Raw genomic sequence first — 72,089 nt, forward strand, 5'->3', positions numbered from 1 at the left:
ATACTGTGTGCAGTTTCAGTCTCCACATTTAAGAAAGGAGATACTTGCATTGGAAGCAGTGTGGTGAAGGTTCTCAAAATTGGTCCCTAGGATGAGGGGGTTATCCTACAATGAAGGGCTGAGTAAATTGGCCTTATATTCTCTTGATTTTAGAAGAATGAAAGGCAATCTCACTGGAACCGACAAATCTTGAGGGGGTTAGATAGGGTGGATGCTGAGAGATTGTTTCTGCCAGCTGGGGGGTCTAAAACATGGGGGCACAGTCTCAGGATAAGGGGCCAATCTTTTAGGACTGAGATGGGGAGAAATTATTTTACTCCAAGGGTTGTGAATCTGTGGAGTTTTCTACTCCAGAGGGTTGTGGATGCTCCATTTTTGAATATATTTAAGGCTGAGATAGACAGGCATTTGGTCTTGCAGGCAATTAAGGGATATGGGGGAGTGGGTGGGAAAATGGAGATGAAGTCCAAGATCAGTTATGATTGTATTGAATAGCAGAGCAGGCTCAACAGGCTATTTGGTCTACTCCTGCTCCCATGTGTTTTTTTTGGGGTGGGTGGAAGGGGGAAGGTGAGGATGGCTGGGTATTAGTAGAAGAATTCCCAAGTGCAAAGACACTACAGGTGTAGCATCTACCATTAAGAGTGGATCCAAGGAAGAGCGGATGCACAATTGAGGGGATTTGGAATAATGAAAGATATCAGCTGGAATGTATGGGGCTGAAGGAGTTTGCAAAGATAGGATGAAGTGAGGCAATGGAAGGTTTTTTTTAAACAAGATAAAGGGTTCTGAAATCCTCATTCTGAAGAATGGGGAGCCATTGGAGATTGGAAAGAACAGTGATGATTGGTGATCAGAACTTACTATGACATATCATGTGGATGATACAGTTCTGGATGAACTGGAGGCTGTGTACAGTGGAGCTCAGGAATCTGGCAAGGAAAGCAATGGAGAAGCAGGGAGCTGGCAAAAGCATGGATAAGGGTTATGACAGAAGCTAGGATAAGATTGGGTGGAGGCAGGTAGCAAAGAAGATGAAACAAAAAGAAAAATTGCTGGAACTACTCTGGTGGCATCTGTGGAGTAAGAAACAAAGAGTTAAACTTTCAGGCTGATGACTTTTCAACAGAACTCTGATGAAACTATAGTTTTTGCTTAGTCTTGACTGGAGATGGTCACCTTATCTTTGTTTTATCTATCCCTTCATTTTGCTTTCAATAAGTGAAACATAGATTATTCACTTTCTACTTATGCCTGTAGCAGGCAACTGTTTTATCTAAGAAGCATGAATGGACACAAAAATTATGAAATATCCATTGGCTGTTGGCCAATAAGACCTCAAACTTCAACCAAATATTTAAATATTTAAAGAACTTCATGTCAACATCCTGTCCAAAATATGAAGCACTGTGAAGATTCTGAGAGACAGGGTGGAACGCGCAGACAAAATTTACAAACATACCATCATCATTAGCTTCAAGGCCGGGCCAAGTTAGATTTGGAATACATACCCTGGCCTCTATTTTGAATAAGCCGCAGGGAAAAGGTACATTTTCCCAGAGAGTTTGGCCCATAGCGCACGAGGCAGGATGACAAAAACTAGCAAAGCATATCTTAAAGGGTACACTATCGTAGTAACAGAAAAGTGAATATATTGTTCAAAATGGGACAGCAGTAACGTGTAGGCAACATATCCTTCTCCCTCTGATGCTGAAGAATTGGAGATCCTGCTACAGGAGGTGCCAGAGCATTTGTGGGACTGAGGCCAGTAATAGCACAGGTGCCACCTGCATGGAGGGAGGTGACTGAGCTTATTCCTTATAACTCCCAAGGAATAACTTTGCTGGTAGCAGGAGGAATGTGAGAGTAACTGTACTGCTCGATTTTACTAATTTTTTTTATATAAGTCCCATTAACCCACCAGCTCAACTTTCAAACTCCTGTCTCCTCTGAGGGTTATCCCTCCAAGCTTTGTGCACAGCCTCTACTCTTTTGCACACATTCGGCTGAAATTTATGTGGTTCAAAGGGATGGGATTGGGAGATATCGGGGGGGTGGGAGGGGTGTGGGGGTGGTGGGCGGTGATGAGCTTGTTTGGAAACCTGATGTTCTGGATGTTAGCAGTGGGAAAGCTCCAAGAGGGCGTCGCTGCTATGATATGGCAGGACTGCAATCAGAATTTCTGAGCAATTGACGTACATTTCCATGGAGCTCATTTCAATTTTATGGGGCACTTTGGATTTAATCAAAGGTGTTCGGGGATCATGCGGTTTCTGATCCTCGCCTGGGTAAAGGTGGCGGTACCGAGGTGAGCCCTCGATGCCTCTTTGGGAAGGTAGCCACGGTGAGTGCTGGCGAATGCAGGGAGGGGAACAGGGGGCCCCGGCAGACATTGACAGGGGTGCAGCATTCATGGCAAAGGTGGATGCAGAGGGGGTGCCACATTCAAGGAAAGGCAGGGCGCAGAGGGGGGCATTAGCTTGTGTTCAGAGGAGAATGGCAAGGGGAAGGTAACAAAGATAGAGTTCTCAGTTTAAAGGTCAGTGAATGGGAGAAGGAGAGATCGGAGGGCCTATGCACCCAGACTTTGTAGACCCTCGTGCTGTGCCAGCAGAGGCCTAGAGGAAGTCAGGGCCATGGGCCATCTGGGCAAGTCAGACTAAGGGGGGCGACGGCAGCCGTCTTTGTGAAGAAGGGCCTATTTGCGGCAGAGAGTATACTGGACTCTTCTCAAGGGTGGGAGACCATCACTCAATTATGCGCCATGCTGCAGGGTGAGCTGAGACCCAGGGGCTTTGCTGGACACCCATGGCCCTGAAAATCACGTGGCACACAACTTTATATGCACCTGGATCTTTCCAGGGGACATGTGTGGGGTCTCCCAGGCAGCAGCTCACTGCTGCATCACGGAGGTGCACAATGCCTTGTTCAGGACGGCTGGCAACAACGTGCTCTACCAAACTGACCCTGACAGTCAGGCGGAGAGGGCCATCAGCTTTGGAGCAATTGGTGGATTTCCCCAGATGAATGGTGTCATTGACTGCCGCATGTGGCCATCAAGGCTCCCAAAGAGCAGCCAGTGGCCTTCATCAACAGACAGGGCTTCCATTCCATTGATGTTCAACTGGTCTGCGACCATCGAAAGCACTTCCTGCAGGTGTTTGCACGGTTCCCAGGAAGCAGCCATGATATCCAGGCAATCCCAGGTGCCACAGCTTTTCCAGCCCCTGCTGTCTTCGTGGATGGATTTGGTGGGACAGAGACAAGGCTGCTCATGCCCGTGAGGGACCTTGCACTGCAGCAGAGGCAAGGTACAATACCGCTATGCGTGCGCCCGAGCGACCATCGAGCAGGCCACTGGGCTGCTGGGAATGAGAAGCTCTGGGGTAGAAGGGAGCTGTTCCGGTGGGATGGGCTTCACTTGAACCGTGCTGGGATCAGTATCCTGGTGAATCGAATAACTAGGGCTGCAGAGAAGGCTTTAAACTAAATAAAGGGGGGAGTGGGGGAGGGTTCTGGAAAGGGGATACGTATGCTTACAAAGCAAAAGGATATGGCAGTATTGCAGGGCAGCTATTTAGGTAATGATACCCAAAGTGTGACAGGAAGGGACAGGGTGTACAAACATTAAAAAAAACAGCAGCAAATAGGGTCAAAGGGGGGAAAATGGTAATAATTTTTTACTTTACTTTACTTAAATGCATGAAGTATTTGGAACAAAATAAATGAATTAACGGCACAAATAGAGGTTAATGGGTATGATCTTATAGCCATTACGGAGACATGGTTACAAGGAGATCAAGGCGGGGAACTAAATATTCAGGGATATGTGACTTTTTGAAAGGACAGGCAGGAAGGAAAGGGTGGTGGGGTAGCTTTGTTAGCATGAGATGGAATAAGTACGATAACAAGAAATGATCTTGGATTGGAAGATGTAGAATCCATATGGGTGGAAGTAAGAAATAAGAAGGGGAAGAAAACACTGGTGGGAGCAGTCTATAGGCCCCCTAATGGTTGCTATCCTGTAGGACAGAGAATAAATCAGAACATAATGAAGGCATGTAAAAAAAGGCAGAACATTAATCATAGGTGACTTTAATCTTCATGTAGATTGGGAAAGTCTAGTGAGTTGGCACGGTTCTGTGACAGACTGTCTTGTGAAATGGAGGGTGTGAGTGCAGGCCTCCTCTGACATGTTCCTGAGCTCGTGACTCAGGTGGCCAAACTCAGGGGCCATTTGAATTGGCATTCATTGGCTCCTCTGTCAGGAAAAGCCGATTACAGCCACAAATTACTTACAGGCACATTGAACTTTTTTAAGGAAGACTTGTGTGTTTTTAAAGAAATACAAGCATGGGCACTGAGCAAAAGATGGCTGATAATGTAAAATGACCACTTTCTGGAAAATTCCTATGTGGATTACACTGACAGACCTGTCCTGAGACAACATGGGAATGTCGCACCTGAAAAGGTGTCATGGCCTTCTTCAAACAGAAAGAGAGATAGGAAAGATGCAAAAGACTAAACGTTAATCTTCTGTGGCTGCGGAGACAAAAAACTGATTTGACTGTCTCAGCAGTCACCCAAAAAACCATCTCCTGTTGATTTATATCTCAGAATGTGTAAATAGTTCTGAGATGGATGCAAGACGACTATTTCCCCTCATGAGAATACATGGAGAAAAATCGGTTAAAAAGCAGTGTGTTCTGGTGTGCTGTGTGTGACAGCAAGCAGAAGAACAAGCTGGTCACCCCCCTGCAGCTTGCAGGCGAAAGATCTCTCTCTCTCTCTCTCTCTCTGTTGCTGGAGGCAAAGCTCAGTAGAAGCCACAATCTCGAGGAAATAGGATAGCCTTTCAGCTACCCTGCAGAACCAAGTATCTCCAAACCAATTGCGAAACTGCCAAAATCAGCTCTACCGGAATCGTCCAACTTAACAGCCGCAATGCACCACCATCTATGCCTCATATCCAAGCCAAAGACCGATTCGTATATTTTAAAAACTTTTATTTGGACTCTTAACTTCTCATTTCTGATCTGTGTTTATGCCTGTTGCGTTTTTATTATTTTTTTCTTGGGTTTTAGTAACTAATAAACTTACTCTTTCTTTGACTCAAAGCTTGGCTAAATTGACATCTTCTAAAAAGTAAATACATTTGGACTGGGAAAAGGTACGCACAGGGAAAGAGATCCCTTTTAAAGTAACCTTGTTGCGGCCAGCCGAGGGGGTTCAATAAAGAGGATCCAGTTCATCCCTCTTATATGGGAGCATAACAAAATTGGGGTCCCATTTGGGAAGTTAACAAATTGGGAGACTTCGCTCGGGGACCAGTCATAGCACCTCCCAAACCCTTCCTCATTGGGCAATCAGAATCTGCAGCAAATGCCCATCATCAGCTCTTTGTAAGAATCAACATTACCACAAATAAATGAAAAAAACTATAGGTAAGAATCAAATGGAAGACTACTTTATAAAACCAACCAATGACGTCGTGCACACTCCTTGGAAACCATGCACATACCTGCAGGTTGTTTTTCTGGTGGTCACACACCAGCTGCACATTCAGTGAGTGGAAGCCCTTGTGGCTGATGAAGTCCACCGAGTGTAGCGATGGAGGCCTGAGCACCACATGAGTGCAGTCAATCGCACACCTACACCTGTGGGAATCCCGAGATGAGGGCGAATCCAATGGCCCTTGCATCCTGGCTGTCCCGATCCCAGGCGAAATGCACAAAGTTGTGTGCCATGGAGAAGATGGCAACCGTGACCTCATGGATGCATTTGTGGGTGGCAGATTGTGAAATCCCACAGAGATCACCTGTGGGACCCTGAAAGGAACCACTGGTGTAGAAATTGAGCGTCATGGTCACTTTCACAGCCACTGGCATTGGATGCCCTCCATGTCCCCTTGGCGCCAAGTCCTGCAGTAATGGCAGATGTGAGCAGGAATGGCAGGTGGCATCCATAGACCCTGGGTGTCGCTAGGTGCCAACCAGCCATGGCTCACTGTCGCTCCTGGGCAGTGTGTGCAGAAGCCCCTGCTGCCCCTTCTTCATGAGGTTGCTGCTCCTGCCTATGCACGGGCAGGTGCCTCAGTCGCTCTCTCCTCCATCTTCTATGGTCTCTGTAGGCCATCAGGCATACAGCTAGGTCACCAGGATCCACTATCCTTATGTGGTCCTCCTGCAACATGAGAGAGATGTGGTTATCATGGCTGTACTTAGCACCTTTCCTGGCCCTGTGTGACTGCCCCTTAATGCTTCCCTGAGAGTGCTGGTCACCTCTCGGATGGCCAGAGATGAATGTGCTGCATGGCTGACCTGTCAACTTGTGACATGGAGGATGCTGGTCCAAACCAGGATGCTGAGATTGGAAGGGGCAGTGAGTGCCTCCAGCAGTGACTGCTACATGGCCAGCGTTGGTGGGTAGATTATACAGCGTGTGCAGTCCAACTGCTCTGCGGTCCAATAAAGTGGTGGCGGACTTGAAGTCTGTGCCAGGGGATGGGGGTGGGGGTGGGGTGGGGGTCAGGCGGTGTAGGGGGGAATGGGTGGGGGTTTAAGGTATGGAGTGCTTTTGTGGCCCTTTGGTACCTCTGTGTTGCTTGCATGGGTGGGCAGGCTAGGAGCCTGACCCCAATCATATCACTGTGGCTGTGCCTGATCTGTGTCAGTTGCAGAGGCAGGGTCAGTTTATACAGGTGTCCATAATGTGTGGCCACTTCCCTCGCTTATCCTGCCCCCCTCCACCTCGATTGCCTGTGCGCTGGATGCAGCGCCAGGGCATCACTTGACCTGCACACCCCCCCAAGGAGTCACCTCCGAGGCTGGTTAGCACTTGCCCACGGACACCATCCCCCCCACCCGGTGCCCTGAGGCCTGTAGACAATGGGTGAGCTATGGTGAACGCTGCTACTCACTCATCTCAGTTCCCCCAAAGTGAAGGCCACCAAGAGCACGTCGCCTGTGTGCTGCTGTGAAACACGTCGGCGTGCTTTCCCGCTGACGTGGACGGACGATACGACGGGGTTCCAAGAGCCTGGCAGGATGGCCTTTTAATTATATGCTAATGTATTACAATTAGCTCCCCGCCGACCGATGGCGGGAAACGTGGCCCTCCATTGGTGGGCTGAGTGGAAGATCGTGACCTGCCTTCACGTCATCGTGAAGTGGGTCCCGCCATATTTTCTGCGAACGCCACCTATCACTCCCGTTGCCAGCGGGCTTGGGAAATTCTGCCCTGAGTCCTAGTCAGATGATGAGCTTCTGGAGTCACCCATAAGGCAGCAGTTGCTGGATGTCCAGTGCAAGGTAGGTAGAGATTTGGCAGAGATACCAGAGGAGTTGCATGTTCTGGGATGGACTCTGGAGGTGTCCAGCCAGGTTACGTGCTCTGTGATAACCCACTCTTCAGAGCACCAAGCTTCCTCCACGGATGGACTGGCAGCTGCCTTCGAGGGGCAAACCCAGCAGATTGCAGAAACTCAGGGGCCTAGTGACAGGGGGGCTGGGGGACTGGACACTCAGCCGGCTCCTGGTCCCTCTCAGGGAGGCCCAATCAGTAATCATGGCGGGGGTTGAGCAGCAGCCGCTTTTAGCACCTTTCAGGGCACTTCTGATGGGGGCAGCCTCTCCTCCACCATTGGCATAGTCAACCTCGATTGCGCAGTGACAGAGGGCCTGCTGCCACTCAGCAGGAGACTCCTAACATGACAGGGCCCTCAAGGCCTCACTCGCACAGAGGGTGGCCGCCAAAATCATCCGGGGCAAAGGGGCAATTGGATCAGCAGCCTCTCTCCAGTGCAGCTGAAAGCGAGTGGGGAGAACTTTGTTGCAGCACATGGAAGAGATTTAAAAATACTCCACAGTCGACACATGCCGATTCGCGTTTAGATTTTGTATCCTTGGGAGACGATTTGAAAATAAACTATGAGCTTCATAGCCATCATGCCGAGGTCGAGTAGATTCTTTATGGTTTAAGAAAATGAAGGGAAATGTACATGGTCCATGCAGAATATTATGTGAAGGTGTGTCAAGATGCAGCAATGTTTAAGGAATGGAGGCGGTGATTGTGCTGACAGGACTTGAGTAATGAGTTTGCAGTGGAGGTGGGATGAGATGGAAACACTGGGAGTATAGGCAGTTCAAGGCCTTGACTACATGACTTCTGCATTATTAAGGCCTCCCAGGTGTCACGACCATCCATGCGCTCCCGTACAGGCCTTTGCACTTCTCCGTCCGGGGTCTCCCTCACCTCCTCATTGACCTCACCATCAGAGGATTGACTGCTTTCTTGTGGTTCCTCTTCCTCCAGGGCACTCCCTCTCTGGAACACAAGGCTGTGCAGTGCACAACACACAATGACCATCAGCAACACTCTGGCTGAAGCGTACTGTAGCGCTCCTCCTGATCGATCCAGGCAACGGAAACCTCATCTTCAGGCAATCAATTGTCTCTTCAACAATACCCTGATTGTGTCGTGGCTGTCATTGTACTTTCTCTCTGCGTCTGTTGTAGGGGCCCTCACTGGCGTCCTGAGCTGCCTCTTCAAAGGGTAGCCCTTGTCGCCCAGCAGCCAACAATCCAGGGCAGCAGGTCCAGTGAAAAACATGCCTGGCACCTGGGAGTTCCTGAGGATCTAGGAGTTGAGATTGCTGCGTTGGAACCTGGCACGGACCTGCACAACTCTTCAGTGATGGTCACATACTAACTGCACATTTAAAGAGTGATAACCCATCTTGTTTACAAATGCACAGAGCTGGCCTGCTGGAGCCTTTATGGCAAGATGAGCGCTGTCTATCGCACGCCGAATCCTGCAGAAACCTGCCATTGCCCAAAGCCTCTGGCTCATTAAAATTGTCTGTGGTGGTCCATGAAGGATGCAATGTACTGACCTGCTCTTCACAGCATTGGATTGGTGAAGACCTTAATGCAGCGGTGGGCAGCAGGCTGCATTATTACACAGGCCACCTAAAAGGAACCAGTTGCAAAAGTATTCTGTGCCACAGTGACCTTCACACGACTGGCATTGGATAATCCCTACGCAATTTGAAGTGATAATTCTCTGCCAGTATCTCACATCGAGAGGTCACTGTGGCTCTCGATAACCTGAGGCTCCTCCGGCATTGTGTCTCAGACTTTTGAAGGTATCTCATTCTCACCCTGTATACTCAAATGGGAGCATTTAGTGGGGAGGCGGTGGTGTAGTGGTGTTGTCATTGGACTAGTAATCCAGAGACCCAGGGTAATGCTGTAGTTCAAGTCCCACTGCAGTAGATCAAATTCCAATATTGAATCCAATAAAAATCTGGAAATAAAAGCCTGACTATGAAACCATTGTCAATTGTTTTAAAAACCCATCTGGTTCACTAATGTCCTTCAGGGAAGGAAATCTGCTGTCCTTACCTGATCTAGCCTGCATGTGACAGCAGGCCCCTGTGAAATCACTTCTCAAGGGAAATTAGGGATGGAAAGTGATGCCCACATCCAATGAATAATTTTATTCTACGCCTTCATCGTTGCAGCATCCTGCCTTCAGCAGCTCCATGCTCCTGTGCAGATCTGCCACCATCATGCAGCTGCAGTGAGATCTGGCCTTCTCCTTCTCAATATACCCCTCCTTCTCCTCGCTGGAAAATGTGCCCCCACAGAGACCACTATCCCAATCTTTGTCAAGCCACACAGGTTGAAGTGCGGACTAAGTGCACAACCCTGCAACTTTCAGCCTTAAAACACCTGTAGAATCCATTCAATGCCCACCTACAAAGAACAGCTGCTCACACCACTCACAGCAGCCTGGACTGCTGAACTCAAACAAAGAACACAACTACTGCCTGTCTAATACTCTGCAAAATGGGATTGTACCGTGACATCCAGCCATTGGAGAAAACGAGTTCCCTACCTGGTGTTTTCCCCACCCTCTGCACATATGATTGCAATCAATTGGACGGCTCATGAGCTCACCTAACCAATAAATGAAGATTTTAATACGGTGGGCGGGCTCCCGATTCCTAGGGCCAACCGCCAAACGAATTATTGCTTTCCGGCATGATGACATTGGTAACGTGACCCGGCATCATCACACCTGATAATACGTCACCACAGGCATGGTACAATCCCATTTTGCAGCGTATTAGTCAGATCTCACTGTTGTGAGGGGGATTCACACTCTGGGTGAAGCCTCAGCCAAACTCGTAACATTTCTGCTCCTAAAATGTAATAATCATTTGAGTAAATAAATGAAGCCATGCGTGTTGGTACCCCAGCCTTATTATTTGGCTCTGGATTGCACACTGCAAAGTGGGTACCCCTCCAAATCAGGTACACAGGCAGTTGCCTAATTTTGCGATCTCAGCCTGCTGCTGGAGAGGTACCACACAAATGGCAGGTCCTTGCAAACCAATGCCAATAGCGTGTTTCAATAAGTCAGTGCTGATGAACATCCTAATCCTTATACAACACAGGAATCAGAGGCCAGGCCAAAGTTATACCAGGATTTATTATATGTGGCTGGGTTGTGGCTAAGCATAGATTGCTTTTGGAGGAGATCTGCTTTTCTGAGGGTCCAAAAATATTGCCTCTCCCTTCCAGCCATATGGTGTTTTACATTGTTAGCAATTATATCACTAAATAGCATTGCAACAGTAAAAAATCCAAATTCAAGTAGTAAAGCTTGGCAATGGCAGCAAAGATCTCAACCCATATTGCAAAATAGAGAATCGTGGAGCATTGGTGGTCCCATTAAAAACATATTTTGATGTTAGACTTTAAGCTGACTCCAAGCCAGCTTTTATCTTTGTGCTCAGTGACATTTAAAAATAACTGCAGTCATACTAACTTTATCCCTTTAAGTTTACAAGTAGCTTCAGCCCAAGGGACATGACATATTTTCTGATAACATGAATATTTATCACTGATCACCACTTTGTGATTTGGGGTTATTTGTTCATCTGCAATACTTATGTCTTCTTTTCTTTTTTTATAATCTCTTAGTTACACAAGAGTATCATAGGCGCGCTAATTTATACATTTGTTTGATGTTTTAAAAACATTACAAATAAAGTTTTGAAGAGACACCATAGAACTTTCTTTCCCAAGATAAGAAATGCGATAGGGTTGAGTTTGACTTTTCACAGTGTAGAAGTCGAGGCAAAATCTTTTACCAAAAGTGCAGCTGTCAAGATGGCTGAAAAAAACATTTACAAAAATAGTGCAGTCACAGAAAGTCAATCATTCTCGCTGTTGGAATGCTTCAGCGGCTGCTTAACTATCTTCCTTATGTTGCTGTCAGTCAAAATCAAAGTGCTTTTCCTTTACGTTTTAGACAAAGATGGCGATACGCAGTGTTTGGATTTATGCTTCTGCAGGCAAGTTTTTATTGTATTATTAGGATATTTCATTAATACTTGAAACATTGGGTTCGATGTATACATAAATATTATATATATCTATACAGTGGTAAAAAAACAAATGCTAAGTTGCTGCACAAACATACTCATTTTGAGATATGTATATACATATATAATATATATGTGTATATATGTATATATATATATATCTCAAAGTGAGTATGTTTTGTGCAACATTTACATTTTTTTACCATTGTATTCAGTTTCTGAACAGAAAATGAATTGAATACTGTTGTTGCAATAATACTTGAATTCACTCCAAATTCAAAATGCCTTTGATGAAGTATTTTCCTGTATTTAGCATTATTAAAGTTTATTTTAATCAACTACATTTTGAGTAGATGATCAGGGTGCGTTGTACACAGAAGCATGTCAGAAGGAGGATTTTTTTTTTAAATACTGCTATTATTAAATTGCTCCTTTGGTTACATTGTGGCCTATGTATTTCAAGCAATAATTACTAGTAAACTACTAGGAAGAAATAATGCAATGATGCAGAAGCATTTATGTCTTACAGAGTTTTTGAACTACTGTTATTAGTCAAAGATATTTGACAAGAAGCAGTATGTACCAACAAAAATAGCACACAACATAATTGGTAAATGAAGTGGTTTAGTTTAGGTGGCCGAATCCAAGAGATACAAAATATTTTTTAAAATACATATCCCCATGTTGTGACTATTTTAATATTTCTGCTTGGTTGATCGTTAGGTCATAATACCACCTGTAACCTGCAATAGATTATTTAGTAAGCAAAAATAATGGGCAAGATTTCTAGGCCCCAATGGGGCAAGTGGGGAGGTGGGGCAGGTGCAAAAATTCATACCACCATCCGGTCTGTCAGTTTGTAGGCTCCATCCTGCCCCCCGGACATTTTCTTGGAGGTGGGATTGGTGTTGGCAGAGCTACCCATCCACAAGCGGCAGGTAGTCAATTAACAATCTTAAAGGCCTATTAAGGTCCATTGTTAGGGACCGGCTGGAAGTGGCCCCCAGACCAGGCCAGCTGCATAGAAGCAGCTTCCCGACGGCAGACTGGGGGATCAGCACTCTGGGCAGGCTTTGAGGCCCTCACTATCTGCCTGATCACAGCTGCGGTCACAGGCCACCCCGTGGAAAGGTTTCCCCTCCACAACGATGACCTGGCTGCTACACTTTTAACTTTAAAAATTTGTTGGAGAGAGGGTGCCTCAAAATTGAGCTGTCCTTTATCTCCCTTATTGAAATGTCAGGTTTCACTTCCTTCAGTGTTGGAGGGCCTCCCGTTGGGCCCACCGTTTCTGAGTGCTTGCCCACCATCCGTAACTTGACAGCGAGTCTGTCCTTTAAACACAAATTGACCATTTCAGAGGAAATCGCTGCCAAGTGACTGTTTCCCCACACAGTGCGGGGCTGTGACCCCCATTTGACCCTCACATCGTGGCCCTGATCCACTGTGGATATAAAGAACCAAGAAATGATGTTAAAATTGTCCAAGACACTGTACGCAACAGCTGGAGAATTCCCAGCAGCTTATGGAACTTATATGATAAGAATAATTATTTTCAGCCAGAGGGTGGTTAGAATTTAGCACAATTGGCTAGCAAAGGGAAAGTACAGCAAAATTTTAAAGACTTTTACGAAGGAAGTTGTTTCAACCTCCTATTTTTGCATTGAAATTTGAGCCCTTAACTTCAGTATTGGCTTCAACCTCTCGTAACGATTGAACGTTGGATCCCAACTCAGGCTCTTGACTTTTAGCAAGTACCTTTAGTAGTCTTAACAGTCTCTTGCTGTGTTGTTACACCTGATTACAATCTTACAACATAGGAATGACTCATCTTATCTGACCATGGTAAGAAATGCATGATTCAAGGATTAAGCTGATTCGCAGTTACACCTGATACAATGTTACATTCCAAAATAGGTAAATTAATGCAGTGCGATCCTTTTAACACGTTATACTTTCCTATCACATTCCTGTTTATATGAGTTTTGCAAGCTCAGCTTAATAGTTCTGTTACCATGCCAGCAGTCCAAACTTTTGGAATAATTCAAAACATAATCACACAGCAAAAGGACTGCTTTGCCTGGGAAAGACAGTACTCTTGTACTCTTTAATTCACCATTTAAGCTTTGAGTGCACCTTGGTGTTTCCTTTGTTTTGTAGTAACCTATGAATTCTCAAATTACCATCTTGGACAAATACCAAAACGCAGAACTGTGATCAGCCTTAAGGGAGAATTAATCATGGTTTTCCAACATCTTACCTGAATTCGATGGAGGCAATGGGGATCTCACCCGTGAACTGGGGAGACCCCCACATCACCTCTTTTTGGGAAGGCCCGCCATTTTGATTGCCAATCAGACACTTAACTGTACAGTGCCCTGGGGGCAGAAGCACCGCCTACTGAGAGCTGCCAGCCAATTAGAGGCCGGCGACTCTACTGAACGGCAGCGCCACTGGGAAGGCGGTGGCTGCTGACGGCGTGTCGTTCCCGAGGCCCAGGATCATCCCCGGATCCCAAGCTGCAGGTGAGTGGTGGCAGGAGGGAGTCACGGGGTGGGGGACGCAGGGGAGGTGGGTCTGCAGCAAGGGCAGGAGGGGCTCTCGCAGCGGGCCCCCCTTCTTGATGCAAGGTCCCTCAATCAGTCACTTTGAACAAGGCACCTCCCTGCACAGTTTTGCTTGTTGTAGTTCCAACATGGCGACCTCCCCCCGCCCCCCCCTTCCACCCGCTACCGGGTTAATTCCAGCAGTGGCAGGCTGAGGCCGTCAAGCGGGCATTAATTGTCCACTTAAGAGCCTCAAATAGTGGCAGGATGAGAAGGCAATCCACAGGGTGGAAGCAGGAAGGTGGCAGAGTCCCCAGTTGCCATGGTCTCACCTGATTAAATGCCCCCCACCACCAAAGTCGCAACGGGGGAGGGCATTAAATTCTTCCCCACTAGTTATTAAACCTAAAAAGATCCAAAAATCCTTCAGAATACAGAACATAAATTTCCTATTGGCAGGAGGAAGGTTAATTTAAATAGTCCATGCGCACATTAAGCTTTGAAAATTATAAAGGCCAATTCTCAGGCGATATGCTCAGAAACAATGGGCTTCATTATATTGTTACAGAGAGGAGGGGGGTTAATTTAAACAGCACTAATTTCTCCTCTCACCACCCATCCCTAAACAGAAAGGTGTTTTAGATTTGCTTCCCCCCTTCTTAAGGTGTATTTCCCAACCCCTCAGTTTTGATGTGATCTAATTTCTATTAATAACCTCACAGCAAACTCGGGATAGGATGAACTTAAAGGGTTAGTTTAGTTGCACACATTGAAAATGTAGGAGGAGGGTTGTTGCCTCCTTTGCATTCATACTGTAAAAGAGGGATAGAGAAGAGAAAGATTTACAGTGCAGAGACCACAAGGAAAAGAAATAGTGTTTCATGTGAGTTCCAGAGTCCAGAACCAAAGTCCAATGAGATATTCCTTCACGGAGGTCGATTAGCTGAAAAATGATGCTGGATAATTCACTTTTCCAGTTGTGTTGACTTCACATGATGAGATAGGCATGTCGAAATGATTCAGTCTTGTAGGTGATGGTTCAGGAATTCTAGTAGAAGCAGTGCAGGTGGGGCCAGATGTCCAATTTGGGCCAGAGCTCCTTGTCTGTGAAGCTGCTAGTTAGATGGCAAAATGTCAAACAGACTTTGCAGCACAGCAAGGCAACATACTGGTTCCACAAACCAGAGGTCCATGTCACTTGACTCCCACCTCTTCACACAGTCTTTGACAAAGGGTATATATCCCTCATCTGAGTCCTTGAGGTTGTTGAATGTCTCAGCCATTAAGAATTGAAAGGAAGGTCACAGGCCATTTATCTTAGCAGACAAGCAGACTCCTGTTGGCCAGCCTGGGTTATGAAATGCAGAGCTTTGTATAACTCTCTTTAAATTTGGTCTGTGAAGCCCACAATGTATCGTTAGTGGCTCTTCAGAGATAATGAGGTGCAAGTTTCCACGATACTGCCAGGTAGCTCCTTTTGTTCGAAGGTCACAGACAGACATAGATTCAGCCATTTTTGGGTCTTTGCCTGTTGTTTGTCACTGTACTTTTGCATTGTAAAACTTTGAAGAGCGCTGATCCAAGGAGAAGCTGCTGAAGAAAACAAACACCTATTTGGTTGAGCTGGCATCAAGCACAAGATCTCTCTGGCTCACACCTTCCATATTTATAATAGCAGGAGCTGTCTCCTCATGGCAGGCCAAACAGTAGAGGTTGCATGGTTTCTATCATTCTAGTTTCTCACTCACTAGTGTGCAGCCCTCTTCTTTAAGAATTGTCACGAAGCTATTAATGTATATAATATTTTGGAAAATGTTTTTCTTTTAAAATAGAGGTTTAGGGCAGAATTTTCTGCCTACTGGGCAAGCGGGCCCGAGTGCGCTCTTTTGCGCATGTGCACGAAAGAGCGTACATCTCCCTGAGGCTAAGTGCTGCCTCAGGGAGATCGCTTACACTTGTTCAAACATTAAAAATAGAAAAATAAAAAAATCCTCAACATGTCCCCCTCATGTGACAATGTCACACGAGATGGGACATGTTAATAAATTTCACTAAAACTTTATTAAAGTTTTTTAAACCCTACATGAAGCCTCATCCAGCTGGTGGATGAGGTTTCATGTTTTCTCAGAAGCCGGCCGGGGCTCCTGGCCTGCCCACCAGCCTTCAGGTTGGATGGGTTGGTCCATTAATTGTTTTAATTATCCTGTCAATGGCCTCAATTGGCCATTGACAGGTCGGTGGGTGCACAGCTGATTTCACTGCGCCCCCGCCTTCCTGAAAATTTAAATGGGGTGCGATGACATCTGGGGTTTCCCCCGACATCCTGTGTCATTTTGCACATCGGCGAGCAGGCCCCGCCCCCTGCTTGCTGATGGCAAAATCCAGCCCTTAGTCTGTGGGTGTGTCTTAATTGGATTAAAGAGTGCTTTGATGTGTACTAGTTTTGATATGTGACAGAGATAGAGTGCAATTGCATTTTTTAAATAGAGCACTCCAGAAGTAGGGTGAAAACTGACACCTATCTAGCAGCTACCAAACAATATGTTTATATTACAAATAAAATTGGTACTATGAAAGTTTCATTGTTTAAAGGTAAAGTTCAAAGAGGCTGGTGAGACAATGAGAATTTGAATTCAATCAGTGGTGGTAGGCATAACTTCAGCAGTTTTCGGGTGTGCAGAGCAGAGGTAATGTGAGATCTAAAGGCAGCTGCAAGCCTCCCACTGGCTCCACAGCAACCATGTGAAAAGAACCTCATTTTGAATTTGTGAGGTGAAAATGCTTTGCCTGGTGGTTGGTTAAGTCTATGGTTTGCTGTTGCCCTAATGGAGATTAGTTTGGGAATTTGCTAAAAGTTATGATAGTAGTAATTTGTAGCCATGTATATATATATCTTAACCTGTGTAAATTAATAAAATGTTTCATTTAGTTTAATGTAAAACCTCGAGAACTGAAGGTCTGATTCCTGAATTTAGAGTCGCATCTCAAACGTAACACTTAAAATTATAGGTTATGACAGTTGTTTAAGGTTTTCCTCTGGGATTTTTACATAACTCCGCTTTACCAGCTGCATCGGTCATAACAGAATAAAACAAACACTTTCAGCATTTGGATTCAACATTAATTGCAACTTAGAACCCAGCCTACAATCCAGCCTGTGTGTATGGAGGACCAACTCTATGCCTGCTACAAGCTGCAACACCGCATTTTTTCTACCTCATTTCATAATCTCAAGTGTTAAATTAAGACATAATTTACATTTACCTTTTGCTAATGTAATCAATGCAAGTAAGTCATAATTAATTCTGATTAACATGTGATTAACTAAACTGCACCATAGGAAGTCCTGTGCCTCAGTAGGTGGCCTTTGAGTCTGAAACTCCAAGTCCCACTCCAGGACTTGTTTGCGATGGAAGGTGCGTTCATGAGTGGTTCAACAGGCTGTTAATCAGCCTGCTAATCCTTGCAACACTTTCCCACTATTCTCCAAAAGGAAAAAAAGTGTGTGAAGATAAAACAAAATAAACAAACTGCATTAGTAGACCATCCAGCAGGATAGCTGAGATTTTCTGAATCCGTGGTACATCCAGTGGAGCACGGCAGGTTTTGGCATCCACCTACTCCTGAATAAAGTGCATTCCTGCAGTAGTGTTAAAATGACACTAAAACATTGCTGCAACACCCTGCTGGGCAGAGATTTTGGGGAATTGTCCAATATTCTGCCCTCAACAAGAATTATCCCAGTGAACTAGCATAGGAGAGGAAAATTATCCTTGTAAATAATAATTTTCAAACTATTACTACATGTTCTCTAACACAATACATTACGTTAAGAACAAACTAAACAGTGTAAAGTACAATCAATAATTTCTTTATAATACATTCCTAATTTAAAAAAAGCTGTGTCCATCCAAAATAATTTTCAAAAAGCGTGTTTCTTATATTTGTCTAATCATTTGTTCTGCTTTGCAGTATTCCTTACTACAATATGTTCCGTAATCGCTGAACAGACTGCAAATTCCCTTGTAGGGGTTTTATTTCTCCATGTGTTGAAGAGGGACTCCTATCAAGAAGGATTTCGTTCCTTCCAGGAAACATATGGTGAGCAAAGCAATCCTACTTAATGTTTTCTTATGGCGTATTTACACTCCAACTTCAACATAAGTGTAGTGATTTTACCCATGCACTGACGCTGAACTGGCTGTGTAAACCCAGGGGCAGGGCCAAACATCAAAAGAAGTGAAATGATTTGAGTTTGAACACAATATGGTGTCAAACTTGGTTTGCAAAGAACTCTGAAGTTTGTCAAATGCTCTGTAAACTGATCCAATCATAATATAAATATTTAGAGAGCAGAGATCCTCCCCTCTCTTTGGGAAGACAGCTTTGATGCTGCAGTCGTATTACATAGAGCTCTCTTCAAAGTGGGAGAGTTACATTTCCAGCCAGGCAGATAGCAAGCAATGTAAATGAAGTTCTGTCTGCCTGGAAATGCCAGTCTGAGATTGGAAACTGCGATGTAAATGCGTCCTTTATGTACGGTAGCCTAGATATGCAGCTAAACAACAAACTACACTTTCAATAAGATTTGGGTATAAACAACAGTAGCACAGCATTAATTGAGTTCCTCGGGTTTGCAAAAATATTTTCAAAGCTTCAATGCTCAATTTTGAGAAAAATGTTTTTAAGAGACTTTGAGTGAATCTGTTTTGTAATACAAGGATCGATTTTGTCTTCAGCTCTGAGTCTGTTCCAAATGTTTAATAATTGGAGAAAATCATATCCTAATGTTCAAGTGTAAATAACATTTAGTTTTCCAGTAAATTTGTGTAATTATTCACAGCAGCAGATGCATCTCAGATGTGGCTAGAGAGGATGCAAGAGGTGAGATAGGAAATTTAGCTAAGATATATTTAAAGGGATGGCAACAATTAATGGGATATGTCACAATTGGAGGATGAAGGTTTCTAAAAAAACCTTTGGAAAGCCTCAGAAGGTATCTTTGCCAAAGGCTATTAATTTGTGGCAAAATGAAGGGAATGGGATCCCAGATACAAAGGTGAGTCTGCAGACATGTGAACAATTAGCTCAACACTTTGTCCCTATTTGAAGGCTCTTAAAGTCAAGGTGGTGTTGCATGAGCTCTTTGTGGGCAGGATTGCATTGTGACAATTCCACAGTTTCATCCACCTGAGTCAGTGTTGCAGATAAAGGTTCAGTCAAGTTTCCATCTATAGCTAACTGTCGCTTCACTGTCCCCTACATGTGGCAGCCCTGTTACACTTGGTGGATGTAGATATCTTTGCAGACCCTGAGAAGGCAGCCAATCAGACAATACAGGCTCTTGATCACACTGGCATTCTTTCCTCATGCAGTAAACATGTAAAGCATGAGATTCCGTGACCTGGGTGCTTCTAAGGAACCAGCGAGCAGCACACTTGGACAGGCATTCACATATTATAGAGAACCATTGGGGCATCTGTTCACACATCCATTGAAAAGTGAATCCTCCACCAGCACTACATCTGCTGGAGTGAGATAGTTTCACCATTTTCGGAAAGTGTAGATGCTGACAGGATGGCCTGCCTAGAGCTCCTCTCACTTTCTTTTTTTTTAATATTTTGAAATAGTTTTTGATTTTTATTTACAGTTCAGGAAATGAGATTTCTTTGCCATAAATCTAAGATAAAGGCAATAAATCTAGTCACTAATAAATACAATCTGGAATTCAGGAGAAACTTCTTTACTGAGTGGTTAAAATGTGGAATTTGTTCTCACAAGGGATAGTTGAGGGGAATATATAGATGCATTTAAGGTGAGGTTAGATAAACATGAGGGAGAAATGAATTGAATGCTGAAAGGGGTAGATGCAAAGGTGTACGAGGAGGCTTCGTGGTGCTTAACTGCTGAATTAGCCTAACACTTTGTCCCTATTTGAAGGCTGAAAAGCCTGTTTCTATGCTGTACATTCTATGTAATTTTATGTGACACAGAATCCTCACATCACCTCACAAGGGTCACCAAGGCTCACTAAACTCATCAAGGTTCCTTTGACAGCACCTTCCAAACTCGTAACTTCTACCACCTAGAAGGGCAAGAGCAGCAGATCCATTGGAACACTACCACCTGCAAGTTCCCCTCCAAGCCGCACACCATCCTGTCTTGGAAATATATCACCATTCCTTCACTGTCGCTGGATCAAAATCCTGGAACTCCCTTCCTAACAGACTGTAGGTGTACCTACATCAGATGGGCTGCAGCGGTTCAAAGCGGCAGCTCACCACCACCTTCTCAAGGGCAATTAGGGATGGGCAATAAATGCTGGCCAAGCCAGTGATGCCCACATCCCATGAATGAATACATTTTTAAAAATAATAAAAAGGTAGATATGAATTAGATGTTTTACAGTTATCATTTTGGCACAGAAGAAGCTTCATGTTCATTATTACATAGGTCCTATCCTTTTCAATGTAAAATTGACATTTACTTCTTATTTCAATCTCAACTTTCCATCTTAGGTATAATTACCAATACTCCTATCACGTTCAGCACCAACCTAGATGATCACCCTGATCGACCACGATGGCTTCGCTTTACTCAGCGGACTGCATACCATGATGGAATGCTTTATGGCTCACCAACCTTGGAAGATATTGGACAGAGAATAATTGAAGTAATACATTTTTTGCACAGGCACCAGATAGTTCCTTAACATTTTGATAATATGCGTACAACATTCAATAAAACTTTCAGTCTAAGTATGATGTACTCATAATTAACCATTATTTATAATTCTAGCTCACTGCCACTGTACTTTATGGCAAGTATTCAATAACCAGAATACCTGAGTCAAATAAAGGATGTCAAGTGTTCTTGATCTAAACTCACTTTTCTATATGTTGTGTCTAGCATAGCATATTATACTTAATGAAATAGGAAGATTCATTCAGATTGACATACTGCTCTCAACAACGTAAATGTACTGTAATATTTAATCTTTAGTGACAAAAATAAAAATGCTCATGTGTAATTATAGTTCAAAACATATCCCTAATTTGTACTGGGTGTTGGACCGCTTTCTTGTTCTATTTTCTTTCATTACTTTAAACACAAACATTAGCTGCAACAACTGCAGAATTAGATCTTTGTTTTTTATGAGCTCACATTGCACAATCTGACATGAATGCTCAATCAAATTATATAATATGATTCTATTTAATTAACTGACTCTTTATTATTGTGTTCAGGATGCACTATAAGAACTCAGATACTATGCTGTATAACTCCAGCCTGGCTACAGAAAATACAGAAATTTTTTTCAGTAATTTATATAGATTCTTCTTTTCCTACCTATTTCTATTATTTTAAAATCTACAACTAATACCTTGTTAGTCTTTCCACCCCACCCCCACTAGAGCTGTACCTTGAGTATCCTGCCATCCATTCTTAATTAGCACTTTTCTTAGATAATATCACCACCTTCAACACCTCTTTGATCCTTTTGTCTGTGACATCTTTTAATTATCTGCTCCTATCACTGCTTGCTTGTCCCCAGTTGAAGGGTCAGTCACGAGGGGACATAAGTTCAAGGTGAGGGGCAGGAGGTTTAGGGGGGATGTGAGGATCTCTCTCCCCCCGCCCCCCACCTTAAACCAGCTTATATTTCACCTCTCTCCTAACTATACTTCAGTTCTGTTGAAGGGTCATGTGGACCCGAAACGTCAGCTCTTTTCTTCTCGACCGATGCTGCCAGACCTGCTGAGTTTTTCCAGGTAATTCTGTTTTTGTTACAGAAATGGTAGTTTGCCCAAAACACTTCTACCAATTTTACCTTTCATCTCTACATTCCATGCATACCAAGATTAAACTGCAATACATTAAATGACACACAATTCAGACTTCAGGTAACATGGAGCCAAGAAGATACATTCATGTTCATCTCAATCTCTCCCAGTCATTCTGTTATCATGGTTATATGGCCCACTTAAGATCTTTAATCACTTTATTACTATAAATGCTGACCAAACAACATGCACTAAACTCTCAAGACTTGGATGAGTGACCTTCCCATTCCTTCAGCATCGCATCCAAAGCATCCCTGTTCAATTCTAAGATAAAAGCAAAAAACTGAGGATGCTGGAAATCTAAAACAAAAATAAATATACCTGGAAAAACTCAGCAGGTCTGGCAGCATCTGTGGAGAGGAACACAGTTAATGTTTCGAGTCCGTATGACTCTTCAACTGTTGAAGGGTCATACGGACTCGAAACGTTAACTGTGTTCCTCTCTGCAGATGCTGCCAGACCTGCTGAGTTTTTCCAGGTATTTTTATTTTTGTTTTTATCCCTGTTCAACTATCGTTTTAACTATCGTGTACTGATCCCACATACAATGGGATACCATAAGTCACAGCATATAAGTCGACACGGCATATAAGCCAACCCCATTTTTCCAGCCCCAAAAATCACGTTTTTGCATATACTCGGCATGTAAGTCAACCCTCCTTTTCAGTTACAACATGTGATACTCCCATTAATAGTCAGCCTCAATTTTTCACCTCATAAATGCATATTTTACTTACCAGTCTCTTATAACTGGGCACAAGGGACCAAGCTAGCGACAACCAAGCTAGCGACAGGGGCCGTGTTGCAAAAACGTATCGGAGTTTTCAATGCACTCACTCTTTGCATTGGATGCCGATGATGTTCCAAAGTGGCAACCGCCCACACCGACAGCAGAGGTTCACTTTTATACATAAGTCGACACCCATTTTTTGGAGGGGCTTCAAAAGTTGCCTTATACGCCGACATCTATGGTGCACTGAAATACATGAATAGTGTTAACCCACGCTAGACATCAAAAATACTGCATAACATATACAATTTCTGAGGTTAACTGTTGTTTCCCTTTGATTAGGTTACCGCTTATAATAGGAAAACGTTTGAGACAACGAGTCAAAACATCATCATTACTGTCGAAAAGCCAATAGGTGAGATCCTATAATATTAATTATTTATTTGAGAATTGAGATGTTTGATTGGCTTAGAGAAACAAATCTTTTCTATTACGTGAGCACAGTTCTTTTGTGATGTTGCTCACAGGTATTTGAGGCTTAAAGGTGCTATATAATTGCACCTTGTTGCTGGTATTGAGCTTGCTATGCTGTATGTTACGCATATCGAGATTGTGTTGCTATTTAAGTTTCTCATCAAAGTTGTGCCTACAACATTTTGTTTGGACAATGAGGTAATTCTTTTGAGTACATAGCAGTAGGGTCACATCAAATCATTGATTTATGAGTTTCCCCACTACTGTTGCCTGGTCATAAAATAAGCCCAAATGAATGAACCTGCTTTATTTACAGTGTGTTCATTTATTTGAGGATCCACTTTATTTTGACTTTTAGGCATTGTATAAGCTGATGAGCTAACAGAGAATTGCACTCTTTGAAAAAAACATTGCATAGGTTTTCCTGAGCAAGCCACAACCAATAGATAAAACACATCACTTGGCTTGGATATCAATAATTTTGATTTTATTTTTTCTCATTAAAGCAGCCCCATCATATAAATTTCTGTAACTAGACCGGTTGATTTAGTTTGAAGAAATTCTGGTTTCATTAAGAACATAAAGACACTTACTGCAAGGCAGACATTGGGAAATTAACTTGATTAGCAGTGAAAACAGGAAAGGGCAGCATTTTCTAGAAATGGCCAGAATTAGCAAGTGTGACCAAAGTATATGATGGCCATGCATGTTTTTGGCACAGAAAAAGACAGATGCTACTCTGGGTCATTAAGGTCATACTTGTATGAAAACCAAAAAATATTTGCACCAGAGGCTGTTAGGTCATTGGGATTTGGACAAGGGAGAAGAAGGCAAGGCCAAACGTCCTGGATGGTCTTTTTTGTTATTCCTTCACATGACGTGGGCATCACTGGCTAGACATTTGTTGCCCATCCCTAATTGCCCTTCAGACGATGAGGGTGAGGCGTCTTCTTGAACCACTGCAGTCCATATTATGTAGGTACACCCATAGTGCTGTTTGGAAGGAAGTTCCGGGATTTTGACCCGGAGACAGGGAAGGAACAGCCAATATTTTTCCAAGTCAGGATGTAAGGCCAAGAGGTTTTTTTTAAGCTATTAGGGAACATGAACTTTTTAGATGTTTATTGTGACAAAGAATGGAGCATTTTTGTTTGCTATTACCTTTCTAATGGTTCCTTCCATTCAGTCGGAGGACGTAAAGTTATTTCAAAACATGAAATTATGTCCTGAGTCTAACTCAATAGAAAGGTGCAGGGTGGTAGGCTGGGAAAGAGCATGTTGCAGCATTCCTAATGTGGAAGGGGGGGCAGGAATCTCAGTCAGGGTGGTGCATGGGCCCAGGTCTCACCAATCAAATTTCCTGACACAATTTCAGCATCAAGTACAGGTGGAATCGCAGAGGAGAATTCTTCTTTATATCGAATGTTGTTTGAATGCTTAAATATTTATTCCCACTTTAACTGATGTGAGGGTCTGGTCTCCTGGCAAGCAATACAAAGCGGACAATACAGAACAATCCATATCGGTTTACACTTATAATTTGCCAGCCATATATAATGTATTACATGAAATGCACTCTTAAATATAGACTATTGATTTTCATTCTCCTATTTGCAGACATTGGCCTCAAAATTGAATGATGCTGTGCCTATTTCACAGCTGTAAAAGGGCATCAAATTTCTAATATGGTGGGTAGAGCACACATGCATTCTGAGTGGGACGTGCGCTTCCCACCATATTGATAAAGGCATCAAGGGGCATCGGGGTCCAAGTCTGAAACAAGGTTATGTTCTTTGCATGTGCAAACCCACTGCAGGCCAGCAACGGGCAGCTATATTTTGTTTTCAAATTAAATGGAGCTGGGAGGTGTCGGAGCACCCCTCGCGACTCCAAGTTAAAATCACAGGCTACTGTTGGCCGCCACTGAGTAACCCCCTCCTCCAGCCCGCACCGATTGCTACTTTTCCCTCCCAAAAGCTGGCTGACCCTGCTACTCCCCCATATAATCACACACCTCCCTCCCTGTGCTGATCGCACTGCCCACACCCCGGTTACCCCTTTTTTGCAAGACCCACACGCATTGCTGTCAGCAGTCCGAAATACAAATTGTCTTTACCAGTCACCTCCCTGGGAATGCCCAGCAGACCCCCCCCCCCCTCCAATCAGAATGTACATGAGGCCTGAGACCCCATATCGAGTGGGCCTTGGACCTACCCTCTCTTGAGCAAACCAGCATCTAGGTCTTATAGTTTTTGAGTCCCAAATGAAAGTCTAAAAAAGTTATGTTGACAACCGATCACTTCTTTCTCACTCCTATACCTTCTCCTCTTGGGTAAGCAAAGTGAAAATACTTCAACATTTACCCCAACACTTCTACGCAAAAGGGATGCCTTTTGTATCACTTACCCCTCTGGGAAAGGATCTGTCTGGTGTTGTTTCAGCAAGATGTAATGCAGCAGTCAATGTAGGCAAAATCAGCTGTTAATTCTTTTGCAGGGGAACTTTGCTCATATTTGTTAGTCAAGTTAAATTAAAGTTCTTTCTTGCTACAGGGTTGAACTTGCCATACCAGGTTGAATTCTTTGTGAAGAACAGAGATGTGGAGGAGGTATTGCCCCTGGATGTTCAAAAGCACTTCATGGACAGAGTGCAGAGCATTTGGGAATCTAATCCTTTGACCATAATCAACATCACTTCTGCATTAGACAGAGGAGGCCGAGTCCCACTGCCTATTCAAGGACGGAAAGAAGGGTGAGACAATGTGTATCCATTTGAAAAACATTGTGGGTGAAGTCAGTGCAGTGCCTGTGCATTTTTTTTCTGGGTGAAAAGGCAATAGGGGGGAAAACCATCTGGCTAGCTATTGCCATTATCTATAATTTTGACAGCAGCTACCAGATTAAAAGCACAAAGGACAATTTCTCATTCCCATTGCACTGCCAAACAGGGGTTCTGAAGTTCTGGGTTCTCTGCTGAAGCTCATCCGTTCTGGGAGTGCAGGGAATTGGCCACCTCCTGTGCTGAACCAGCTGACAGTGCTGTTGCCTGGGGGATGGGAGGGGGGGATGGTTGGGTATGGATGAAATGGCTCGAGTTTTATTTTTTGTGGTCCTAGGAGAAGTATTCCTGCTCCTCCTGGCCCCCCCAAAATAGCTAACTATGCCCTGGGCCATTTTGTGAACAGCTTCCAGTGTTCCCTTTTAGTGTATACTTCGCCCATTTGTATCTCAAAATTTCAAACAGGGCCCTGTATGCATCACAAGATCCGGATTTGCAGAATGTAATGAGGCTCCTGTCCGACTCAGGCTCATACTTGGGCTGTCCTTCTTTAAAGGACTTGGCAAAACGGCAGTTGGCATGACCGGAGCGGGTACGGAGCGTTAAGAGCACCACTCCAATTTCAAAAATCCATTTTCACCCAGCATACCGAGTTAAAATTGGTCCTACAAATGCTGCCACTTAAGGTACATTTTGCAGCCACTGCTCGTGAAAAGGCAAAGGGTAGAAAGTCTATTAAATGGTAGCACAACAGCCATTTTTTAATTATCTCCTCCCTAAAACTAATAGTCCTGATCATAAAAGACAAGACCTATGCCCAACACTTTAAAAAAATGAACTAGGTTTAAGGCTCATCTCGAGTTGGCATTATTCCTACCTGTATTTTAAGACTGGTAATTCTACCAATCTACTGTGCTGTCTCTGACTATTTGTTGGTTTTTTAAAAATCTCTAACTTGTTCTGAGACTGAGTAGAAACTAATTTCTCTTAGTGATTATAAGATAAAATCACTCAAATCAACTATTAGTGGCAGATTCTGCTCCTTTACAAAACCTACCATGCAACCATTCCACATTTTTTCAGCTTATACCCATATATTTCCTAACTTTTTATCCTTATAGCTATTTCATTGTTTTGTTTGCAATGAGATATTTCATTAGAAATGTCTTTGCCATAAAAAGCCATAAGTTGTATGAAACGGTGTCATGCGCAGGGTCTTGTGCATGGCTGGCATGTTGCGTCAATATTTGTGGCATAATGAAGAATGCTGTATAGGCTACTGTGATTTCATAGGTAGGTTTTACATTAAACAAACGCAGACCTCAACAAATATGGGCACAGACTAGTTCCATCAGAGAATGAAAAATTACATAAAACAAAACTGGCAATTAAAATGTTTATCCATTTATAGAGATAGTAATACAAGAAGCAAACAATTGCAAGCATATTGCATTATTTTCCTTCATCAGCAGGAGCTCTAAGTGCCTTTGTGGTGTATAGAGACTATTTTTAATTTCTAGCAATTATGAAACCTTTGTTAAGTGCATAGAATGGAATCTGGCAGTGAACAAAATTTCCCATGGCAACCACAGCCTGTGTGAGGTTACTGCAGAGAATTAACCGCCTGTCGCATGTTTTATGTCTGGTTCTTTAAACATAATGCAAATTCATTCAGAATAGCTGTTGTGTTTTGCACTGAGTAAAACTAACACATAAGGCAGCCATTTTTGAACGTTATTTACACTTCACCAACAGAGAGGGCAGCAGTGAGGGCTCTACTCTACTCCCTCCCTACCTTAAAAAACAGCTTACACATCAAAATGTAAAATTGCACCTGCACATAATGTCCCAGAATACAATATGACTAAACCGATATCAACACTACCTGAAAATTTAACAGGTTGGGTTTGCAATATTTTTGTTAATCACAACTACTGAAACATATATGGCCAATACTTCCAGAGCAATTTACAGGTTTAAAAAAAAATTCCTTAACGCCAGCATGTCTTTAGCAAAAATATCATCATCATTTGACCAGAAACAATGACAAGAACAATTTCTTTCTTCTTCCTTCCTACATACTTTCAATTAACCTATCTGGCTTCTTTCTCATTCTGTCTGGGTATCTTCTTCTATTACCATTAGCTTGACTCTGCTCTCTCAACATCACTGACTGTGTCAAACCTGAACTTTGACTTTGACAACCAACGCCAATTAATGGTTAGGACTGTGACGTTGATTGATTAAGATAATTCAAAGGCCCTGGCTCACTTTGCCCTACTGGTGGATTCTGTGATACTGGCAAACTTTCAATTTCTTTGTGAGTTTCACTTGGGGCTGTAGGAGGAACTTAGGGTAAAATTTTTAGCTCGAGCATAAAATGACACACGATGATGTCAAAAGCGTACGTCCCGATGTCATCGCGCACTCGCGTGATATTTCGGTCAGCGGGTGCACACTGAGTTCAGCAGCGCACCCACTAACAATTAATGAGGCCATTAAAAAATTAATTAAAAGGAAGTTTTCGCTGCCCATCCAACCTTGAAGCCAGGCAGCCTTTGCACTTTTTTAAAAACCTCATCCACAGGCAGGATGAGGTTTCCAAAAGCAAATAAAAACATTATGTTTTCATTAATAACATGTCCCTCTTCATGTGACAGAGTCATATTTTAAAAATCTTTATTAATTTTTTTTAAAAAATCAGTTGATCTCCCTGAGGCAGAGAGCTGCCTCAGGGAGATTATGTCGCGGAGACTCATGTGCATGTGCGAAAGTCACACTCGCCTGGCTCACACTCCTCCCACCGCCCGCACAGGCAGTGCTGAGCACTGCCGCTTGCATTTCATGCTGGATGGGCCTTCATTGGCCCGCCAGCATGAAATTGCCTTCCAGGCCCACTCGTGGGCGGTGGTCGGCTTCCCGACCTTTCCCTCCCGTCCCAGCCAAGCCCGCATGCTAAGGGCAAAATTATGCCCTTAAACTATAGGAAGTTTATCATGCTCTCATTTTGTTAGATTTCCTCTTTCAAGCAAATGATCTATACAAAACTGACGGAGTCTCTCTCCAGTCTTCACTAGATATGTGAATGCACCTAGTCTCTTTACCACAAGTCCAATCACATACTTCTCCTTATCACCTCAGTGGTTGTTCACCATGACCTTCTGACCAGTGCTGAACTCTCTGGGCAGGATCTTCCCCCATGACAGGGGGATGTGCGGGAGTGGGCGTGAGCTAGGTGGGTTCCTGATTGTCGTCCCCAATTGGGGGCGTGCCGCCATTTTATGTGGGTGGGCCAATTAAGGCCCACCCAGCTTGACGTGCGCCAGGAAGTGCTACGTGCTCCCTGTGCAGGCTGGGCGGGGGGGAATTCCCTGAACCGAGAGTGCGCTCTTTCACGCATGCACACGAAAGAGCGCACAGATCTCCCTGAGGCAAAGTGCTGCCTCAGGGAGATCGGCTCAAATGTGAAAAACAGATTAAAGAATAGAAAAAATTTTACTGGCATGTCCCCTCATGTGACACTGTCACATGAGCTGGGACATGTCCATAACTTTTATTTGAAGAGCATGTTAAGAATTTAAAACCCTCATGAAACCTCATCCCGCCCGTGGATGAGGCGTCATGTTTTTTCTGAAGGCCGCCTGGGCTCTTGGCCTGCCCACCAACCTTAAGGTTGGACGGGCAGGTCCATTAAGTGTTTTAAGTAAAAACAAAAATAAAAATACCTGGAAAAACTCAGCAGGTCTGGCAGCAACTGCGGAGAGGAACACAGTTAATGTTTCGAGTCCGTATGACTCTTCAACAGAACTAAGGAAAAATAGAAAAGACCTGGTCTACTCCTCCATCACCCCCTACACCTCAACCCCCTCCCACGGCACCTTCCCATGCAACCGCAGAAGGTGCAACACCTGCCCTTTTACTTCCCTTCTCCTCACCGTCCAAGGGCCCAAACACTCCTTTCAAGTGAAGCAGCATTTCACTTGCACTTCCCTCAATTTAGTCTACTGCATTCACTGCTCCCAATGCGGTTTCCTCTACATTGGAGAGACCAAATGCAGACTGGGTGACCGCTTTGCAGAACACCTTCGATCTGTCCGCAAGCATTACCCAGACCTCCCTGTCGCTTGCCATTTCAACGCTCCACCCTGCTCCCACGCCCACGTGTCCGTCCTTGGCCTGCTGCATTGTTCCAGTGAAGCTCAATGCAAACTGGATGAACAGCACCTCATATTCCGACTAGGTACTTTACAGCCTTCCGGACTGAATATTGAATTCAACAATTTTAGATCATGAACTCTCTCCTCCATTCCCACCCCCTTTCCGATCCCCCCTTTTTTTTCCAATAATTTATATAGATTTTTCTTTTCCCACCTATTTCCATTATTTTTAAATGTATTTCCATCCATTGTTTTATCTCTACCTTTTAGCCTTTTTTGATTCCTTCACCCCACCCCACCCCCACTAGTGCTATCTGTACCTTGCTTGTCCTGCTTTCTACCCTTAATTAGCACATTCCTTAGATAATATCACTACCTTTAACACCTCTTTGTTCTTTTGTCTGTGACATCTTTTGGTTATCTCCACCTATCACTGGCCCTCTATACAGCTCTACTTGTCCCACCCACCCTTAAACCAGCTTATATTTCACCTCTCTTCTATTTTTACTTAATTCTGTTGAAGGGTCATTCGGACTCGAAACATTAACTGTGTTCCTCTCCGCAGATGCTGCCAGACCTGCTGAGTTTTTCCAGGTATTTTTGTATTTGTTTTCACTTTTACCTAACTTTCCTAACCCTGCCGCTATGTCTTGGTGCTCCCCAGACATCCACAGCGGAGGTGGAGGTAGCCTGCTGTCCGTGATGCCCAGTTTGTGATGAGTTTAGCGGGCATCCTCTGGAGGGTCGAGACTTGGAGGGCCCAGGTCTGCTTTCGGGGTCCTGCTGTATGGACAGATCATATAGAAACATAGAAAATAGGAGCAGGAGAAGGTCATTCGGTCCTTTGAGCTTGCTCTGCCATTCAATATGATCATGGTTAATCCCCTATCTCAATGCTCTATTCCCGCTCTCTCCCCATACCCCTTGATGACTTTAGAGGCTAGAAATTTAATATATTTCATTCTTAAATATACTCAGTGACTTTGCCTCCACAGCTTTCTGTGGTAGAGAATTCCACAGGTTCACCAGCCTCTGAGTGAAGAAGTTTCTCCTCATCTCAGTCCTAAATGGTCTACCCCGTATCCTGAGACTGTGACCCCTTGTTCTAGAGCCTGCAGCCAGAGGAAATATCATTCCTGCATCCAGTCTGTCCAGCCCTGTCAGAATTTTATGGCCTGAATTTTGCGCTCATCGGGCACGCATGAGCAGCAGGCCTGGAAGCGGACGCAAAATGCACTTCTGCCTGCGATCAGGCCCTGACTGCGATCTTGCGCTGGCTGGCGAATTAACGGCCAGCCAGTGTGAAACGCGCCCTGAGAAAGGCTCAGCACTGCCGGTGGGGGTGGGAAGAGAGCACATGCTGACGTCACCGCGGGTGCTGGCGAGCGTTTCCAGTGAGCTCCCTAAAGGCAAACAGCTGCATCTGGGAGCTGCAGACTGCCAAAAAATAGAATGCAGCACAAAAATGCCGAAAGAAATGTCCATACTGAACAATTGAGCACCTGCAAGCCCATCTCATATCAACAACAGTCCTCAGATATATATTTTTTATTTTAAATCCTAACGCAGATTTCATCCCGCCCTTGGATGAGGTTTCATAAAAAATGTAAAGCCCGCCTAGCCGATTGGCCCGTCCGCCAACTGTAAATTGTGAACAATTGGGGCCGTTAATGGGCTTAATTGCTCTCTTAATTGTTGGCGGGCTCTTCTAACTTTTGTGCATGCCCGCCGAGCGAAATATCGCCCGAGTGTGCGATGACATCGGGACACTTGCCCGACGCCATCTCGCGCGATTTCATTTATGTTCGGGTTGGGCACGTGCCCATCCACGGGACATAAAATTCTGGCCTATATATTTCAATGAGATCTCCTCCTCTCACTCTTCTAAACTCCAGTGAATACACGACAATCCTGCCATACCAGCAATCAGTCTGAAGAACTTTCACTGCATTCACTCTATCACAAGTGTATCCTTCCTTAGGCAAGGAGACCAAAACTGCACACAATACTCCAGGTGTGGTCTCACCAAGGCCCTGTACAGCTGCAGTAAGACATTTTTACTCCTGTACTCAAGTCCTCTCGCAATGAAGACTAACATACCATTTGCCACCTTAACTGCTTGCTGAACCTGCATGCTTGCTTTTAATGGTTGGTGTACAAGAACACCCAAGTCCCTTTGTTCATCAATATTTCCCAATTTATCACCATTTAAATAATACTCTACCATTCTGTTTTTCCTATCAAAGTGGGTAACTTCACACTTATCCACATTATACTTCATCTGCCATGTATCTGCCCACTCACTCAACCTACCTAAATCACCTTGAAGCTTCTTAACACCTTCCTCATTGCTCACAATCCTGCCAAGTTTCGTGTCATTAGCAAACTTGGAAATATTACATTTGGTTCCCTCATCCAAATTGTTGATATATATTGTGAATAGCTGGGGCCCAAGCACTGATCCCTGCGGTAACTCATTAGTCACCCTCTGCCACTCCGGAAAAGACTAATTTATTCCGACCCTCTATTTCCTGTCTACTAACCAATTCTCAATCCATGCCAATATATTACCCCCAATCCCATGTGCTTTGATTTTGCACACTATCCTCTTATATGGGACTTTATCAAAAGCTTGCTGAAAATCCAAATATACCACCTCCACTGGTTCTCCTTTATCTATTCTCACATATGTAATTTATTCAATTTATTATGTGGCTGTTACCTTGGATTCCATGGCCCTTCGAGGTTTGGTATCATGCATATTTTTGAACAATTTGTTTCCAAATAGTAATTGAATGGCTTCAATGGAAAAGAAAGTTGGTGAGGTGTAAAGTGGGCTGTCAATTATTATCACCCACTTCTTCTCCAGCAATAAAAATTTAAATCACCCTATAATTCTTCCTAGCAGGGCTACAATGTCCATTTCTTGTACACCATTCAGGTCATTATCAACTACCAGGTCAACATGGACATTTGTTTCTTGTGGACTCCTTGATGCAAATCATCACAAAGCTGCCATGCATTATGTTTTACCAACTCTGATTCCAAAGTAGTAGTGATCAGCCTGAGGGCAGGTTCTCTGCTCGTGGTCTTACCTTTTCCTCTTTAGTTGCTTGTAGGAGCCTCCCATTTTTAACTTCAAGATGTCTAAAATGATCATTCTCTCTCTCCCTCTTGTTCTTCATCCCTCTAAATTTCCTTTAATCACCTCCTTCAGCAATTTCTCATACCTTAGAATATGGCCAATCCAACCTTGTTATCTTTTCTTGATGATATTCATTAATGATGTTTCCTTCTCTACCATCCTGAAGACTTATTCATTGCTCTTGTGCTCTCTCCAACTGACCTTCTCCATCCTTCTTCAGAGCCACATTTCACAACTTTCTAGTCCAGTGATTCCCAAACTACTTTCCACTGTGACCCCGTTTTAACATTTGAAAATTAACATGGCCATCCAACAAAAACAAAACAACAAAAAAAGAAGCATGCTAAAATTCAGCTTGCACTTATTAAAGTTTGCATATTTTAGATCAACCTGTAACATATCACATAAATTTGTAAATCAGTGTTTTTTAACCTCTTTGTAACGATATTATTTTATGCACTCATATAGGCTTTAGCCAAGCTCTCCATATTCCCCAGTGACAAAAGGCTCAGTGAAACCCCTCTCCACCAAGCTACCTTCCCCCCGCCCTTGACCTACAGGCACACGCACACACAAGCACATACGCACACGCAAGCACATATGCACACGCAAGCACACATGCAAACACATGCATACATGCACACACACACACAGCAATTAGCCCCTTTCCCCCAACCCACCCACGCACACAGGTCAGCCAACCACTGACAGCCAGCGGGGAGGAATGGTAGCACTGAAAGCCCGAGCCTGAACCAATGTGTGCCTGATTCTGTTGAGCCTACCAGGTATTGCCTATGAAGAATTTCATATTTCCCCACATATTTTTAATTAAAACTTGCTATTCTTGTAAAGTACACTACCCCACGTTCCACTGGAGTAAACTGATGCTAAAAGGAACACTGTGTAATTATGTCCCCTTCTAGATTGGATCATGTAATAATTAGGAAGTACCCTCACTCTCCGTCACCAGAAAAAATGACTCCTCCTTGGGATCGAGTGATTTTTTTCAGATTAATCGGTTTGTTAATCCACCTTCCTAACTCTTGGTGCACAAGGTTCCAATATGGGTCAAGGAACAGGAACTCCTGAGCTAATGAATCCCCTGTACGTGACTTTTTAAGACGTTCTTGAGAAGAGGAAAATAAAATTCCTGGACACCAGGCTGCCAGTGCCAGGAATAGATCCCGTAGAAAGATGCAATGGGAGAAAGATGAAGTAGGGGAGGAGAAAATTAATGATTCATGTGTCAAACTTTTTCATAGTGTTGGCACCAGGTGTGACTCTCCTCACCAACTCAGAGAGAGAGGCTGAGAGATAAGCAAGGAAAGGACAGGATCGGAGGCCTGAGGCTTGATGCAGGCCGCAGTCTCGGAGGAGGGGGAGCTCACGATCCTGTCCACTGTCTCTGCGACCCTCATTTGGGGTCACAGTCCATAGTTTGGGAACCACTGTCCCAGTCTTTGGATGGCCATTTTTCTCAAGATCCATATTTCAGCCCGTGCAACAAGACACCCCAAATCATAGTCTTGATTATTCTTTTCTTAAGATCTCTACTCATTCCTATGCTGAGTAATTCTATGTTTGGAGAATGCGTTTTTTGGCCTGGGTTTTCCTCTCTGGCTCACAAAACGCATGTCAGGCTCTTTCCTGACTTCCGAACGCAAATTCCATTCCCTCCATATTTTTGTTCCCAAGAGACATGGATGGGGAGGGGCGAGATTTGTGAGCCTCTATGGAATGCAGGACGAGTGTTGGATGAATGTGGGTGCCAAGGAGGGCTGGTTAGAAAACCTGCCTTTGTCCTCGAGGATAGCAGTCCAGCTCCCAAAGGTATTTATATGCCCCCTAAACCTTACCTCTCAAATCCTCCATGCACCCTTCTGTCCCCAATGCCCCCTCCATGCACTATCATATGCCCCATGCCACCCCATGTCCCCTCCATTCCCCCTCATATCCCCATGCAACACCATGTCCCCTTATTTCCTCCCATGTATCCTTCATAGCTACTAACCAAGCATCCACTAAGACTGCCCTCAGAAACCAACATATTTGCAATGGGAATTCTTTTACGTGCAGGTGAAAAAAAACTGTAGCAATCTAATAAAATTATCATTTAAACATTTGTTATTGATACACAAATAAAATAAACTGTGATCCTTTAGATGAAAGGTAAATCCCCTTAAGTAACAAACAACCATGTATTCAGAAACCATAACAATGACAGATAATGTTATTACAACCCCTTAAAACTGTTAATCACTCCCTTGTACAACTGTGTCAACAGAGCTGAGCACACCCTAAGCTTTTGGAATTCAGCCAAGTATTCATAATGTCCATAGCTATCAAAACATTAGCTTGTAGCTCCAGACCCTGAAACTGAAAACAGATGGTGTTACATTTCCATTTCCAAGTAGATTGCCTGCCAGTCAATGGAGTGGAGCAGGTGCCTTTTTCACTTTCAGCAGTGGGACAATATTTTTTCAAAGCTAAAAAATCTCTGGACATTTAAATCACAGTCCAAAATATGGCAGGAGAGTTTCCCAGCACATTTTTCTACAGTTTTGAATGCATTATGGCACTTTCTCCAATGTGAAAACTACTGTGACACATCTCAGTACTTAGACAATGCTGGTCAATGTAATAGTCAAATTACCTTTTCAGGACAGAGCCCTATGATCAATCACTGCATTAAAAGCACATCTACATTACAATACAGCATCTAATAGTGATATTTTAAGGTGTTGAAACATTTAACATTTACCTGTTAGAATGTTCCTGAAAACAGCAGGCTTCCCCCAGTGGTCATGAACTCTCAGACCTGGTGGGATTTTTTAGGACTTCCAAAACCCTCACTAGCACAGGAAAATAGCGAGGAGACAGGAATTCAAACTTCCTATGGTCCTCACCATGGCAACCCTGACCTCAGAAGAAGTAGGTGCAGTGTTTATACTCAAAGCCTTCTTGACCCGTGAAAAGGGCACGTAAAAAATAGAGCAGGTTTGGGAAGGCACTGTAAACTGGGATTTGCAGACAAAAATTCTATCTTTTTTATTTTTCCAACCCCATTCCCACCTCCATCGGGAGACGACAGTCTGGCCCTTTGACTACATATCACTTGCTTTTTTTACAATCTCTATTTACAGTGAGGAATTAATGAGTGGAGTTGATTATTGAAAATTTACAAAAGGAAATTAACTGTCTCAAAATTTCATGGCTCGTAGTGCATGCCTTACTTCCATGAGCTGCAAAATTTGCATTTTCATCCTTGCGAGCAAGAGAACAGTGCAACATTTTTCTAAAGGATGTCACTTTCATTACCAGTAGGTGGCATGCATAGAAAGGAAAAAGTATTACACATGCTATTGGTGTCAAATTTAATTCCTTTGAAATACCAGCCCATTGAAGCTGAAAAATAAAAAGATGACTCAAGCCTAAAGAATGAACTGAATTTCCAAACTATTAATAATAATCATCTAGAAAATTTAGGATCCTTTTTCTCAAAAAAAAATCACTCAAAACTTCTGTCAAAGGAACAGCAATACTACTATAAAATTCTGGCTTGGAATTCCACTTTGGCTTTGGCATTCCTGAAACCTAAAATTTGGGGGAACTGATTGACGAGCCAACAAATTAAGATTGATTCCTTTTCTGGCCCAGAAAGGAAACATTTGAATTTCTAATTCGTCCCCTCCCATGATATGCCTGCCAGGATCCTACGTGGCTTACTTAAGTATATAGAAATGAGGGCCATTGCTTTTATGCTTGCAATGCACTAAGGATAAGTTGCAGTGAAAAATGGAATGCACAGATGTTGCCAGGCTCAGCTGAGACAAGCTGAAATGAGGGTATTTTGAGCCTGAAGAATGTTGATAGTTTAAGTAGTATTACAGCAGGGAACAACTTTTTTGGAACGAATTTTTGACGTTTGGTCTAATCAGCCTTGCCCTTGCTTTGGGTTGATTGTAGGAGTGGGAGATTTTAACTTCATCCCCCTCTCCACCACCACAGCGAGGGCTTCCCAAAAACCCTTATAACATTTTGTATGAGCGTACCTTTCTATAACATTTAGATTATACAGGCAACCCTGATCCCATGGGGATATCAGTGAGGAGATGTGTATCCAAAAGAGGTAATTAGGGAGATTTACAACTACTGAGAAGCTACAGTCCTGGTTATCTGTCCAGATTACTCTGTCTCAGCTATGAAGGTAGTGACCACCCTCAAATTTTATGGCACCAATTTCAGATAGGCACTAGCGATCTTGGAAAATCAACAGGATGCAGAAAGGACATGCATTTGCCAGGTGACCTGAGAGTTGGTTTAGATGAGAGCTGGTAAATTCACCAACTCTTGCATCACAGTGATGGAGCAGCGGAATAGGGCCATTCATTCAATTTTAATTTTTTTAAATTCATTGGATGCGGGCATTGCTGGCTAGGCCAGCATTTATTGCCCATCCTGAATTGTCCTTGTTCAAAGGGCATTTTAAGAGTCAACCACTTTGCTGTGGGTCTGGAGTCACATGTAGGCCAGACCAGGTAAGGGCAGCAGATTTCCTTCCCTAAAGGGCACTAGTGAACCAGATGTGTTTTTACGACAATCAGCAATGGTTTCATGGTCATCATCAGGCTTTTAATTCCAGATTTTTATTGAATTCAAATTTCACCATCTGCCATGGTGGGATTTGAACCCAGAGCATTATCCCGGGTCTCTCGAATGCTAGTCCAGTGACAATATCACTATGCCACCATCTCTCCAGGGTTGCTGTGACACGAGGCTACCAGAATGGTTATCGAGGAGACCAATAAGGTTTTAAGGGGACACTTTTGCTGCAGGTTGTGAGTCGTGCAAAATTTTAATTTATTGCTTCTTGCTGAACTTTGCCATTCAAAAAGGCTTGGACTGGGACTTCATTGGGGAGGTGATTGTGGCTGTTTCAGAATCAGTAAATATGTGGAGGAAAGCATCAAGATGACCATTACTCAAAATATTCCTCAGTGACTAATGCGGTGGTCATCAGAGCACAAGTAAGCCTTCACTATCTCAACTCTTTCTCCCCTTGTCTTCAAATAATGGACAAAACCTTCAGTCTAGTTCCCATCTTAAAACATTTCAACACATCAGACCTCTTTGCCCCTAAAAGACTGTGTCAATAATCATTACCTGAACAGAACATCAGCATGTGCACCCTTTCTTTTATGGCTCTGATTTCCATAAAGAGAAGTGTACATTCTCCTTTAATACAATAAACTTCAAGGTGAACAGAAGTCAACCTATTCTTTCCTGAGGTTTGCTCCACCTGGATAGCTAAACGTGCTTTTTTCACCTATTCTAGTGCTTATGCTTGGTGCATCAAAAGGGTCAAGATTGTGAGAGGTGGTTAGTTGCGCCAATGCTACAAATCTTCATGAGATGGTCCTCCTCACATGGCAGCTTACCCAGCGTTCTGTCTGGCTGTACATCAGGAACTTGTTCCCAGGTAACCTAGTGTTGCCCTCTATGTAGCATCAGCATGTTGCTATGAGGAAGGCCAGATGCCTTGCATGAGCTGTTGGTCTGAGCAACAGGAGCTTCAAGCATGTTGGGTCTAGCCCTCACCATTCCAATTGGCCCTGAATCTGTGACCCCATTGATTCAGTGGCCTAGTTGGTCTAATGGAAGATGTCTTCGGATGCCCTGAGAGTCAGCAGCCCACATCCTGGCTGCCAGGGTCTGGAATAAACTATGGACTGCCTATTCAGCTTAAAACTGCTGCCATGGAGGAAGAGTCACCATCTGCCCTGAGCTATTTGCTGCAGCATTGAAGTAGTCAAAGGCCCCATTGATGCCTGCAATCAAGAAAATGCTTCTAATGTTGTCACAAATGGAAGCTGTAGACTTTACTCACACCTATCAGTTATCAGACATCCTCAGGGACTGACCTCAGAGCTGATATGTAGGTGACGTTCCTCGAAAATCCTTTTTTTAGGTGCATTCTGATCACCACAAATCCAAAGCCTTCAACAACCAGCTCCTTGCTCTTGGGGAGATGGGATATCCTCAACCATTCCCCACTTGACGTGCTGTGGGAATGTATAATGCCACATTCTCACTTACACAATCGAATTCCCCTCGGGTGAAAATACCTGAGCTGAAACATGGGACTAAAAGAGCAAGTGATGGATGGAGGGGGTATAGATAGAGGGCTGGTGGCAGAGGAACATGGACAGAAACTCATGGAAAGCTTTACTTAGACTTCTTCTTTGTTACACTACTCTTCCTCTACCCCAACTTCTCGCTTTGGTAGATTTCCAAGAATAAAGGCTACAAGATAAAAAAAAAGGCAAGCATTACTCCCTTGGGAATTAAGGAGACAGGGGTGGAAGTTTGTGGTTGGGGTCTGCTTTTTCACAGGGATGCATTGGTAACCTTGCAGGTGTGCAGCCACCAACCTGGCATCAGCACTGTGTGCCAACCCCACCCACAGCTGAGCAGACTACCTCCTTAGCAGTTCTGTGGCCTGTTCCTCAGGACCTGCGAACTCCTTGATATCAGGGATGCCTCCATCTGGGTGCCCGTGCTTTTTTCAGACATTGTGTGCAAGTTTTATTCCCCGTAATGATTGAATGAATTAAAAATCAGCAATTGAAGGTTGACTCCTAGTTGAAGTTGAGGAAAAGGTTTTAAGGTTGTACACACAAGTAACTGCTGTTAGGGAGGCTACTCACAATGTAAGATCCCTAGTTTGTGGCCTATTTAACTATAGTGTAAGATCCCTAGTTTGTGGCCTATTTAACTATAGTGTAGTGTGAATAACTAGCTGTTTGGCTGTTACTTTTGAAGAGTTTGCTGGTGCCCAAAGAAGAAAAGGGAGCTGCTGGTATATACCTTGTGTCTTACCTGAAATTTCAAACTGAATTACTGCCAGCAAAATAACTGCTGTCATTACAATGTGCAAATATAAAAACGTCTTCAATGAAGAAAAACATCTGAAATTGCTTCTTAGAGGTAATTTTAAAAATGGACAAAGAGACAAAGAAGGGGATCTCAAGTTTGGTCAAAGAGATGGGCTTTAAGGAGGGTCTTAAAGGAGGAGAGAGAAGTGGAGATGCAAAAGGGGTTAGAGAAATAATTCTAAACCGTGGTCTGGGTGAGGTAAGAAGGAAGGAAGAGGAAAGGAGAGTCACATAAATGTCTCAAATCAAAGGAATTAAGAGTTTGGTGGGGAAATTGTTTGGGTGTTTGCAGCATTGTATAAAGACAAGGATAAGTAACAGGGAATTTAATCGTAAAGGTGAATGGAATACAGCAAAGGCTGGGGCATTGGGCAAACAGGGCTTAGTGCAATAGAGGACAAGGGAATTAGTGGCAAAGATACTGAGTTTGTGTCAGGAGCCAAATAAAATTATTTTGGTCTTCCCAATATTTATCTGGAGAAAATTGTGGTTCATCCAAGACCGGACATTGGATACAATCTGACCTCACAGGGACAGTAGAGGAGCCGGGAGATGTGGCGGTCAGGTAGAGCTGTGCGCCATAAGCATATGTTTGGAAGTCCATCCCATGTCAATGATGAAGCCAAGGAGTAGTATATAGATGAAAGAGGAGGGCCCGAGAAAGAATCCTTGGAGGACTTCTGAGATAATAGTGAATGGGTAAGAGGAGAAACCATCGCAAGAGATTCTCTGGCAATGCTTGGATAGGTGTGAATGGGACTAAACAAGGGCAGTCTTCCAGACAAGGACAACGGAGGAGGGCATTTTAAGAGGGTCGTGTGTTTGACTTGATAATGCAAAATAACAAGCGACTTGCAGAAAGTCACACTGTAAGATGCATGGTGATATGATACTTCATGACCATACTAAGTACTAGTGAATTATTTCTTTAAAGTTTATTATCCAAAGAAATCTGATGCTCTGTGGCACTCCATGGTAACAGCAACAATGGCATTCATTTAACATAGAAAACATCTCAAAGAGCTTCACAGAAGCATAACTTTTCTGTTAACTAGCTATATCCAAATATCCTTTCTGGTTTTGCTGGAGACTTTGTGATCTGTTTGTTGCTACAAAACTCTTTCCAAGGAGAACACATGGATCCTTCCAAATAATAACAAAAAAACCCAACACTAATCAAGATGCCTTGGTATCTTTAAAAATGCTACTTTTGCTGAAAGTCCAAGGACCTAGCATTGAATGTAATTCTTTGATACAAAAAAATCTTCGCCAGATTTGCAATGTTAAAATCTGCTTGGCAGAATGCCAGTTATTTCATGAAATCATATCCTACTTAAAATTAAATATAACATGATAAATTTGTTTTTCCAGTGTGTACATAAAGATTGGCTCTCATATTCCCTTTCCCTCTTGTCTGGAGGATGAAGTGCTCCCTGATGAACAGTGCATTGACCAACTGGAACCCATCAGCTGCGAGGATGTATTTAGTCCTTATTTTATTATTAACTGGTGCAATATTTCATTGGTAAGTATTTTTGTCTGGCAAAATTGATAATATATCACAAAACACCCCCCAAAACACTCTGAAACAGTGAAATAAAATGTAGTTCCCTTCATCTAAAAGTTTTGAAGGATTATAAATAAAACTTACGTATAATTTGTCTTTATGCTAAAAATGTTAAATCAAGAAAACCACCAAATGAAAGACCAACGATTATTTCCAATTATTACAGCTCAAGAGTGGCCAGAGTTTGCTGTGGGCAAATGATTAGACTTGCACTTGTCCATAGACTTATTCCAGGGGTTTTGCAGTGCAAGTTGCTGTCCGCATGTTTAACTGTACATGTGCACTCTCCGGAATTTGCTGTGTGATTTGTGCATAAATGACAGTAAACGCTGTTAGCCTCACTATTCTTTCCAGAGTAAAATTTAGCCCAAGATCTTCCTCTTAAAAGCTTTTTTCAGTTAAAACTTATAAAACTGTGATATTTTATTTTGTGGTCTTATGAAATAACTAGTCGCTCTCCCACAGTGTTGTTCACAGTAAGTTGAAGAAAGCGCTATTTTATAATGATTGGAGTAATGTGTCATGTATTATCCCATCAATTGAACAAGAAGGCCAAAATCATCATTTTGGCTCTTACTGTAAATGCCTCTCCCTTGCCATCCCCTCCTTGACCATTCACTGAAGCTGTGTGAAGGCCACGCAAAACCTCTGGAAAAATATTTCTCCTGTTCTCTATCCTAAATCTCTTGCACTTAATTTTATGTCAACTCTTAACCACTGGGGACTGTCTGCTTTTATCTATTCTGTCCTATTCCTTCATAATTTTAGACACCCCTATCAAATCACCATGGACAGAATTTCACCCATGTCGGGCGGGCTCGGTGGGACGTGTACCACCAATTGCAATTGGGGCCGGAAGGCAATTTCACGCTAGCAGGCCAATTAAGGTCCACCCAGCGTGAAACGCGAGCTTCAGTGCTCGGTGCTGCCTGTGCCGGGCGAGCGGGTTGAACACAAACTTTGTGTATGCGCGTGAGTACGTTCTTACAAATCTCCTTGAGACTCTGACATGAGCAGGGACATGTTATTAATGAAAAATTAAAGTTTTTTTTTCATTTTAATTTTCCGACTCGTGGATGAGGTTTCCAAAAAAGTGCAAAGGCTGCTCGGCCTTTTCACCTGCCTGTCAACCGTAAGGTTGGGCGGGCAGCGAAAAATTTCTTTTAATTAACTTTTTAATGGCCTTTATAGGCCTTTTAATTGTCGGCGGGTGCGGTGCTGTCTCCAGCGTGTGCCCGCCGACCGAAATATCATGCAAGTGCACAATGGCTCGCCTGACATCATCACGTGTCATTTTACACTCGGTCGGGCGCGTGCCCGCCCGCCCACCGAGCTAAAAATTTTACCCCATGTATTCTCCACTGTTGTAATGAAAATATAGGCTAATGACAGAGTCAGCACTCCTGGTAGGTGTAGGAGGCCCAGACTATTGACAGCTCAGAGAAGCATGAACCAAAGTAAAGCCAATTTTATCATTCTTTTGGTAAGTTAATCAATGTGGAACTGATTTTTTTTTAAATTGAACTGATATATACAGAACAATAGCTGCAAATGATGGGTTAAGGTTTTATCCAAAACTAATGGGCAATTTCATATCTAATCAAGGTTGTCCAGTTTGAATCAAACTGGATGTCATTACAACTACTGCTCGTCAATAAAATTCCAGAGATCAAAGGGTTAATTGTAACTCTCTCCACTCAATGTAAATGGGGTGGGGAGGGGTGGAGGCAGTCGTCCAGAAATGGTGTTAGGTACTAACAAACTCACTTAAGCTGACACCCTGTTGATTCAGGTGGGATGTGATTTGTAATACACAATTACAACTTCACAGTATAAATGGGTGGAGTGTGTGCCACACATGTTTATACTGGACGGTGATTGGTCTAACCATTAATGGTAGTGCTCGAGGCCACTTGCAAAACAGGATGTGCTCCTCCTCTGCCCACAGAAAATCTCAGCATGCTCCCACCCCCGAGATCACATCCGCCACAAGCGACCGTCAACCCCTGGCTCCAACTGATCACGTTGGCTTCTGCTGTAAAGTGTTTTTCCGCTTCTGATGTGTTACCTTCCCCTTTAAAGTGCTGCTGCAGGCCCTTGAAACTTGGCAGCCCTGCCCAGTTTCCTGTCTCTAGACCCACCAGCCGCCTGCTACTTTTCAACAATATTCTGTGCCTGGCCAAAACCCGACTCACTGACAGCAAGTCTTTCTCCCTTGCTGATGCCACCCTGCTCAAACTTCCATGGAGACACTACCAGCCACTTTTCACATGGGACCCTCCAGACAACAACAGCAAGTTGTGCTTACGTAGCATGTTTCACGTAGTAAAGCATTCCAAGACTTTGCAGGAGCGTTACCAAATAAAACTTGTCACTGAGCCACACAATGAGCAATTAGAACAAATGACCAAAAATTTGGTCAAAGAGACAGGTTTTAAGGAGAGCCTTAAAGGAGAAAAGCGAGGAAGAGCAGTGGAGAGGTTTAGGGCGGGAATTAGAGCTTATGGAGCAGACAAATTAAACCACAGTGGAACAACTAAAATCGTGGATGCTCAAGAGGCCAGCATTGGAGGGGTGCAGACATCTCGGAGTGTTGTAGGGCTGCAAAAGGTTATAGAAATAGGGAGGGGCGAGGTCATGGGGGGATTTGAAAACAAAGTTGAAATTTTTTAAATTGAGCTTAACCAAGAGTTAATGTAGGTCAGTGAACACAGTGGTGATGGGTGAACAAGGCATAGTGTGAGTAAGGACATGAGCAGCAGAGCTTCGGATGGCTTCAAGTTTATCAAGGGTAGAAGATGGGAGGCCAGCCAGGAGTGCGTTGGAATGGTCAAGTCTAGAAGTAACAAAGACTTGAAAGAGGGTTTCAGCAGCAGATAAGCTGAAGCAAGGGTGGGGTCAGCTAACGTTACAGAGGTAAAAATAGATGGCATGGGTATGTGGTCCAGAGCTCATCTTAGGATCAAATGTGACAAGATTCGTAACATCTGAATCAGCCTCAGACATTTGCCAGGGAGAGGGATGATGCTGGTCACTAGGGAATGGAGTTTGTGGCGGGGACTGAAGACAAATGGCTTTGGTCTTCCCAATATTTAGTTGGAGGACATTTCTGCTCATTCAGTCCTGGATGTTGGACAAGGAGCCTGGCAATTTAGGTATAGTGGGGAGGTTGAAAGAGATAGTGAGCTTGTGGAGGCTGTTGTCAACATATATGTGGAAACTGATGCTGAGTTTTTGGATGATGCCACCATTGTAGATGAGAAATAGGAGGGGCTTAGGATAGATCCTTGTGGAATACTAGAAGTATTGGTGTGGGGCTGGGAAGAGAAGCCAGTGCAGGTGATTCTCTGACTATGATAGGGTAGATAAGAATGGAACCAGACAAGTTCAGTCCTGGAAAGGACAACCTTCTAACTCCAAATTCTCTTTTCTCTGGTCTATCCCTGGACTGACACCTGTGCCTCTGTAGTCGAGATAAAGGAAAAGAACAATCCAGAAACTCTAGTATTAGGGCTGTAATGGTTAATGTGTGGGACTGTGTAAATAGCATTTCCCATAATGATGATAGCTTCAGCAGAAACACCTAGTCTTGTATATCTGTTTATTGTACAGTTATATCTAATAAAACAGTTATTATTTGGACATACCAATGTCTCAGCAATTATTCCTCAGCCAGACCAACCAACATATAACAGAACCCTTCTCAAAACTACCCTTAAAATCTACCTCTTAGATCCCTCCTAATCTATCCTTGATTGGTTCAGCTTCTGTTTTGCCTGTGATACATCTCAGCAGATTTTATCCCAAAAAGGCACGATCTAAATGGTGATTACTGAACTCAAGTTGCCAGACCCAATCTGTGCACAATATCAAATTGTAATGATCACAAAGAGCTATCATTCTTTCAAATAGCATTTGACCACCAGCACAGAGTAGTGCAGGTTAATGCCTATTTAACAGTGCACACAGCCATCTTGAAACAATCACCTATATTGTAGTCCTATTTTTCCAGAGTTTTTTTAGAAGCAGCAGAACAGAATTTCTTTAAAAACAAAACTCAGTGGAATGTGGTTTAAATAAAAAAAAGAAACCTACTCCAGTTTGGTTGGAGAGAAATTTGAGTTGTTCAGGAATCAAGCAGGTTCAGGAAATCAGAATAGGGAGGATCTTAAGATATGTAAGGAACGGGTCTCTGGGTTGAGAAGTAAAGAAAGTGCGGGTTGGAAAAGGAAGCAAACCTCCAGACAGGCAAAATAAAGGAAGAACAAGTTGAGGGATTATAGTGGTGCGTGCAGTGAGAAGCCATTAGGACTGGGCCACTTGGTCATCAGGGGTGAAGTTGAGAATCAGGCAGTTAAAGGTGGGGTGAGGTGGGGGGAAAGATCTCTATACAGTGAGTAGGCCAAATTGATCAAAGCACACAAGGGACCAGGAGGAGTCTGTAGAATAAAGAGGTAAACCAGGGCCAGAAAGTAGAAAGCAGCATGACCCATCTCAATGGTGAGACCTGATGGGGGGGGGGGTGTGAGGCAGGCAGGAGGCTGAAAACACAAGAATGGGAGGCATGGCAGGTGAGATTTTTAAAATAAATATTTAATATATATGTTAATATAGTTACAGAAAATAAGATTATCATACCTGGAGGGAAACAAGACGGTGACAACTGAGTTCAAAAAAATTATAATATGTCCATGGAACCTGCTGGTGGCCAAAGTCTTATTTTTTATTTTGGCAAAATTTATTGAAAATTGAGTTGATCATAGTCCAAGATGGGTACCTGAGAAGATGCAAAACTGAGCAACTACAGCAGAACCACTGATGGATGAATGTAATTACATTGTGAAAAATTTACTTAGGTTATTGCCATAAAATGTAGACATAAGAATTGATGGTAAGGTGACAGGAAATGTACGAAAGAGTTTCATATATTAATTTATTTCTAAACACATTTATCTGCCATATTTTTGTTTTGCAGATTGATAAATCCATACCTGATATCCCTGATGCTGATATAGTTCCTGGAGATGGTGTCCTTACTGATGGAGGAGAATATAACCCACCTTCAGATTCGCTTGAAGACAGGGACTACTACTTAGACTACGTGGTTACAATAACCGTTCCTTTAGCAATTGGTCTGATTCTGTGTCTCATCCTTGCTTATATAATGTGTTGCCGTCGAGAAGGCTTGTAAGTTTTGTTTTGATAATTTAAGTACAGTGTCTCATAGATTTGTTACCTGCCGATCATTAAATTTATCATTCCAGTATATTCTGCGATTTGAGATTAAAAGGAAAGAATTTCCATTTTATATTACTTTGGATGTCACAAAACACTTCACAGCCAATAACGGGTGTTCACTATAGTAATGTAGGGAAACACAGCAGCCAATTTATGTACAACATGGTCCCACAAATAGCAATGAGATAAATGAGCGGGTAAAGGGGGAAATTTTCAACTTGTCACCCAAGTGTAATACTGGTGTTGTGGATCTGTCTCCCATTGTAAAACCTACCTGAACTTCATTTCTATTTGTTTCTAAGACGGGAGGCCAAGCTGCAATGCCAGTTTCAAGTAAAGATGGCGTGTTGAAAGTCTACACCAATCTGTTCAGTAATGCTGGTTGAAGGATACCTGTTGGCCAAAACACTGGTGAAACTCCAGTGCTCTTCTTTGAATATTGCCATGGGGCCCTTTACTTGGGATGGCAGCAGTAGCTTCAATTTAAGATCCCATCTGAAAGTCTGCACCAGCCATCATAATTCATTGGCACTGAAGTCTTTTAACATTGCGATCATTGTTTTGGCAGTAAGTTTAATTTCCTGGCGATGCTAAGTTATGATAGACAATCAAAAGTCAATGGCATTTTTTGAGATCTCAAGAAACCTCTTCACATGCGATAATGTATGTGATAAATGGTAAACAATGGAGCATCACATCTTGCTGAATTCAGAAGGAGATAATGTCTTTCCAGTTAAATCTTTTTTTTTATTCCTTTCAAGCAATCTTAGCAGTATAAGAAGCTTTATTTAGTGACATCTACAGCGTTATCAACATCTAAAAGGAAAGTCCTTTGCAACAAACATGATAACTGAAAGTGCTAATAAGGCTTCCAACCTCCACCAGGTACCATAGGATTATCAGGAATGAATCAAATACCTTTTAAATTCAGTAAGAAAAAGAAACTGGATTTCAATACCATTGGTCAAAAAGAGATAATGTGTGTCAAAAAAAGATAATATGGTTCTATGCTATCAGAGAAAAGTTGAACTTGGTTTTACGACATGATTGCCAAGATCATCAAGATTCATGCAGAGGGTAAAATATCTACCCTGGAGTCCTTGTTGGCAGGTAAATTGAAACTAGTTTCTCCTTCCAAGTATATATTAAAATAAGCGTGGAAGTAAAGCACATCAATTGAATTTTATCAGACCACAAAAACTCTGTAAAATCTTTAATTTACAATGAATGCATCCTTTATACAATAGTTCATAGTTTTACTGTTCTTAGAATTTTTATTTGTCATTGCAAAATGGTATTTTCTGCTGTATTCAATTTTGCTGCAGGTTTGCTTATACTTGTTTTTTCTTTCATTCCACAGAATCACAGAATTGTTACACTGTATGCTTTATGAACTGCTTTCTCCACCTGTCCTGCCACCTTCAATGATCTATGCACATATACACCCAGGTCCCTCTGCTCAGATTAGTCACTGTCTTCTTCCAGATTCATTATATAGCTTGTTACCACTTCATTGGCTACTGATGGACTTCAAGCAAGGAATCCACTAGCAAGAATCATGTTCAGCCAGTGAAATGGAATGAGCCAGGAATTCAGGAGAATCCACGATCTGTTTTCAGTTACCATGGAGGCATGTGAACTGCCGTTGGATCCTCCTCAGGGCCTTAATCTTTTGGAAGGTTCAGCACTAAGAGATGAAAAGACACATTAGTTACAAAAAGCAGGTGGTAGCCTTTTCACACATCCCCATCCTTGCTTTATTAAGAAGAAAGTGCAGAAGTCATGCACAATGTTCCTGCCGTGCCATTATAATTTGCCTGCAGAAAGTTATGTATTTAGGCTAGGTGATGTTGGCTGCAATGCAGGGGAAAAAGGACAATGATTTAACTAAAGCTGATATAGGTAAGGAGACTGTTGAAATATTCTCTTATCATAGCTGCAGTACTCACAGCCTCATTATTTGCAACACACAGAACACACCTGCACAGTCCAACAAGCACTGCACCCCACTTCACTGAACTTGCATCTCTTCATCACACTTGCCACTATTTCAACCTTTTACTTATCTATAACTCACACCCACACACAGCTGACAGACACATTCTCTAAACATCTCACAAGACCCTTAATGGCTAAGTTCCCTCTTTCATGCAGGAGAAGGTCGCACACAATTCAAGGCAACAGGCTTTTGCCAGAAGAGGGAAAGCCACTCTGCACATCCTCTTTCCTCTTAAGGACAGTTTGCTGGCCAAATGGGAAGGGACAGACCGGAGGTTGTGGCACTGCGAATGCAGGAGGAGACATCACGCAGGGTTTCTTTATACCTAATCTGCTGTCCCTTCTGACATCTCCCACACCCCACACAAGCTGCATGACGAACTGCAGATGCTTTCAGCACCAACCTCACTCACGCTACAAGCTGATCCTTGTAGCTCTCTTTCATTTCAGCTGCTGAGAATGTCAATGCCTTTCAGCTGGTGGAGGAAGAGGACAGCAGTATTCTTGACTCTCATAAGCACCAGCTCAGGTACTGATGCTCCATGCCCTTTAGAGGTTAGATTCGAGGACACATCTTCACGTGGCGATTTTATGGGCACCAGTGCACAGGAGCTGAGGCAAGGGAATGGGACATCACAGTTGCCCACTTGCAGGAGGGGGAGGTGGCAAACTGGTTCTGCTGAGGACTCAAAGACCTGGAGGTCCTTGTGCAGAGCATAGAGACCACTCTGTCCTACATGAACATGGAGAATATGGGCAGTTTTTCAGTGCGCTGTGATATTCAGCAGAATTTATGGAAGAATAAACCTCAGGTGGAAACCCAGCCCGAATTCCTGTGCCTTCCAGAGGCTCAAATCTGCACTCAGCTCTCCCTCAACCCAGGAATTTCAGGATTGATAGCTGTACAGAGTCAATAGGCTTAAACAAATAGGGAGTAATAAGCGGTGCCAATGAAAGGAACAAATTAGGAAGGAAAACAACAATAAAGAAACAGCAATTGAAGGGCCACATAGATATTTCAAGGTATTAGTGGAAGAAAAACAAACCATATTAACATATTTGTTTAAATCTACCACTGTAATAAACTAAACACACAACTAAAAATATTACGATTAAAGTTGTTAATCGGTGAATCTCTTGAAGGCGCATCAAGCCCATCTGACTGTATTTAATAAATTGTATTAGAGTCGTTTGGTAGTACAGAACTTGAGTATTGCTGAAAAAGAGAGACATTTTTGTCGTAGCTTTTCGTCTTGCACTCATCAGGACAATTTGCAAGAAAGTACCAATGTCGGGGGAAACAACATATTTATACTGTATAAGAGACAGAACAGTTCTGTCTCTTCTTATACAGTATAAATATGTTGTTTCCCCTGACAATGGCATTTTCTTGCAAAATGTCCTGATGAGTGCAAGATGAAAAGCTTTGACAAAAATGTCTCTCATTTTCAACAATACTCAAATTGTCTTATAATTACAAATGCTAGACCTACGTGTTAATTGGTCTGAATGTTGGTGATCCGCACAGGCTTCTGTTTTGTCTTTTTCACATTTACAGAAGAACCTCCTATGATTTCCTCTTCCCTTCATTCAATGCATGTTATTGACTACTCTCATTTTGTTCATTTGCAGGGAAAAAAGAGACGTAAAGACTTCGGAGTAAGTGACCATTGATTCTTTACCTTTTTCATTACAAAAAAGTTTAGCTCATGAAAACAGATCTTGATATTTTGAATACCGCATATTTAGCAACTGTCTTCATATGCATGATACAATGCAAAGTTTATTCTTTAAAGTTCTGAAGAAAGTCCATTGCTATATCATTGGTAAGCAGACAGTTAGCAAATTATTTATAGGAATGCAACAGAACAGGAGTAGATGTTGAGGGAAAGCATATGAAAAGGAGACAACTTCCACCTGAGCTGAGTGAGAAAGCCACAGAGCACTTTGGAGCTGATTACAGTGATAGTGACCAATGTAAATGAAGGTAAAGTTAGTGAGGGATCCCAAATCCAGTATATATGGGTTGTGGACAATTGCCAAAGCAATCTCTGGGTCATCAGGATGCTAGCAACAGAGTTTTGACATTTGTTGCATGGAGCTATTAGCTGAAGGCAAGGTCATCACTGCCGTTAACTTTTCTGCCTCTAGCTCAATCCAGATTAGTGCTGCTTTCTCAACTAATGTGCTGAAACAAATATTAAAAACACGACTGGTGTATTAATTACCATAGCCTGAACTTTCATCTCCTCTTCCGCTGATTTATAATATGAACATTGCATGCTTGTTCAATTTCAACACAATGCAGTATTTGAGAAAGCACAGGGGGTCACTGTTATGGCTTTGTGGCTATTCAGGCAGCAGACTCATCTCTTGCGCTGCGAATATTACTTGTTCCTCACCATCTTTACACCCTGGTGTTACCCAGTGCTAATGTTTCAAGGTCATTTTGCTATACATTTCAGGATATGTGTTGTTGCACTAGTGTTTGCAAACATTAATGAAAAGGATATAGGATGCTGCGTACTGTTATCTATTAAATGAGCCATGCAGTTTGCTCTTCCAGACTTACAATGGTAGAATAATGACATATGTTGAAATGCTGGTTGCAAGAGATATCTTCAAACAGAACTTGTTTTGCGATATACCTTTGGCTTCACTTTCCCTTACCTACTCTTGCATGCAGAGTGTCCACAGTGGCCTCCTCCTAGGAAGTAAAAAGCTTGGGGAAAATTTGATTGTCAGAAAGGGTAGATACATCTTAAGTGAGCTGAATTAGAGTTAAACAGAGCAAATAACAAGCAGAGATGGTGCAGGAAGGCCGCAAAGCGCCCCCCACCCCATCCCCACCCATTTTCAGAATATGCTCTGGAGGTGTTAGCAGAGGAGACAGACAGGAGGAAGCAGGCGGGATGAAAGAACCGATCCAGGCAAGTCGTACAGCACAAGTGGGCAGAGGTGACAGAGTACAGAAATGCCTAAAATGTAGCACCTAGGGCCTGGCTGCAACGCTCAAAAAAGTTTCATGATCTGACCAGAACTACTGCCTCCTTTTAGCTCTGCGTCACCTGCAGCCCTAGCACACAAGTCTTCCCTCCCCACATTCATGTTTTTTTTAAAAAAATTATTTATTCAAGGGATGTGAGCTTCACTGGCTAGGCCAGCATTTATAGCCCATCCCTAATTGCCCTTGAGAGGATGGTGGTGAGCTGCCTTCTTGAACCGCTGCAGTCCATGTGGTGTGGGTACACCCAGAGTGCTGTTAGGGAGGGAGTTCCAGGATTTTGATCCAGTTACAGTGAAGGAACGGCGATATTGTTGGTTTTCCCATGTATCTGCTGCCCTTGTCCTTCTAGATGGTAGTGGTCATGGGTTTGGAAGGTGCTGTCTAAGGAGCCTTAGTGAGTTTCTTCAGTGCATCTTGTAGATGGTACACACTGCTGCTACTGTGCGTCAGTGGTGGAGGTAGTGAATCTTTGTGGGTGGGGTGCCAATCAAGTCAGCTGCTTTGTCCTGGATGGTGTCAAGCTTCTTGAGTGTTGTTGGAGCTGCACTCATCCAGGCAAAAGGAGAGTATTCCATCACACTCCTGACTTGTGGCCTTGTAGATTGTGGACAGGCTTTGGGAGTCAGAAGGTGAGTTACTCACCGCAGGATTCCTAGCCTCTGACCTGCTTTTGTAGCCAATCTATTTATGTGGCTAGTCCAGTTCAGTTTCTGGTCAATGGTAACCCCCAGGATGTTGATAGTGGGGGATTCAGTGATGGCAATGCCACTGAATGTCAAGAGGTGATGGTTAGATTCGCTCTTGTTGGAGATGGTCATTGCCTGACACTTGTGTGCCGCGAATGTTACTTGCCACTTGTCAGCCCAAGCCTGGATGTTATCCAGGTCTTGCTGCATTCGGACATGTACTGCTTCGGTTTCTGAGGAGTTGTGAATGGTGCTGAACATTATGCAATCAGCAACAAACATCCTCACTTCTGACTTTATGATGGAGGGGTCACTGATGAAGCAGCTGAAGATGGTTGGGCCTAGGACATTACCCTTAGGAACTCCTGCAGTGATGTCCTGGAGTTGAGATGACTGACCTCCAACAACCATCTTCCTCTATACTAAGTATGACTCCGACCAGCAGAGAGTTTTCCCCTGATTCCCATTGACCCCAGTTTTGCTAGGGCTCCTTGATGCCACACTTGGTCAGATGTAGCCTTGATGTCAAGGGCAATCACTCTCATCTCACCTCTGGAGTTCAGCTTGTTTGTCCATGTTTGAACCAAGGCTGTAATGAGGTCAGAAGCTGAGTGGCCTTGCGGAACCCAAACTGGACATCAGTGAGCAGGTTATTGCTAAGCAAGTGCAGCTTGATAGCACTGCTGGTGATCCCTTCCATCACTTTACTGATGATCGAGAGTAGACTGATGGGGTGGTAATTGGCCGGGTTGGATTTGTCCTGCTTTTTTTGTGTATGGGACATACCTGGGCAATTTTCCACATTGCTGGGGAGATGCCAGTGTTGTATCTGTGCTGGAACAGCTTGGCTAGGGGCGCAACACAAGTCTTCAGTACTATTGCAGGAATATGGTCAGGGCCCATAGCCCTTGCAGTATCCAGTGCCTTCAGCCATTTCTCGATATCACATGGAGTCAATTGAATTGGCTGAAGACTGGCATCTGTGATGCTGGGGACCTCTGGAGGAGGCTGAGATGGATCATACACTCGGCATTTCTGGCTGAAGATTATAACAAGTGCTTCAGATTTATCTTTCGCACTGCTGTGCTGGGCTCCCCCAGCATTAAGGATGCGGATATTTGTGGAGCCTCCTCCTCCCGTGAGTTGTTTAATTATCCACCACCATTCACGACTGGATGTGGCAGGACTGCAGAGCTTAGATCTGATCCGTTGGTTGTGGAATCGCTTAGCTCTGTCTATCACTTGCTGCTTATGCTTTTTGGCACACAAGTAGTCCTGTGTTGTAGCTTCACCAGGTTGACACCTCATTGTTAGGCATGCCCTCCGGCACTCTTCATTCTACTCCAATACCAATGGCGTACTTCACCAAACTTCATTCTGCTGTCTCTTGCTGCTTTTTCATCTCTTTCCAGACTAGTGCGTAGATTATTTGCTGTATCAGCCAAAGTGTATTAAATACATCAGCGATGCACTGGTCAGAATGCCAGTACTTTTGTCTCTTTTCCCAATGATTGTCATCAACAACGTGACAGGACTGCCCAGTTTCACCACACTGCTACATTTCCTCAAAATGTAGGGTGTCATTGATGACAGTCCCAACTCCACTAGCACCACTTGTTGCCCCACTGTACACAGTATCCTCTGGAATGTGTGTAGTTGTATTCGTGCATGCAAGTGGTTGCTATGGGATACAATATTTTTTAGGGCCTATCAACAGTTCTGTCATGCTCCACTTGCAGACCTGCAAAGACAGAAAGGAGTATTTGATGGAATTCTGGCTGCAAGACACACTTTTAAACAGGGATTGCATTGCAAGCAGATAATGCTGTATTTATATGGTCAGGTTTATGTCTGGGAATGACGACAAGACATAGCAAAAGTGAAATTAGCCCTGCAGTTTGCAGAAGCTGCTGATTTCATTTTCCACTTGTACATTGATACTTTTATGGACAAGGAAATTGGGAGTACCCTTTTCAATGGGAGTCAAGAGCAAGTAATTTTGGACCTGAGTTTAGTCTGACTCCACTCCTTGTAGTGTGCGTCATCTTCTGATGCAGAAGATGGATGCTCCAAGACCTTAAATTCAATGTACTTTGTAGCTGGTCTTGTCAGTTTTACATGAACACTCCAAACCAGCACCACATCTTACGTTCTTTTCACCCCTCCCTTCAGCTAGCGTCAGGATGCAGCATAACTGGCACCTGTGCGTACTGGATCTACATCATTGTCTCAACCCTAGAAACTCCAGCAAGCTCAGCCTCTCAACCCTCTGGGAGATCAGGACTCCTGCTCTGCAAATTATGATAATTGCAGATATTAAAGTCATTATGATGAATGCAATACATGTTCAAAAATTAATTATTGTATGCCTTATACCTTTTCCTCTTTTAGCATTCAACTTGTCCATCATCACTCAATTCAAGATAATACCAGTGAACTTAGAGATTTGGCTAAAAGCAGGGAAGGCCTACGGCCTCTCTCCACTCTCCCCATGTTTAATGCAAGAACTGGGGAAAGAGCTCCCCCACGTCTGCCTTTCAACTATGACACTTCCCGTGTACCTCTTGTATTGGACCAACAGTAAGTTCCTGTATTGTTAAACTGTCATAATGTCAGAGAGAAATGAGCAATATGTTGTGAAGAATCAGTGAATATTCTCTGTTCAATATACTGTAAATCTAGTTTATTTTTGTTTTAGGTTTAAAAATTTGAAAAATTCTAAATTTGAAGCTTGTTTAATAAGGGCTGCAATTTTAATTTTTCATCCAAATCAAAAAAGTTTAAATCAGATAAACAGTTTACAATAGTTCATAACCCATCTTTACAGCCAGCTTGGTCTCACAGTAAATAAAGTTGCAAAGAGCGTTGCAAGTGTGTGTTTGGTTTCCTTGGTAGCTAACTAGGTAGAGCGGTTTAGTGAGGAAATTCTAAATTTTAGGGTCTTGGTGTTTGAAAGCAGAGTAATCAATGGTGGAGTGATTAAAATAGGGGATACACAAGGGGGATGAACAGAACTGGAGGAGTGCAGATCTCGGAGATGTAAACACTAATTGGTGCAAGATCACCAACTGAAGGTAGTTTTTATCTCTTCCATTTTGCACTTATGAGCCAATTATAAAACCAATATTGCACCAACAGGAAATAGTTTTGTGTGTGCATCAAAACAAAAGTGGCAGTAAAACACCCAGGAAGTTTTCTATTTTAAATAGACTCCAGACAAAACATTTAAAGCAGATTATTTTACTGTGCAGCATTTCATATTACAATGATAAGAAGAGCTGATGCTTCAGATAAACGATTTTATTAAGCTGTAAAATAAATCCTGTGACACACTTTTATGGAAGGTCATATTCCTCCCACTGACTAGTTTCCATCTGAAGCATCATACTCTGTAATAGGGATGCAAGTGTCAGTTAAACATTGTTGTCTCTTTAAAGCACAAATGCATTATAAAATGGTAGCGTGTTGAATGATCATATTCAGATAATCATATGAAAGAAACCAAAGACATTCTTTTTCTCTCCTCAATGGATATATTGCACAAGACTGAATTGAAAGTACATATTAAAATACATATTATTTTATTGTTTTGGTAAAAAGCCGCAGTTACCATTTCTCCAAGTTCTCTCAGCCTATTAAAACTATACTTATGTATACCATGATTTAAGGTAGAAGGGCTGATTTTTGAATGTATGAATCTGGCAGGTAAGGCACCCTGACAAAAGTGCATTTGGTAAATCAGCTCCAAAATACAGGTACTGGATTGGTTCCAAATTCCATTTACTCTGGCACTTATGCCTGTATAACATGTAGATTTCATTATATGATAGTGTGAACATTCATATTTATAACATTTACATGTAAAATAACACAATGTAACATTATTTAAACATCCAAACTACAATTGAAAATGTGTTTTAGCCACAATAAATCTTGTCACAGTGGACTAAGCAAAAATTGCAACTGTGTTTTGATTGTAACATGAGAAAAAAAATAAAAATGACAACATTCATGTAATTTATCAAAATGCAACAGGGCACAATGATAAATATTGCAAAACAAATACTTGGGTAAAAGTTTATACAATCCATTTTCTGGCACCAATTTCTTAAAAGGATCCGAATACAAGCACAGGAGCCCCCAATCCTATTTCAATAAGGTCAATATTCACTTCAGGAAGCCACCAGGGACACTGAATGAGTCCTTACCCAACTTGGCAGCTGCCACTTTTGGCCTGCACTTCCCACACAGGATCTCCCATTGCGAAATTGGTACGTGAAACACCAGGCCCTGCCGGGCGTGTTTTCGCCAGGGGTGCCAGGGGGCACGAGCTTGTTACCAAGGCAATTGCCCAGGTTATTATGCTGTCCATGCCACAATACGATTGGCATGGGCAGGCAGACGTGAGTGGGGAGTTTTGAGGCCAAGTGGAAAAAAGGTGGGAAGGAAGAAGGCACATCATTCCGGGGTGGGGGTGGGGGGAGGGCATGGTAGTGTTGCGCTTTGTGCTTTGCCCCCAGTATACTTTATTCTCCCTCGTTCTTTTCCACCTGCCCTTCGTAAAACCCAGTCCAGTGACTTCACACTCAAAAACCTGATGAAACACAAAGGAATTTCTGCCCCAGGTTATCCTGGGATATTTGGATTGAAATTCAACGTGGAATGTTAAGAATATGTCACTATCAATTTTTTTTTGAGTGTCAAAATTTGCATGGTTTATTCTCACTGGATTCATCAAAGAAGTGTGTATTCATTTGTTGTCAATTTATACACGTGTTAGCTATTTATTTATGGTTAAAACCATGTATTTTTCCATCAGGGAGCCACACAGCGATCCTTATCCCGGGTAAGTTTGTTCTCAAATTGTAAACTAACAAGATTATTGAAATAATATTAAATGGGTTGAAGTATTAGTGCACTGCCTAGTGGTTTAAATACAAATCCATTCAGATTTGACCAGTTGTAGCAAAATAGATTGCTTTAACAGATCATTCACACCACCTACAGTTCAATGCATGATACTGCTACAGTAAGTAACTCATCTAACAGCCTTACCATAATGCTTTCTCTATGGATTCTGTCCTTTGCAGAAACCAGCCAAAGACATAACAGCAAAAAGACATTGGTAAGTATTTCAGCACTGGAAGAATATAAAACAGAATGCAACTTCTAAAATAAAGTAAGATTAACATAAAATATTTAAATAGCATGGGACATTAGAAAGTAGGATCAGAAGTAAGCCATTCAGACCTGTTCCGCCATTAAACCATTGCTGTTCCGTATCTTAACTCCATTTACCTGCTTTGGTTCTGTAATCCTTAATACCATTGCCTAACAAGAAATCTCAAGTTTTAAAACTTTCAATTGACCCATCCTCAACTGCTTTTTGGGGAGAGGTCCGGATTTCCACTAGCCTTTGTATGAAGAAATGCTTTCTGACATCGCCCCTGAACTGCCTAGCGCTAATTAAGGTTATACTCCTTGTTCTGATCTCCCCTATCAGAGGAAATACTTTCCCTTTATCTACCCTGTCAAATCATGTCAACACCTTAAGCACTTCAATTGAATCACCCCTTAATCTTCCATACTCAAGGGAATAAAAGCTTCATCTAGGCAAGTGGAGAATAGTCCACCACACTCCTATTGATAGTGGGCAGGCTTTGTGGAGTCAGGAGGCGAGTTACTTGACACAGAATACCCAGCCTCTAACCTGCTCTTGTAGCCACAGTATTTATATGGCTGGTCCAGTCAATGGTAACCCCCAGGATGTTGATGGGGGGGAGGGGATTCAGTGATATTAATGCCATTGAATGTTAGTTATGGAAAAATAAAGTTTATCTGCATAATAGAGGAAAAGGAGAGACATAATTAGGAGATACAATTAGGAATGCCATGCCATAGGGATACAAGATAGTGACAAGCAGCTGTTTATATGTAAAATTTGCACACAGATTTCCATTATAAATGTTTACATAGGTAATTTCAGTAATCAGTGTTGGTATAAGTAGTATTACTGGGCGCAAGGTCTGTTGACAGGAACAATAGGCCACATGAAAGAATTTTAAGTCAATCTCCCAGCTCAGCCCATGGAATTGGAATTGCTCGGTCAGAAAATTTACCCTTTCATTCTTCTCTGCAGAAATATCCCAAAGTGATTCACATAAAATCAATTAATTTGAAGTTGCAATTACAGTCACGAATGCAAACACATTTTGTGTACAACAAGATCCCAAAGGCAGCAATGCAATGAGTAACAAGTTAAACCATTTTAGAGTACTTTTGGGTTGAGGGAGGAATGTCGGCAAGCAGGTTAGGAAATCTCCCTGTTCTGATATTAATAGAGGCACAGATGGGACTTCAATTTAATGTCTTGCCTGTAGGACAGCATCTGAGGCAATGCAGTGCTCCTTTAGCACTGCACTTTAATATCAGCTTAGATTATTTGCTCAGGTGCAACATGAGCCTGAAAATGTTTCAATTACTCTACCAATTCACTTTGGGTCACATGGCCCTACTAAACAAGTCCAAATATAACCAGCCTTTGTTAAAAACAATATATAAATGGGTACACTGTTTACTATTATGAAAAGTCCTGCTTGAGATTTGTCACTTTTATTACTCTTAACCAATTACATTGAAAAAGAACTTGAATAGATTCCATATTCATACGGTATTTACTTACATACATTTCAGGAAAGTTTTCAGAATCGGATTATTAATGGAATTGCTTGACTTAACAAGGCTTTTTATATGGACAATTGTACGAGTATTGCTTTTGCAGAAAAGTTAAAATAAGACTCGAGTAATCAAATATTCAACAAACTGAGCATTTCTATCTTCCATCAAAGCTTAAAAAGCATAAAAGCTTTTGGAAAAATCTCCTTTTACTATAATACATCAACTTTCTGGTTTAAGAAGATAAATCGTTAAAATCTCCTCCGATATTCTAGATCATTGTATGATGTGCATTAAAAATGCTCATGCTATTGAAAAATAGGTCAAACAGTTATTATAGATGCTAATCCTAATGTCTGTCACATGTTTTCTTTATTATATAATATCCCATTATGATTGAAGTATATTGATATTTTCATCTCTAACAGTAACTAACATTTTACCCACTTCTTAAATGGCCAAATATATGTTGACACTTAATGGTGTTTCTTTTCTTTTTAATTAGGTAAATAAAGGCATAAGAAAGATTGCTGGCTGGATGCTAATCGCTCCAACACAAAATATGATATTTTCCATAATGAAAAAGAGAAACAAGTCAAATTAGAAATGCATGTATACTTAGATTTATGCCATTGATTTCTCATGATCAGACATTATGTGTACTGTAATGACTGCTGACATTTACAGCACCTTATTCTAAGCAGGTTGCATAGCTGAATAAACAAATCGGTGCCATTAAGTTGAATTTACAATGTGCAATTATAACAAATTTACATGTTATGAGCATAACATGTTTGTGAAAATAGCAGTGCCATCGCATTTACATGGTAATATCACTCCGTGTGCTTTCAGTGCTATGTTAGAAACATTTTATAGTTTTACATACAGAACAACAAAATGAGGGGATCTAGCTACAAGGCAAAAATGTATTAAAATAATAAAGATTTTGTGGTTTATGGATGTTATCCGGATTCTTATATTGAATTAATTCTTTATCTTAATTTTATTTTGTGCAATATAGGTTTTGTAGGCTTTTATTTCATATGTTTTTGACAGTTTTTGTACAAAACACATAGTGGGTTACAGTGGAGCATATTTAACTCCATTGACTACAACAGAAAAAAATATCAGGCGCTATGTAGAACAGGCAGCCAATCTAATACCAGCTGTTTGGGCCACTCCCCGAGACAAATTTCCACCCCAATATCTCTACAGAAAATAATTTGATGCCAAAATTGCTAGTACCTTCAAGGAGATGGGCACTGAAAAGATTAAAAGACACAACAAATGATATGGTGTAAACATTTTTCAACAGATTACTGAGAAGTAAAACATAAGTTGCAAAATATACTAGTATTTTGCATTTAGGGTGGATATCCTGCTTTTTACTCATTTTATATGAATAGATAAAAGGTTATTGGCTTTTTTATATTTAAGCTTCCATTCATATGTAATACAACCCATAATTCACAAATATATAATTAATACAGTTCATTATGAGTTCATTGTTTATATAGTGTATGTGCTTGTTTTAATGCATACGAAAATAAATTACTTCCTTAGTTTTTGTAACAAGATAATTATCACTGTATTATGATGCCACAATGACATCAGTTCAGCTTTGTACACAAAGTCAATGGGATAAGAATACTTATTAAGGATGCATATTTACCAGTCATTTCAGAGTTGCCCTCATTACAAGAGAATAGGTGCTCTGCCTGTTATTAACAGAAACACAGTGAGTTGTTAACGTGAAGGCTGGCCCTTCATTGGCACTGGCTCGTGGATTATGAGGGATGAAATCCTGAGGCCTATTCTGTGCTGATACATTAGGAACCTGAGACATCACAAATTATGCAACCTCCACATAATGTGACCTGAGCAGTGCTCCAGTTGGAATGGGTACTTCACAGGACACAGATTGGCAATTAAAACATTTTTGATCCTGGATAGCATCCCCCAAGACATGTATCTATTTTTACTTGTTGGTGCCATTTTGTTTTGGTGTTCACCTGTCAATTTCTACAAGCGGGCACCAATCTTTTAGCCTGGAGTTCAAGAAAAATGGTTTGCAACGAACAGGAAGCTAACATCTGAAACTCTGTCCCCGATTGTTGTGGTATTTGCAGTTGTCATGCATTATGCAGTATCAAATTATATAAGTGAGCTGACCTTGAATTACAGGACAAGGTTGGCCAGCCCTTTAAGACATAGGGGTGGCCGTAGTCTCTGGATTGGCAAACTTGACGCAGTGCATTATCAGCTGTGTACATCAATTAAACATTCAGGAATGGAAATACAACTTTCTTGATACATTTATGGCCAAAAAAATACACATTTTACTTGCATCACAAGTCAACAAAATGCCTTGACCAACCATCAATTTCTTCCTTTCCTGTGGGGAAGAACCTAGACTTGACTCATTACTACTCTTGATGATATGCTAAAATGGAAATTTACTGTATGAAATGCAAACCATCATCCTACCACTGCAAAGAACAATGTTTTCCTAGGGGAGAATTTTTTCCGCTTCGGTAGGGGGTGGGTCTGAGCAGGAGCGCAGCTGATTGGCTGCGATTGGCTGCGCGCCGCCATTTTACATGGGCAGGCCAATTAAGGTCCGCCCAGCATGACACGCACCCGGAAGCACTGAGCGCTCCGTGCGGGCGGGGGGCAGGGAGAGTCGGGGCCTCGGAAATTATTTAAATTTTTGATAATCAAACTAAAGAAAAAATTTAAGACATGCCCCCTCATGTGACATGAGCTGGGACACGTCAATGAACTTTAACAAAAAAATTTTATTCAATTTATAAATACTTCACGAAACCTCATAAAAGCAAAAAACTGCGGATGCTGGAAATCCAAAACAAAAACTAAAATACCTCGAAAAACTCAGCAGGTCTGGCAGCATCTGTGGAAGGGAGCACAGTTAATGTTTCGAGTCCGAATGACTCTTCAACAGAACTAAGGAAAAATAGAAAAGGGGTGAAATATAAGCTGGTTTAAGGGGGGGGGGTTGGGACAAGGGAGCTGGATAGAGGGCCAATGATAGGTGGAGACAACCAAAAGATGTCACAGACAAAAGGACAAAGAGCTGTTGAAGGTGGTGATATTATCTAAAGGAATGTTCTAATTAAGGGTAGAAAGCAGGACAAGCAAGGTACAGATAGCCCTAGTGGGGGTGGGGTGGGGTGAAAGAATCGAAAAAGGCTAAAAGGTAGAGATAAAACAATGGATGGAAATACATATAAAAATAATGGAAATAGGTGGGAAAAGAAAAATCTATATAAATTATTGGAAAAAACAAAAAGGAGGGGGAAGAAACAGAAAAGGGGTGGGGATGGAGGAGAGAGTTCATGATCTAAAATTGTTGAACTCAATATTCAGTCCGGAAGGCTGTAAAGTGCCTAGTCGGAAGTTGAAGTGCTGTTCCTCCAGTTTGCGTTGAGCTTCACTGGAACAATGCAGCAGGCCAAGGGCAGACATGTGGGCATGAGAGCAGGGTGGAGTGTTGAAATGGGAAGCGACAGGGAGGTCTGGGTAATGCTTGCGGACAGAACGAAGGTGTTCTGCAAAGCGGTCACCCAGTCTGCGTTTGGTCTCTCCAATGTAGAGGAAACCGCATTGGGAGCAATGAATGCAGTAGACTAAATTGAGGGAAGTACAGGTGAAATGCTGCTTCACTTGTAATGAGTGTTTGGGCCCTTGGACGGTGAGGAGAGGGGAAGTAAAGGGACAGGTGTTGCACCTTCTGCGGTTGCATGGGAAGGTGCCGTGGGAGGGGGTTGAGGTGTAGGGGGTGATGGAGGAGTGGACCAGGGTGTCGTGGATGAGGTTTCATGATAAATGCGAAGGCCGCCTGGGCTCTTCGCCTGTCTGCCAACCTTAAGGTTGGATAGGCAACTCCGTTAAGTATTTTAATTAATTTTTAAATGGCCTTAATAGGCCTTTGACAGTTTGGTGGGCGCGCAGCTGACTGCGGTGGGTGCTCACCGAACTGAAAATCGGAATGACGCGAGGTGACGTCAGGACGCACGCCCAACATCACCATGTGTCATTTTATGTGTCGGTGAGCGGGGCCCACCACCGCACGCCAACCTGAAGATTCTGACCCCAGTTTTTTTTTCTTCCCTCTCTGGTATTCCCTTGTCTATGATGAAATTGAAATTCCATCCTGTCATGATTGTAGATTTTCTAAAAGTCTCATGCAATTAGTTAAAATTGCTCCTGCCTTGTTTATTGTAAAATCAAAAATCAACACTTCATGGTATGGAAAGACAAAACGAAAATAATCTGAATGTTTAAAAGAAGTTTGTTGCCTTCAACTCACACTGTATTAACATAGTTGTCGCTTTTTCAAAGGTACGATGTATCCATAAAAAAGGGAGGATCTTTGTATGATATGACACCATGTTAAGGCTGTATCAGTTCATTTCAAAATATTCATAGATCTCATCATTCTAAGAATTGTTCAAAACATGCCAAATATTTGTATCAAAGTATTTTTCATAATTCTTTGAAAAGAATTCTGTGAGCTTTATTTGGATAACCAATTGGTCAATGGAGTCTTGGATGCATATATGTTTTTTGTGTACAATTTGATCAATATTGGAAGACTTCAAATGAAAGGCAATGCTAGTTAAGATTTTCCCACCAGACTCCTAAGAGACATTTGTAAAATAGGTGCAGGAGTCAGGGGAAACAGGTTTTAAAACTACAAAATACTCTTCTGCCAGAGAGCAGTGGTATTAAATAAATTAACACTTTAATGGACTTTCTACTCTTCATTCCTGTGGTCTGAATATTTCCTTAACATGTGGAATGGAAGCAAAATACTGCGGATACTGGAAATCTGGAGTAAAAACAGAAAATGCTGGAGAGAGAAACAAAGTTAATGGGCAGAATTTTGCCCTCGGATGGCGGGCGGGCCCCACTGGCTCGGCGGCGGGCGGACAGCCGACCCCTGCCACTGAAACAGGGCCCGCCACCATTTTGAGTGGGCGGGCCAATTAAGGCCCGCCTAGCGGCTTGCCCGGAAGGAAGCGCTATGAGCTTCCTGTGCCAGTTGGTGGGGGGGGGTGGGATTCCCCATCTGTCAAAGTGCGCTGTTCCGTGCATGCACGTGAAAGAGCACACTGCTCCCTGAGGCAAAGTCCTGTCTCAGGGAGATTAATGACAGGTAAGAAAAGTCAAAAAATAGAAAAATTAAAAGATTATTAACATGTCCCCCTCATGTGACAATGTCACACGAGATGGGACATGTTAATAAAAATGACATAAACTTTATTAGACTTTTTAAAAACGGACATGAAACCTCATCCCGCCAGTGGATGAGGTTTCATGCTTTATCAGAAGCCTACTGGGATCCTGGTCTGGTTGGACAGGCAGGTCTTTAATTATCTTAATTAGCCTGTCAATGGCCTTAGTTGGCTGATTTCGCTGTCCACCCGCCTTCCTAAAAATTTGAAGGGACCGGGATGACATCGGGGGTTGCTCCCAATGTCATCCCGTGTCATTTTCCCATCGGCGAGCGGGCCCCGCCCCCAAATTGCCGACGGGAAAATTCAGGCCAATGTTACAAGTGAACTCTGTTTCTCTCTCCACAAATGCTGCCTGGTCTAAATTGAATAAGTATTCTCTGGCATTTACCTCATCTTCATATTAGTGTTTCTGCAAGTTTTTTAACTTCGACATGTTATAACATTTTCTGGTCAACACCATGATCTGTGTGGTAATGTGTCTTTACAGAGCATCTAGAGGTGTAGGACAATGGGTAAGCTAATTTATTTAAATTAAGAGGTTTTTGTGATAAAAGTGCAATGAGAAAAATGAAATAAAGCAAACCTATACTTCTCAAACTCCAGAATGACTTATGGCCAGCTCAAAATGTCTGGTAAATTGAGTTTACCCAATGGGCTATGTGTGCAGTATTATTTTTTTAATTCTCAGTATGTGGATGATTCTGGCAAAGCTGGCATTTTTGCCCATCACTAGTTGCAGCAAGAAGGCAAAGGACCACCTTCATGAACGGCTGCACTGTGATCAATATAATACAATTGTGACTTGCTAGGCCACTACACAGGGCAGCTAAGAGTCAACGAACTTGGGATGGGACTGTAGTCACATATAGGCCAAACTGGGTAAGGATGGCAAGTTTCCTTCCCTAAAAAAAAGTAGTGAATCAGTTATTTTTTTTTTAAATTGCAATTTGACAGCTTTGTGTTTACTTTTCCAGTTGCCAGCTTTTTATTCTGAGGCTTTTTAAAATGAATTCAAATTCTGTATCTGCCATGGTGGGATCTGAACTCGCACTCTAAGCGTCATCAGCCCAGAACCTGTAGTTATTCTGAACAATCAGCACTTGTATTGCCACGTAATGATTCTTAAAATGTTACTGGGGAAACTCAATTTTCAAACATGAAAAATTGCACTGTGCTGCTGGTAGCACATTGTATTACTAAAATTCTCACTAAAGTGAGAATATGCAAGCAAGTTTGCCATCAAAATACAAACAGTTGTAAAAATATTTTACAGTATTGCAGCACTATTTCATGAACCTTAGATTATTTCCAGCAAAGACATAATAGTTGTGTCACTGTGGGGTATTGTGTCCCTGAATTATTGCCTATATCTAACCCTTATTCTTCTACTGGTTTGTAAAATTGTCTAGCATGTAATGGAACTTGAGCTGTGCAGTGTGATAACCTGCTTTTCTGTGTCTCAAAAATATTTTATCTAAAAAGAGCACCATTACAAGTCACGAGTACATTATAACAACTTAATTGGAATGACGCATGTGTTCCTGATTGAAAATGAAAATAAAAATATGTTCACCAGATTTTACTGATTTGAACAAAATATTGATTGTATGGTAATTTTATTTTTGCAAAACTATTTCATATCATGATGGATATTTCACCTCTCATCTCTTCAGTTCATTTGCAGGCATGCAGCAAAGAACCTGAGACTAACTCAGTGATAAGGCTACCTCAAAACATTCTGGAACAGAAATTTGTACTAGATGGTGGCACACAACAGCTAATATTGGATTAGCCAACCATTATACAAACCACCTGATATTCAGTACCATTGTAATTCCATTCCCGTTTTGCGCCATTGTGCAGGACAAATTTCAACTCCCTCATATTTCCACTGAAAGGAATAGAAAGACTTGCATTTATATAGTGCCTTTCATAACCTCAGGACCTCCCAATGCATTTTATAGCCAATTAAGTACTTTTGAAGTGTAGTGACTATTGCTCACAAATTGTCTGCCGTTTCCTACATTACAAGCTGCTCTCCCACGAACAGCAAAGTGATAATGGCCAGATAATCTGTTCTTGGTGATGTTTATTGATGGATAAATATTGGTCAGGACACCAGGAAGAACTCCCCTACTGTTCTTCGAAGTTGTGCTGCGGGATCTTTTACGTCCGTCTGAGGGGGCAGACAGGACCTTGGTTTAACATCTCATTCAAAAGACGCTTGCTCAGTGCTGAACTGGAGTGTCAACTGAGATTTTTGTGCTCAAGCCCTGGTGTGGGGCTTGAAGCCAGGACGTTGTTACTCAAAGACAGGAATGCTATCGAGGAGTGCTGTACTCCCACTGAGCCAGGACTGAAACCGTAATCAATCTGATGTGCTGTTTTATCTGTGTAAATGTAATCTTATGTTGTGATAGTTTATATCTCGATGAGAAAAAAATGGTCCTGTTTTCTCAATGGCCAGCCTTCCAAGGGAGGGCAAAATAAACTGCTACAAAGACACTCCGAAGCTCTCCATGAAGTGCGGCACCATTGGCATTAATGGCTGGGAGGAGCTTGCCACCGATTACTCAAAATGGCGACAGCTTGCCCAACAAGCTGCACCAAGCTTTTGAGTCCAAACGCCTTAACGATGAGGCAGGGCCGCAGCGGAAAAGGAAGCAAATCCTGCACTCCGGGTCCCACTACTTCGTGGGACGTCCTGCCCAATGTGCTGCCCAAAGGTCTGCGGGTCGGGAATCCGCCAGTTCAGTCACACGAAGACCCAAAGCAGAAACTTGCAACCCTGAGTAGACGTTATCTTCGAAGCGAGGGACAGAAGGCGACGATGAGTATCTATATACAATCAGTTTGAAAACCAGCACCATAGAACCGCACATTCTGAGACCAATGACCTTACAGCAAGCGATTAATTACCCTGATGTGGAAATTCTGTTGTCTAAAATCATTGGAAATATGAAAGAATAAAGTTGCTTTAAAAACACCCATTGACCAGCATTGACCTCAGGAAATCTGGGCCACTGCAAACAGTTGGCTGTGGAATGGACCATACTAATGAGGTAAAAAGTGTTAGGAAAGGACATTCTCCATTGTTGGCGGTTTCACTCCCGATTGAGGAACAATCCAGAACAGGAGGTGGGGGTGGGGTAGGGGGGGAGAAATATCCACGCGGCCAATCAGCAAGCAGCTGATCTGCAGGCAGCCAATCACAAGGCTAACAATCAATGAGCGCCATGTCTTACGGCCAATCACCGGGCAGGTCATGGGGCCGAACGGCTCACCGCCAATCACCGCGCCACCAATCACAGGACTGCCAATCAACGGGCAGCATGACTCACCGCCAATCACAAGACTGCCAATCAACGGGCAGTATGGCTCACCGGCAATCAGCGCGCCGCCAATTACAAGACTACCAATCAACGGGCAGCATGGCTCACCACCAATCACCGCGCCACCAATCACAGAACTGCCAATCAACAGTATAGCACGGCTCACCGCCAATCATAAGGCTACTAATCACCGCGCTGCCAATCAACGGGCAGCCTGGCTCACCACCAATCACTGCTCCGCCAATCACAGGGCCACACGGCTCCAGATTAGAGCACCTATATAAGGCCAGTACTGAGCGGCAGTAACTAAATTTCTCGATCCCTCTGCTTTTCTCTGTCGTTATGTTCAGGTTTCTGGAGTGCGCGTGCGCGCCCCCCCCAACCCGCGCCCCCTCCCCCTCCCCCTACCCGGACCCGGACCGCACCGCCGTGACTCCCGGCCGCGGTGAGCGGGAGGTAGCGGTGACAGGCGGAGCTAATTCCGGGCACCGCTGGGCTTGGGGAAGAGCAGCGACCCCGGGCGGCAGGAGCCCAAACCCCCCGCCCCCCCCCGGGTCTGCTCCAGCTCTCACTGCGCTTCGCTCCAGGGTCCTTTGGACAGTCAACATTTCAAGCGAGCTGCCGCCGGTGGCATTTTTAAATAAAGAGCCGGTCCGAAGCGGCGATGCCGGAAGTTTTTAACTTGTGTGGTTTGCGCTGCGCCCATTTGAAGCCCACATTCCGCCCATTTTCGAAACCTCCCTGACCCTTGTTCCTTCTAAATTTCAATTCAGTGGCTGAAATGCTGTAATCTCCCCCTCCCCCCCCCTCACCGGCCGCCTCCGGCCAGCACCACCCCCACCCCCGGCCGCCTCCGGCCAGCACCACCCCCACCCCTGGCCGCCTCCGGCCAGCACCACCCCCACCCCTGGCCGCCTCCGGCCAGCACCACCCCCACCCCCGGCCGCCTCCGGCCAGCACCACCCCCACCCCTGGCCGCCTCCGGCCAGCACCACCCCCACCCCCGGCCGCCTCCTGCCAGCACCACCACCCACACCCCCGGCCAGCACCACCCCCCACACCCCCGGCCAGCACCACCCCCCACACCCCCGGCCGCCTCCTGCCAGCACCACCCCCGGCCACCTCCGGACAGCATCACTCTGATGGCAAAATAATTAATTGACATAATGTTCAGTCGTTTAAGCCTAAAATCACATTTAGGAATATTTGGCAGAGTCTGTGGCACCGCATCCGAGAGCCAAACATCTCACCCAGCCTCCCCCCCACCCCCTGCTCAACACTCATTCAATAGTTGGCTTGATGTTTTGACCAGTCTTCCCAAGTCATGGCAAACACTGACCCCTTTACCCATTTTCATAACTGATACTCCAGAAAACAACATTCCTGGTCCCTCGGTTCTTATTGTGCGCGCCTCTGCCAGAGCAGTAATATTTTTTTCCTATTCCAATGAAATTTATAATTGTCTTAATAGCCCAACCAACGATCTTGCCTGGAATGCAAATCGCCACAACAGTTGCTAGCGCAAAAAAAACAAGAAAAGAGGATTCTGGATTGGAATAAAGCTGGAACTGAAGCGCAGATTCACCAGGATTTCCAAAACAAAGTTCATTCCCGAGTCCATGAAGACTCCATCCCAGAGCTAAATTTTACCCCAGACGCAGAATCTGTGACAGACGAAAATCACAGCCACTGTCTCGATTCTCGCAACAAGCAACTAAAAACACAAACTACCGTATTAGGCAAAACGCTTTTGCTCTGTTAGGAATGACACATCGAGGTTACGCCAGCACAAAATCCAACTCCGACTCCCCTCGTTAATTAACCTGAACGTAAATTTCCAAAGCGATATTTTTTTGTTTAAAAAACCGCGATGTTGGAGTGAAAATACGAAAGGAAAACGAATTCCAACACAAAAAGCACACAACTAATCCAAACAGTAGCATTAGGCATTTTTTCCCCCACAGACATACGTAAATGCTTAATATAAAGAAACTAAACAAATCCAATCTAAATCAGGCGAAGTCGTATCTCCCGAAGCTCCGACCCAAGTTCGGCTCGACTGCCAGAGGAATGTGAATGTCGGATTAATAGGGTCAATATAGAGAACTGTGGAAATGGCAAGAAACAAGCCTTTCTCTCTAGTTTTGAACTTTTTGTAACTTTATACAAGCGGCCGTGGGCAGTCTTTCCAAGTCACGGTGACGTACAGATATGTGACCAGAATTGCTACAATATAAAAAGTGATTATGAGTAACTACTGTTTCTCCATGCAAAGTTTCTTACATTCACTAAGCACCGTCAATCACCAGCTGAGGTTCACAAAATTTAGGCTTTGGCAGACGGTGGGCATTGAATCGTGAATTTGCGAAATTAGCAACGTTCGGTTCTGAAACTATTTTACAGGATACACGCCTAATGCAGCAAACGTTTTTGTTCGTATAATAGCTGGCATTTATTCAGTTGTTAAACATTGTTTTAAACATTACTATTTGGGAAAATCCTAAATAATTCACTCACTAATCTTAACAACAAAAAAAAATGCTAATTGCGTTGTTGGGATTAATTAACATTACTTCCAAAAGTAGAAACTCCCAAGCTGGAGAGAGGAGGAATGCAAGGTTAAGTGCTCCGCTTCCCGGACCTGGATTTATAAAAAAACTTACCTAATTTTTCAAATGGTCTGTCTTAGCTAGCGCTGCCATCTCTTACGCTGATGCATGCGGACGTTTCTGCAGCGAAGGCCAATTTGAGATACGTGTGTTTGGTGCGTTTATAGAACTGACAGTTTGCGCCACTTCTGCTCCTGTAAATAGTGGCGGGGAAACGGCAAAGGTCAGCGGCAGAGGGTCACAGTAATATCTGTGGGAGGTCGTTCGCTCCATTTGATTCTTCATCGAGAGACACCATAGCATTCACCTTCCCCCTTCCCTCGCCCCCTCCACAATAGCAACCATTGGCTTAACGATTCTAGGCGCTTGCCTGCCTAGAAAGTTTGTACCACGCTTTGTTTACTTCTTGAGCAGACAATAATTTCCTGATAGTACTCTTCTGTAGCTTTAATGTGTCCCCAGTTCTCCTCCTGCAGTTTAACTTAAAATAAAATAATGTTCCTGGTTTTTTTTTATACCCATAATGATCGTATATACTTCTATAAGATCACCTCTCAGGCGCTACCTTACCCAGACGAAAAGCTCGAGTTTCTCAAGTCCTTTCGCATAACGCAAAGCTCTGGCACTAAGGATTTGCCTGGTAGCTCCCTCTTCACACTGCCCCCAGCAGACACCCATTTAAGTACTTAAAAAGATTCAACATGCAGGATGGTTGTTTGTGCAGATATGGTGCTGATTTGAAGTTATACATTCTCTGCTGGTGACCAAGATGTTTTCAGTACCAAAGTTAGTCATAAATAGTAGGATTTGACAACGTTTTTCTGCCTCACAATCGATTCAGCACCGCCTCGGTTCTTCATTTTCACAGAGGTACTTCCAGCTGTACATTGTCCAATACTCTGCACTTCAAATATTCTCAGGACTCACTTGCTTTCCATGTCTCTGAACCTGGATATTAGTTCATCACTGCTCCAGGCTGGCTCTGCCCTATCTCAACTTTATCCCACCACAGGTCCAAAGACATTAACTTCTGGACTCCCTCCTATTGTCTCCTCTTTATTTTCTATTTATTACCAGGACTTATCTATCCTTATCTTGTTATCTAACCATGCCTATGAAACCTGATTTTCTCAATCAAATCGTGTGACTGTTTTGGCTGCTTCTCCAGACCCAATCCTGTCATTTTTATTTCACTCACAACAAAAACAGAAAATGCTGGAAAAACTCAGCAGGTCTGGCAGCAGCTGTGGAGAGAGAAACAGAGTTAACGTTTCGAGTCCGTATGACCCTTTTTTATTTCCCTATTGTTGCTTCTTTTCTCTTTACACCCCTCAGGCCCCTGTCTCCTTTCATATAAAAAAATAAGAAATATGAGCAGGAGTTGACTATTTGGCTCTTCAAACCTGTTCAGTCATTTCGTGAATGGTTAATCTGCCTCAAATCCATCTACCTGTAATTTCCCTATTATCCTTTTACTCCATTTGTATTGAAAAATCTATCATAGAATAGAATTATAGAATTGTTACAGCACAGAAGAAGTCCATTCAGCCCATCTTGTCCTAAATATACTCAATGACTAAGTATCCACAGCTTCTGATTCATTTCTCCTGTCTCAGGTTCCCTGCCCTCCCAAACCCCTACTTTAATCCTTCACCACTCCCTGACCTTCCTACTCTCTTGCTGCTCACCCAGGCCTGACTCCTTCTTGGATG

General features: G+C 42.9%; 1 protein-coding gene across 1 annotated transcript; it reads left to right on the plus strand.

Moving 5' to 3' along the window:
* Positions 1-11,328: 11,328 nt before the first annotated feature.
* On the plus strand, positions 11,329-57,627 carry sgca (sarcoglycan, alpha; the record flags this gene model as incomplete). The annotated part of the gene is given in 11 exon segments (XM_078529148.1): positions 11,329-11,365; positions 17,914-18,042; positions 20,460-20,614; positions 22,858-22,930; positions 25,542-25,740; positions 41,376-41,529; positions 46,547-46,758; positions 50,440-50,466; positions 54,892-55,080; positions 57,320-57,346; positions 57,591-57,627. Coding segments are annotated over 11 exon segments (1,239 nt in total), but the record flags the coding sequence as incomplete, so codon positions are not given.
* Positions 57,628-72,089: the final 14,462 nt, after the last annotated feature.

The sequence above is a fragment of the Cetorhinus maximus genome, chromosome 25, assembly GCF_964194155.1.
Source record: "Cetorhinus maximus chromosome 25, sCetMax3.hap1.1, whole genome shotgun sequence".
Classification (NCBI taxonomy): Eukaryota; Metazoa; Chordata; class Chondrichthyes; order Lamniformes; family Cetorhinidae; genus Cetorhinus; species Cetorhinus maximus.